Source organism: Macaca thibetana, chromosome 4, assembly GCF_024542745.1.
Source record: "Macaca thibetana thibetana isolate TM-01 chromosome 4, ASM2454274v1, whole genome shotgun sequence".
Lineage (NCBI taxonomy): Eukaryota > Metazoa > Chordata > Mammalia > Primates > Cercopithecidae > Macaca > Macaca thibetana.
Window position 1 is genome coordinate 125,962,804 of NC_065581.1, and position 72,089 is coordinate 126,034,892.

The 72,089-nt window shown below is 40.9% G+C and overlaps 1 protein-coding gene across 1 annotated transcript; it reads left to right on the forward strand.

Moving 5' to 3' along the window:
* The first annotated feature begins 5,409 nt into the window (after nt 1-5,409).
* TXLNB (taxilin beta) lies at nt 5,410-57,781 on the forward strand. The gene is made up of 10 exons (XM_050787363.1): nt 5,410-5,578; nt 8,114-8,557; nt 19,800-19,891; nt 27,074-27,244; nt 35,250-35,444; nt 37,562-37,681; nt 42,407-42,481; nt 50,017-50,109; nt 53,149-53,244; nt 54,526-57,781. The coding sequence occupies exons 2-10, from the start codon at nt 8,128-8,130 to the stop codon at nt 55,312-55,314; spliced, it is 2,061 nt and encodes a 686-aa protein (XP_050643320.1). The 5' UTR covers nt 5,410-5,578; nt 8,114-8,127; the 3' UTR covers nt 55,315-57,781.
* The last annotated feature ends 14,308 nt before the right edge of the window (nt 57,782-72,089 follow it).

The following is a 72,089-nucleotide window of genomic DNA, read 5'->3' on the forward strand; positions in this document are numbered from 1 at the left end:
CCGTCCAGCTTTGATCTGTTGCTGGCGATGAGCTGTGCTCCTTTGCCGGGGGAGATGCGCTCTATTTTTTTAATTTCCAGCTTTTCTGCCCTGCTTTTTCCCCATCCTTGTGGTTTTATCTGCCTCTGGTCTTTGATGATGGTGACGTACTGATGGGGTTTTGGTGTAGGTGTCCTTCCTGTTTGATAGTTTTCCTTCTAACAGTCAGGACCCTCAGCTGTAGGTCTGTTGGAGATTGCTTGAGGTCCACTCCAGACCCTGTTTGCCTGGGTATCAGCAGCAGAGGCTGCAGAAGATAGAATATTGCTGAACAGTGAGTGTACCTGTCTGATTCTTGCTTTGGAAGCTTCCTCTCAAGGGTGTACTCCACCCTGTGAGGTGTGGGGTGTCAGACTGCCCCTAGTGGGGGATGTCTCCCAGTTAGGCTACTCAGGGGTCAGGGACCCACTTGAGCAGGCAGTCTGTCCCTTCTCAGATCTCAACTTCCGTGTTGGGAGATCCACTGCTCTCTTCAAAGCTGTCAGACAGAGTCGTTTGCATCTGCAGAAGTTTCTGCTGCTTTTGTTGTTGTTTAGGTGTGCCCTGTCCCCAGAGGTGGAGTCTACAGAGACAGGCAGGTTTCCTTGAGCTGCTGTGAGCTCCACCCAGTTCGAGTTTCCCAGCGGCTTTGTTTACCTACTTAAGCCTCAGCAATGGCGGGCGCCCCTCCCCCAGCCTCGCTGCTGCCTTACAGTTAGATTGCAGACTGCTGTGCTAGCAATGAGGGAGGCTCCATGGTGGGCGTGGGACCCTCCCGGCCAGGTGTGGGATATACTCTCCTGTTGTGCCCGTTTGCTTAAAGCGCAGTATTGGGGTGGAAGTTACCCGATTTTCCAGGTGTTGTGTGTCTCAGTTCCCCTGGCTAGGAAAAGGGATTCCCTTCCCCCTTGCGCTTCCCAGGTGAGGTGATGCCTCGCCCTGCTTCAGCTCTCGCTAGTCAGGCTGCAGCAGCTGACCAGCACCAATTGTCCGGCACTCCCTAGTGAGATGAACCCAGTACCTCAGTTGAAAATGCAGAAATCACCGGTCTTCTGTGTCGCTGGCGCTGGGAGTTGGAGACTGGAGCTGTTCCTATTCGGCCATCTTGTTCCGCCCCTCCCAAGTCATGTCTTAAGATTTTTAATAAAAATTATTTTCAACCTAAAAGGTTACATCTAGCCAAACTATCAATCAAGTAAGTATAAGGGTATCAAAAATATTTTTCAGGCACACACACAGTCTCCCATAAATGCTTTCTCAGGAAGCCACTAGAGGATATGTTTTCCTAAATGAGGAATTAAACTAAGAAAGAGGAAGAATGGGAGCCAGGAAACAGGAGAGAGGTAAAGGGAATTCCCAGAATGACAGCAGGGGAAGTGCCAGGACCACAGCTGTGTAGCAGGCCTAGAAACTACCAGCCCAGGCTGGAGGAGGGGGGTCAAGGTTCTAAGGGTGTTTGTATGTGGGGATAATATCTCCAAAAAATACTAGAATACATAAATTATTTGACACATTTGACCTTTGGGAATATTGTGTAGAGAGATTTATAGGTCTCTTATGTTGTTTGGGAAGACAGAGTATTCTCAATTCTAGGCAAATGAAAAGAAAAGGAAATTATCAACTCCAGGAAAAACAGAAAGTTGCATATGAATAGAACTATAATCACAATGCTTTACCTGGTTTAACAGTAAACATTATTTCAATAAAGACAATATAGGATATGAATTAAACATTGAGATGTAATTTTATGGGGAAAATGAAGAGAGGAGAAAAAAGGGAGTGTAAATAATGAAAATCTTCATCTACCATTATGAGAAGACAAAAATAATGTCAAAAATTGGTGAGTTGACAGATAGCAATCAAGGCATTTTATTTACAAATGATAAAGTAAATCCTGAAAAAAAAATTTACAACATTTTTATGTTATTACCTCTAGAAAGCATCACAAGGTTGGAGGAAGGTGGAGGAACAAGGAGTTTTTGTTTCTTAGGATGAGCTTTTTAGCATCATTTGAATTTTCAAATTATTTTCCTGTGATATTTGCATGAACATTTAAATGCATTTTCAAAAAATAAATGTATTCTTTACAAAAATTCAAAGCCTTAGATGTGTACTTTGTGTTCTCTTAAAGTTGATTTTACAATAAAACATTGAGCTCTATTAATTTGTTGTCTTTATTAACCTATCCCAGTTTTTTGGGCCCCTATCAGGCCACAGATAAATTCTTGGGTGTCACAGTTTTGCGTGCTTGTATTCATTTCAATTATAATTGAAAATGCATATGCCTGTTTTGGATCTGGGTAACTACTGTGTAAGTGTCATTTTGACACCTCCACTATCATGTGTGTGTGTATTCAAGTTAAGGCCAATTAGCACTACTTTAATAATTGCAGGAGAATGAGAAAGAATAGGGCTTTCATCCATTCAGGCTGCTAAAACAAAATACCGTAAACTGAGTGACTAATAAACAATGGATTTTTTTGTTTGTTTGTTTGTTTTTTGAGACAAGTCTTGCTCTTGACTTGTCTCAAAAGCCCAGGCTGGAGTGTAGTGGCACAATCTCGGCTCATTGCAACCTCTGTCTCCTGGGTTCAAATGATTCTCCTGCCCCGGCCTCCTGAGTAGCTGGGATTACAAGCATGCGCCACCACACCCAGCTAATTTTTGTGTTTTTAGTAGAGACGGGGTTTCACCATGATGGCCAGGCTGGTCTTGAACTCCTGACCTCAAGTGATCCACCTGCCTTGGCCTCCCAACCTGCTGGGATTACAGCCGTGAGCCACCCTGCCAGGCCAACAATGGAAATTTATTTCTCATAGTTCTGTAGGCTGGAAAGTCTAAGATCAAGGTGCAGGCGAATTCTGTGTCTGGTGACTTCCTCGTACAAGGCCATCTTCTCACTGAAGCCTCACATGGCAGAGGGGTAAGGGGTTTCTCAGACCTCTTTTATAAGAACACTAATCACATTCATAAAAGCTCTACCCTCATAATCTAATCACTTCCCAAAGGCCCTACCTCCTCATACCATCACTTGGGGTTTATGATTTCAACACGTGAATTTTTGGAGGGACACAAACATTCAGACCATAGCAAGCAATAAATGATGCAGCCGTATCAAATGAGCCCCATGAGATCATAGCAGGCCATATGAATAAAAACTATGTAATAATTTGAATGAATCAAGTGTTGAGGAAATTCCCAAACCACATGGTAGAAGAGTACCAGAAACTCAAAAAACCCAGCAGTCAATATAATACTCATGTTGCAAGTAGCAATTTAAGTTCAGCAAAACAATATCTGTCACATAAAAGTAGTGTTATTAATTTGAGTCACATTTATTGATTTTGTAGGCTTGAAAAGATATACATTTTAAAATTCATGTAACTACTGTAAGCATAAGGAGTTTATCCCATTTTCATTTTAGTACATGTAGGTTCAAATAATATAATCCTTCAAATAATTTCCACATTATTTAAGTTATTCTGTTAAGTGAATCTATACATTATTTAAATTTGAAAAACACTGACTTGTTTATATTTACTAAGAGATCTGATCAGGTCAGTTTGCTGCAATCCAGGATGGAGTGCCACCCAATTTGTGACACTCACCAAGTATTCATTAATTTAGAAGAAAGTACTTTACTCGTTCATCAATTTTAATTCACCAACTTAATTATCAAATAATATAGTGAACAGCTTAATTGTCTTCAACACTGGAATTTCTTTATCCTGACTTCTACTTGTTGGGTGCACTCATCTATATATAACTTAGGCCTCCCCTAAACTCAGAGAATAAGTAGGACAAAATTGGGGTTGGGATGTTTTCATTTCCTTTTGTTGCCATAACATCTTATCACAAATTTAGCAGCTTAAAAACAACATAAGTTTGCTATTTTATATTTCTGGAGGTCAGAAATCCAAAATGAATTTCTTTGGGCTAAAATCAATGTCACAGGATTGCATCCCTCTGGAGGCTCTAGAGTAGAATCTGCTTCCTTGCCTTTCCCAGCTTCTAGAAGCTTCCTGACCTATGCTGAGGTCATCAAATCTCCTTTTCTGCCTCCAATCCTACTGCCTTCCTCCCTCATTTATAAAGACCCTTATGAGACTGAGCGCAATGGCTCACGCTCGTAATCCCAGCACTTTGGGAGATGAGGTCAGGAGTTTGAGACCAGCCTAGCCAAACACAGCGAAACCCCCATCTCTACTAAAAATACAAAAAATTAGCTGGGTGTGGTGGCGGGCACCTGTAATCCCAGCTACTCAGGAGGCTGAGGCAGGAGAATCACTTGAACCCAGGAGGTGGAGGTTGCAGTGAGCTGAGATTGCACCACTGCACTCCAGCCTGAGTGGCAGAGCGAGACTCCATCTCAAAAAATAAATAAATAAATACCCTTATGATCACGTTTAGCCCACCCAGATAGTTCAAGATAATCTCCCTACCTCAGGATTCTTAATCACATCTGCAAAGTCTCTTGTCATGTAAAGTAACATATTCACAGGTTCCAAGGAGTAGGACGTGGAGATGTTTTGGGTGGCATCATTCTGCCTACCACAAGGGATGCCACTATGCCCAGCCTGTCCCCAGAGCAGAGACTGATGGAGGAATCTGCTTTGAAAGTATAGGAACACAAGCTCCAGAAAGAAAAATAAAAAGGGAATGGACATAAATTAATAGAGAGGCATTTGATGGTGAATCAGAAGGAGTTTATTTTTCTGAGGAGGATCCAGGAGCATGTTGAGGATTTACAAAGTGTGGGAAAGCCACCAACTAAGGAAGAAAAAGCAGACTGCTTCCCTGAGGGTTTGTCTGAGGTGGGAACAGTTACCTGGGAAAGACTGTGCTCCAAGGTCACACCAATTACCATGTGCATGAAGATTATACTCAGTTCAGCTCCAAAATCACCATCTACATGTTTATTTCAAACTCTGCAAACAAACCAATGACATCAGAATTAAAATAGTTCCACCACCTCCCTGTTCTTATGCCATTGTTTTTCTTTTTCCGTGACTCCTATAACAAACCTGACACCAATTAAGCTAGCAGAAGAAGAAGAAGAAAAAGAAGATGAATCATCCACCACACTGGAGATAAACCAAGAAGTAAGAAAAACTGATCTCTACCCAAAAGGATAACAATGGTGAAAGACTGCATTTGCAAAGGGGATGATATAGTCAGAGTTTAAATTTCCGAAAGGACAAACAAAACATGGAGAGTCCGATGAGATCTTCCAGCTGCTTCTCTCTGCTAAGATATTTCCCGTGGCAACAGCTAGGGAAGCTTGGATGTATTTTCCCCTCACTGTGTCATACGATGTTCCTTTCCCTACCCCCACCTCCCCCAGACTGCTGCCTCCAGCAGTGCCTGTGGCGTGTGTGTGTGTGTGTGTGTGCGCGCGCGCGCGCGTGTATGTGTGTGTGTGTGTGTGTGTGTGTTGGGTTTCTCTCTCCCTTGTAAGAACACAGCCAGCCCGCCCTCCCCTGCTGTTGCTGCAGCTCTGACTTGCTTTTTCCTGCCTCTTTCCTCTCCTCTCTCTTCTTGCTTAGCTTCTTGCCTTCTGGTAAGTATGATAAACCCTCCCCCAAGCCCTGTGAGAAGATGTAGGGTGCGGTTTGTGGTGTTTGAAACTTGCAACTTTGAGATTGCCAGTGAACTGTTGGAGAACTTTTCATTGTTGTATTTATAAATAAATATGTTGCTTAGGGAGGGATGTGTCTGTGATAGTCATCTGGAATAGCCAACACAAGTGAAAAGTTCTCTCCCTGGGGAGGGGAAAATAAGGCAAGAAAGTTTATATAAGATAAAAGTTTGAAATAATTTCTTTGCCACATAATATACAATGGATGATTGAAAAGTAACGAAGTTCTTTGACTTTGTTTTTTTCCCTCTTGTTAACTTGTCTTGAGACTACTTTTAGGAATTGAGTTGTCCTAGGCTTTATAATGACTGTTCTGTTTTAAAGTAAATGTGGAACAGGAGTTTAAAGAATAGCCATGGAATTAATAATTTAAAAAATCAATGATTGTGGCATCTGATAAAGAACAAATTGAATACAGCCAGCCACTTGCATTTAGACTAACCAAAGTAAAACTCCTATGGACAGCTTATTTTAAATTAATTATTTTGAAATTCATTTTACTTGAGATTTTATTTCATCCTAAGATAGTCTCCCCAACTTTAAAACCTACGTATGGATTTAAGCCAGCAAATGTTTACTGTTTTCAATTTGATTGAAAAATGATTTTCTTGATTTTTAAGGATGAAGTGCTAAATGGCATGACTCATTTTAGAATAGCTTAAAATAACTTTTGGCTGGACAGCAGGTGCCGTGTGTCTTTCTCCATGTTTAGGGGAGGCCTAAGTTATATATAGATGAGTGCAATCAACAAGTAGAGGTCAGGATAAAGAAATCCCAGTGATGAAGATAATGAAATTGTTTGCTACATTATTTGATAATTAAGTTGGTGAATTCAATACAGCGAAAGAAAAAAAGTACTTCCTCTAAGTTATGAGTGTTTAGTGAGCATCACATCAGTGGCAATGTCTGTGTGTTGAATTTTCTGTTCTTGTTGGTGTCCGAGCATTTGATTGACACCTGCTGCCCTAAGAACAGGAAAAGGAAGCTATGCAGTTGTAGAACAGTATGCTTTTGTTTTCACTTTCATGCTACCACAACAGCAAAACCTGCGAATTATGAGGATCTTGCCTTATTTTTATGCTGCTGTTTAGCAGCATCACTGTTAAATATCATTTAAAAATAAAATGCACCATAACTTAAAGGCCTAAACCAAATCTATTGCAACCCTAGAAGTGGTAATAGTCAGAAACACTGGAATCTCTGACTCAGTTCCATCTCTCACCCTTTCCCAAGGGCCCTTATTATTGCTGAATTATTTCTCGAGTTGGTCTCCTCCTCGTTTATGAAACATTGCTACTTCTTAAAAATTATTGTTTTTCTAGAGCTTCCTGACTTAGAAGAGAAAGTTGTAATCTGTTTTTCTCTTTTAAAATGTTGGTTTATATATTGGAATAAAAGAGTATTATAGAAACTTAAGGAATTGTTGTTATAAGCAGCATCATGTTTTTGTTTTGTTTTTGAGACAAAGTCTTGCTCTGTTGCTCAGGCTGGAGTTTAGTGGCGCAATCTTGGCTCACTACAACCTCCGCCTCCCGGTTCAAGCAATTCTGATACCTCAGCCTCCCAAGTAGCTGGGACTACGGGTGCCGGCCACCATATCCGGCTAATTTTTGTATTTTTAGTAGAGACGGGGTTTCACCATGTTGGCCAGGCTGGTCTCTTGGCCTCAAGTGATTCACCCGCCTCGGCCTCCTAAAGTGCTGGGATAACAGATATGAGCCACCGCACCCGGCCTGTGTTTCTATACTACTTGGTTTATTTATTTATACCTTTCCTCATTCCCTGTCTTAATTGAAAAATGATGCCAGTTTGAGCCTCAGAAAAAGCATTCGTGTTGCTTATCTGAAAAAGAAAATGCCAGAAAAGTGAGAAATGTCTCCTGTATCGAGGTAATAATGCATTTACATCAAAATATTCATACTAAGCAAAATACTGATTTATGGATCAAATAGAGCTTAGAGATGTTATTGTTATGAGTCATTTAAATAAATTCGATGGCTCTTCTATTAAATATTTTAACTTTGAAAGAAAACTAATGCCATTTTAGATTTAAACATTTTAAATACACACAGTCATGTACCTCCAGTGATTGTTAATCTATATAGAACTCTATAGGAAAATGACAACACAAACTGACTAGTGTAAGCAAAATGACAAATAAGGCCACAAAGAAACAATAGCATGAATTACTTTCTTAATGTGAATAATAAGGAATACTGTTGAAAGTGAAGAGCAAAACCAAAAATATGCCAGTAGTGTGACTTGATTTGGAAAAACAACTTTTCAGCGTTCCTACTTTAATAATTGTAACATCAATGGTTTGTGAAAGGACATTCACTCTATGTGAGAGACCATAATTAGTTGGCATTCACTTGGGGGATATCCTTACCATTGAAATGAAGCATTGATATGTAGCATCTAGGTTAGCTATGTAAAGCCTAATGTGCTTACCACTAGATACCAGTCCCAAGATGGAGGCTAATCACGCTGAACAGCTCTCAGCGGAACAACAGTCAACACCTCCAGGGGACAGTTCATCATTACCCCGTCACAATGGCCTGGAGAAGGAAGATGGTCAGGATTCTTCAACCCCAGTCCAGCCACCGGAGAAAGAGGCAGATGTGCACCCTGATATCTCTGAAGAGCTGAATCGACAGCTGGAAGACATCATTAACACTTATGGGTCTGCTGCCAGCACAGCAGGGAAACTTATGGGTCTCACTGCCAGGGCTAGTGAGCAGCCTGAGAATGCGGAATCACCTGACAACGAGGATGGGGACTGTGAGGAAACAACTGAAGAGGCTGGAAGAGAACCTGTTGCTTCTGGAGAGCCACCCACTGTCAAAGAGCCTGTCAGCAATAAAGAGCAAAAATTGGAAAAGAAAATCCTAAAAGGATTAGGCAAGTAGTTATGCTCAAATATATGACTTTTCTGTATAGTATTCCTGAAAAAGGGGCACTTCCTCCAACCTTCACTAAAAGCCACATCTAATATTTGAATTACTGTGATAGCCTTCTACATTTTCCCTTGCTGTATTTGTCCCCAGCCCTTTCCCCTCAATACAGCTCAGGTGAACTTTTCAGTCTGTTACCCATTGACCCTCTGTTGCATGGCTTCCTACTGCTCTTAGGATGAAGACCAAAATCTTTAACATGTTCTCTAAGATCCTAATGATCTAACTCCAACCAGTCCCAGTTTTATCTCAGATTACTCTACCCTACAACATCACCTTCCTGAACACTCTGCCTCTATTACTACCACCACCACTACTGCCTAATAGCTAGTCATTCTGATCTTGTCTTTCAGGCCTTTGAACATGCTATGCTCCATCTCCCACAAGGCCTGTGCCCATCCTAGTTTCTTTACCTAGAAATCTTTACCCATCCTCAAGTGCCCAATGACTGTATATTAACACCTAGTCTTTGTAAGGCACTGTGCTAGCTGCACAAAGGTAAATAAGTCATGGCCCTTTGGTCAAGGAGCTCTAAGTATAGAGAAAACAGAAGACACGTAAATTAATTCTATAGGAGAAGTGCAAAAACAGGAACAGGAAAATTTTTTAGGAGAGCATGGGAGATTGGTAACACCAACGATGGCTGTGAAAAAAGGGTAAGAATGTTAATTTTTTAAACTATGAGTGAAAGCATGTTACTGTACATAGGAAAGTCCCTCTGCTTATCTTTCCTGGTGGAAACACTCACTACAAATACCCACTCCTGTGTGATACTTTCCCTGATACGCCCAGGTAGAGGCAGCATCACCTTCCTTAGTTTTCCATTAAATTTTCTGCAGCAAGTCATTTGTTTATAACCCATCTCCCATGCTAGTTGGAGAATCTATCAAGGGCAGAGACCACATCTTATTTGTTTCCGGAAGACTGTGTGGTAGAGTGAAAGATCATAAGCGTTGGTGTCAGAACTGGGTTCAACCTCCAGTAACCAGATTATCTGTAAACCCAAAAATATCCCAAACTGGAGTAGAATATTTTTCTGCAGTGAGCAGGTATATACAAACCTACTCACAAAGACCAAGGGAGCTGAAGGCCAAAAGCAGAAGGTGACAAATCCACTTTCTCAGAAAGAAATATTTAATAGGGGCTTACAAACAGTAGTGCTGTCTTGGGCAGCAGTGAGACAGTGGATCCCTGCACCCACTCTCCAGAAAGTGTCCTTTACATAGCAAGCTTTTAGGTAAAGTCATGTGCAGCTGGTCACATCTCAGACTTCCTTGCCAAAAGTCATGACCACTGGGAACATTAGATAAGCATCTTTCTGAGGGATTATCTACGTTACAGGCATTGTTTAAAGACCTTGCTGCAGAACAGCGGTCAACCTTTATGGCACCAGGGAAGACAATTTTTCCATGGACTGGGGAGGGACAGTTTCAGGATGATTCAAGCGCATTACATTTATTGTGCACTTTATTTCTATTATTATTACATTGTAATATATAATGAAATCATTATACAACTCACCATAATGTAGAATCAGTAGGAGCCCTGAGCTTGTTTTCCTGCAACTAGATGGTCCCATCTGGGGGTGATGGGAGACAGTGACAGATCATCAGGCATTAGATTCTCACAGGGAGTGTGCAACCTACATCCCTCGCATGCGCAGTTCACAATAGGGTTCATGCTCCTATGAGAATCTAATGCCACCACTGATCTGACAGGAGGTGGAGCTCAGGTGCTAATGTGAGTGATGGGGAGCAGCTGTAAATACAGATGAAGCTTTGCTGTTGCCTGCCACTCATCTCCTGCTGTGCAGTCCAGTTCCTAACAGGCCATGGACTGGTAGACAGGGTTGGAGATCCCTGCTGCAGAACACCTTGGTATGGAGGAGTCAAACATTGGTCATCATGGCAGGTTTGCTTTAAGATGGCATCACTCTTGCCATGCAATGGGCTGTTTTCCTACAGATACCGCTATGATGCTAAAACCCATTGCTACAATGCTTTCAAGAAGGGCTGAATGACACATTGAGATAGCATACTTGACCCAACTAGTATAAAATTAAAAGAACCCAGATAATAACTTTAAAGTATCTTCAAGTTCCAAAGTGCAGGGTTGGAATCACTCTAGTGTTTTGGAACATGGAAAAACATAATAAAATTGCTCTGTGTTACAGAGCAATTTTTTCTTCTCTGACCAAACATCTCAAATGCGTCCCTTTACAAAGCTAGTCATTATTCAAGTTTCCATAAGACAATATACAAAACCTTATCCCAGAGGTAAGCAACTTCAAGTGTTCCTAACCAGAAAAGTTATTTTTCAATCACCCTAAAACTTTTACATAGGAATTGGTGTGTGTGTGTGTGTGCGCGTGTGTGTTGTTGAGGGGAAAGATATGAAGAAAATAGGCATAAAGTTAAAATAACCAATTTGGATTTCTACTCTCTTCCATGAGTTATTTCATAATCTGCATTAATCTTACAATTACCAAATAATCAGGATGATGTTTTTAAAAATTCCAACTCTCTAATTCTGCCGCTATTTACAAATTACCAAATTCAAACTGACTGTGTTTGACCAAAATCAATGCTTGTGGATTAGAGTATCTAGGTGTATCCACTCTAATTGAGTGTGTGTGGGCTCATGACCTTTTTGTGCCTTCCCACTCATCATCATTAGCATATTATTGTAAACACTGTACTATTTAACAGCTACATCATGCATGAAAACAACATTTTTAGGCTAACCTCAACAACCACCATTTTAAACTTTCAGTTGTTTGCAAGTAGCTTTGGCAGCCTTCTTAGCTACTTTCCAGCTAAATGGTACAGTGCTATTGTCTAGACTAATGGTTTTCCAACTTTATTAGAATCAATTGCAAAATTTGTGAAAAATGCTGCTCCTGAGCCCCCACACACAGATATTTGGAGTTTGTAGGCCTGGAGTGAAGCCTGATCTTGTCTCTCAGTTCTTTGAACATGCTATACTCCATCTCCCACAAGGACTGTGCACATTCTAGTTTCTTTACCTAGGAATTTCTACCTATCCTCAAATCCCCAATGAGTACTTATTTCTTTATTTTTATTTATTTATTTATTTTTCTTTGAGGCAGAGTCTGACTCCGTTGCCAGGCTGGAGTGCAGTGGTGCGATTTCGGCTCACTGCAACCTCCGACTCCCTAGTTCAAGCGATTCTCCTGCCTCAGCCTCTCAAGTAGCTGGGATTACGGGCATGCGCCACCAAGCCCAGCTAATTTTTGTATTTTTAATAGAGACAGGGTTTCACCATGTTGGCCAGGATGGTCTCGATCTCCTGACCTCGTGATCCACCCACCTCAACCTCCCAAAGTGCTGGGATCACAGGCGTGAGCCACCGTGCCCGGCCTACAATGAGTATTTATTAATGCCTGGTGTTTATGAGGCACTGTGCTAGGTGCACAAAAATAAATAAGTCATGGCCTTTAGTCAAGGATCACTAGGTAGAGAGGAAAAAGAAGACACATAAGCTAATTGTCATATAGTATAAATGCAAGACCAGGAACAGGAAAATTTTTAGGAGAGCATGGGAAATGTTCACCCTGGGTAATTCTGACACAAACAGATTGTGGAAGCAATGGTTCTGATTCTTCAGAAAGTGTTTTCTTCACTCTTTTGGAGCAAATATAAACGTCTGGCTGCGGTCTCCTTTTATAACCTATTTGGACCTCTTAGATAATAAGTCATTCAACCCATATCTGAAGACATATTCTTAGTTTTTGCTTATGTACTTGATCAAAGACGTCTTTATCAGATGCTATTTGCTTTATTGGCACATTTGAGATGCTAAAATGTTTTGACTCTCTACTATAACATTTTCCAAAGTGTGTCTACTTTGAGATGCTTGAGATTTCACAAAGTTAAACAGTTTCTTTACTGCCAGAATTCTCTGACCTTTACTGTATACACAATGAAAATCTAAACTAGTGATGGGTATAGTTTCCATCATTTCCAAAACTTACTGACTTATTGGATCAGTGAGAGACATTTTTTTTTTTTTTTTTTTTTTGAGATGGAGTTTCACTCTTGTTGCCCAGGCTGGAGTGTAATGGTGTGATCTCGGCTCACCGCAGCCTCCGCCCTCCGGGTTCAAGCGATTCTCCTGCCTCAGCCTCCCAAGTAGCTGGGATTACAGGCATGTGCCACCACGCCCAGCTAGTTTTGTGTTTTTAGTAGAGATGGGATTTCTCCATGTTGGTCAGGCTGGTCTCAAACTCCCGACCTCAGGTGATTCGCCTGCCTCAGCCTCCCAAAGTGCTGTGATTACAGGCATGAACCACTGCGCTTGGCCAAGAACTTTTTTTTTTTTTTTCCAGAACACCTTGAATATTTGGGAAATGTCTCTACAACCCAAGCACCCAGGACTTATTTTTCCTTTTCAGGCTGCATATTGTACAATAAACGCAGTACTTACCAGAGCAGTTGGGGAATATTTAAAAATCTCTCTGGGGGTAGAGTCACTTTCCCCTTGGCATGTGAAATGAAAGAAATGAAAACAGATTTCCCATTATGCAGCACCATGCCGTGTTCACATCTAAAGTATCTGCTTCGTTCTCCTACTCGTGTCCTCCAGGCTCAGAGGTATCTCTCATTTATCACTTCTTTGACAACATTATGTGGGCTAGGAGAAAAACAAAGTTCATTCATAGGGCTATTCTGAGTTCAGAATCCATCTAGTCAACCTACTAATTTTATAGACAGGGAAATTGAAGCCTAGGGAGTTTCAGAGTCCGCCAAAAAATGTTACTTATCTAGTTGATGTGATTGTGAGATTAGTCATAAAGCAAGGGATGGACCTTGTGTCATCGTAGGACCAAAGTGGTACAGAAGCAAGCATCATATTGGCTAAGGAGCATGTATTACAGCTCAGTTAATGAATTTTGTCTTTCTAGTTACAAGTGAGCTTCAGTGGTACCTTCTGAGAGGCTCCTGACTAGGACATCAGTATTCTGAAATGTCTTCAGACATCCATTTACATAGTCTTCCTTTATTTTTTGAGATAAAGTCTCACTCTGTTGCCCAGGCTAGAGTACAGTGGTGCTATCTCAGCTCACTGCAACCTCCACCTCCCAGGTTCAAGCGATTCTCCTGCCTCAGTCTCCCATGTAGCTGGGATTACAGCCACGTGCCACCATGCATGGCTAATTTTTATATTTTTAGTAGAGACGGGGTTTCACTATGTTAGCCAGACTGGTCTCAAACTCCTGACCTCAAGTGGTCTGCCCACCTCACCCTCCCAAAGTGCTGGGATTACAGACGTGAGCCACTGTGCCTGGCCCCTAGTCTTCCTTTGAACGATCTGGTCACTCTCCCAGACAGTCTATTTCATCTGTTTTAGCTTGATTTCTAGTTTCTCTGAGAGAGTAATAACCTGCTGCTTTGATATTTTCTGAAGGAGATGGTATTTTCTCAAGGAGATGGTAAGAAGACCAGAGAAATTCAAGGGAAAGAGGAATAAGCAGAGACAAAACTTGACAAGTAGATTCATAGAGAAGCTAGAACCTAGACCAGACCTTGACAGGGAGGAGAGTTTACAGAAGCAGATGGAAGGGGAGAGAAAAGTCTTGAGAAAAATTATTAGTATTCTCTTCTGATCAAGGTAGGTATTGGATGGATGAATATTTTACTGTTTTTTTCTAATATTTTTATTTTTGTTATTGGTAATAGCGTATGCACATCATCAGTTGACCTATTAAGAACTTCAGATCAGATCCACTCTCCTACTGAGTGAGAGGCCAAAGTTCCCCTACAAATTTGACAAGGCCACTGAAAGAGAAGAGATAGAAAATGTCAGCCAAATGGAACAAAATCTGATAAGAAAACATAGGCTAGGTGGTATTTTCGAAACTGCTAGAAGCCTTAAAACCAAATGAAACAAGCGAACGAAAACCCTGACAATGAATGGTGACAGTGAGGAGTAAGAGAACCTTTGTAAATTTAAAAAGTGGATCATAATAGTCTAAGATAACAAATATGCCATCCAAACAATGTTGCTTTTACTTTTGTTGTTATCTAAATCAAGCTAAAAATGGTGAAAGCTATTTTAGTTGTGAAATGACCAAATCTTAAAGGTTGAACTCAGAATCCATTTAGTCAACCCACTAATTTTATAGACAGGGAAATTAAAGCCAGAGAGTTTGAGAGTCTACAAAAAAAAAAAAAAAATCACTCAACTAGTTGATGGCAGAGTTGGTTCTGGAACCAGATCTTCCATCCTTAGTCCAGTATGAATTTAATAATACTTTCCTTCCTATCCTCTGCATACATGAATTTTACTTCCCTTAAAAGATATCTATAGATGCTCAGGAATTATTTATCTCATGCTTATTTTTAGAAATCATATCATATTAGAAGAATAACAAAACTAACAGTGAAATATGAATCTAGGTCTAACATTTGAAAGAGGGACATTCACAGTCTTTTTTGGCTTTAAGTTTCTGCCACAATACATGGAAATCAGGAAGGTGGTTAGAGAGGTACACAAGTACCTATTCATAATCAAATTTAACCCCAAAGTTCTTAAAAAAAAATTTTGGAAGAGAAAAGGCATACTTTTGTTTTTGAGAGACAGAGTCTCGCTCTGTCCCCCAGCCTGAAGTAGAGTGGCCGATCTCAGCTCACTGCAACCTCTGCCTCTCGGGTTCAAGCAAGTCTCCTGCCTCAGTTTCCCAAGTAGCTGGGACTACAGGCGTGCACCACCAGGTCCAGCTAATTTTTGTATTTTTTAGTAGAGACAGGGTTTCACTATATATTGGCCAGGCTGGTTCTCCTGATCTCTGGTGATCTGCCTGCCTTGACCTCCCAAAGTGCTGGCATTACAGGTGTGAGCCACTGTGCCCGGCCAGAAAAGGCATAGTTTTGAACACATTAAATCTGCATAAGTTGTCACCAAACTTAGTATAAACAATCATTACTATGCTAAAAGTTTCAGAAAAATCCTGGTCCACATTTCTTCAGCTGGCTTAGTTGCCTTTAATTTCAGGTTTGTCTGTCTTTCTTTCACTCTTTTCTCTCTTTCTTTCTTTCTTTCTTTCTTTCTTTCTTTCTTTCTTTCTTTCTTTCTTTCTTTCTTTCTCTCTCTTTCTCTCTCTTTCTTTCTTTCCTTCCTTCCTTCTTTCTTTTTCTTCCTTTCTTCCTTTCTTTTCTTTCTTTTCTTTCTTTCTTTCTTTTTTTGAGACAGAGTCTCGCTCTGTTGCCAGGCTGGTCTGCTGTGGCACAATCTCGGCTCACTGCAACCTCTGCCTCCCTGATTCAAGCGATTTTCCTGCCTCAGCCTCCAGAGTAGCTGGGATTATAGGCACGCGCCACCACACCCAGCTAATTTTTGTATTTTTAGTAGAGACGGGGTTTCACCATGTTGGCGAGGATGGTCTCGATCTCCTAACTCGTTATCTGCCCGCCTCAGCCTCCCAAAGTGCTGGGATTACAGGCATGAGCCACCGCGCCCAGCCAGTTTTTTGTTTCTTTGATTAAAAATAATTTCTCCATCTTCCAATAAAATTGTGCCAGTGACCACAGCCATATGCGACAGCGCTGTGTCTACTGCACAGGTGGTTCCACTTTCATGTAGACTTCCTACCACGCTGAGAATTTCGCAGCGCGGTGGCTACATGCCCACATGCCTTCCTAGCTTTCATGAGGAAGAAATGCAGCTTGCTTTGGAAGGACACATTAGGGAGAAGGCAGGTGATTCCTTCCTGATAAAGCGTCCCTGAATAAAGTCAGTTTTTCCTCTTGTGTTTGACACTGTCACCAAATGACCCTATTTCCATGGAGATGTAATGATAGCCTTTTGTAGATGATGAGCAAGTCTCTGTCTACTCCCCTCCTTCATGATTACTCCACATAGCACCCTAGTCCAACAACACCAATGGAAGTTTAAAAACTGAGGTCAGTAATGTCATAAACTTATGAATTCTGCACATGCCCATATATATATATATATATTTTTTTTGAGACGGAGTCTGGCTCTGTCGCCCAGGCTGGAGCGCAGTGACGCGATCTCCGTTCACTACAAGCTCCGCCTCCCGGGTTTACGCCATTCTCCTGCCTCAGCCTCCCGAGTAGCTGGGACTACAGGCGCCCGCCACCGCGCCCGGCTAGTATTTTTTTTGTATTTTTTAGTAGAGACAGGGTTTCACCGTGTTAGCCAGGATGGTCTCGATCTCCTGACCTCGCGATCCGCCCGTCTTGGCCTCCCAAAGTCCTGGGATTACAGGCTTGAGCCACCGCGCCCGGCCGGATTTTTTTTTTTTTTTAATTTCCAGTTTTAGTGCTTTTCCTGTGAGACTTACAAACAGAAATTCTGTTTCCTGGATTTTTTGTTGGCGGGAGGAATAATTTTTGAAGGCATATTGATGTACCTGGATGTTAACCTTCTAGCAAAAAGACTAGAGCAGAAAGAGACCTCAGTGAGTGTGTGAAGGTTAAAAAACAAAACAAACAAAAGAAACCTCTTCTCACAGTTACAGAAAATAAAACTAAAGGGGAGAAGATACTTAATGTGGGAAGAAAGCGAGAACCTTTGGACTCACTCATTTCTATCTCTCCCAAACAAGACATGTAATGGTTTTATATCTCAGTACACACACTGAGCCGTATCCCAGGAAACGTAAAACATCACAGGTGAGAGTAAGACCTGTTTTTCCTCTAGTTGGTCACAAAAAGTTGTTTTCATGACGTTGTTTATTTGACTCCCATGATATGAGTTTGAGCTAGTTGGCTTTGTTTTTGTTTTGTTTCATTTGTCTGTTTGCAATGGAGTGCAGTGCAATCTCGGCTCACTGCAATTTCTGCTTCCTGGGTTCAAGTGATTCCCCTGCCTCAGCCTCCCTAGTAGCTGGGACTACAGGCGCACACCACCACTGGGCCTAGCTAATTTTTTGTATTTTAGTAGAGATGGGGTTTCACCATGTTGGCCAGGATGGTCTCGATCTCCTGACCTCATGATCTGCCCACGTCAGCCTCCCAAAGTGCTGGGATTACAGGCATGAGCCACCGCGCCTGGACAGCTTTGTTTTATTCTATTATTATCATCATTTACTGAGCACTTGCCATGGGCCAAATGCTACGTTGCATCCTGGGCCAAGAATGATCAAGGGTACAGTCTCTTGACTTTAATAGATGACACTCTAACTTGGGATTGTAGTCTTTATGTGGGCACCTTCCCTGGACTGAAGACAAGGGTGAAGGAATGGCCTGACCAATACAAATCTATCCCTGTCAGTAGAGGGATAACCAAAGCACATGCCTGGCAGGGGCGAGGCAGCAGTGATTATCAGCTGCAGATGCCACAGGCCATAATTGGAGAGCTGGGAGGGACCCTACTCACACCCACCTTCCCCTGTCTTAGGCTAATCTGAACTGACTCACTAGGCAAAGATAGACCAAACTAACTGTTGGAAATGAGGTCATTTTTTCAAAAAAAAAAAAAAAAAAGTTTCCTATTTCTCTAGGTTTCTCTAGCATCAGAATTCCACATGAGAGTGGAGTGACTTAGAACAAGGAGACAAGCCTTGGATTCAAGCCTTCGCTCTGCCAGCACTAATCATGTAACTTTGGACTTTTCTGGGCCTTAAATACTAAAATCCATGAAATTAACCCATTAGTCTGGATGCTCTTTGAAATTCCTTCTAGACATCAAATTCCTTGATTCCATGTAAGGTTGCCAGATTTAGCAAAGGAAAATACAGGATGTCCAGAAAAATTAGAATTTCAGGTAAACACCACTCATTTTTTAGTACAAGTGTGCCCCATGTCCTATATTTCATCTGGCAACCCTAATTTCATGACATATATGTCTCTCCAAGATGAAAGCAAGTACTCTAGCCAAGGGGAAATGTCTGTTCTTGGGGGAAAGGTCAAAGTTGTTAATTTTCGTTTCTTTTTTTTTTTTTTTTTTTTTTTTTGAGACGGAGTCTCACTCTGTCACCCAGGCTGGAGTGCAGTGGCACGATCTCAGCTCACTGCAACTTCCGCCTCCCTGGTTCAAATGATTCTCCTGCCTCAGCCTCCTGAGTAGCTGGGATTACAGGTGCACGTCACCACGCCCGACTAAGTTTTGTATTTTTAGTAGAGACGGAGTTTCATCATGTTGGTCAGTCTGATCTCGAACTCCTGACCTCGTGATACGCCTGCCTCGGCCTCCCAAAGTGCTGGGATTACAGGTGTTAGCCACCTCGCCCAACCAAGTTGTTAATTTTCTTAAGCAGATTTATATCAGGAAGTGTGGGCTTTGTTGTGTGGCTTGACCACTCTACTCTGATTAAACAGAGTGGTTTTCATAGATAGGTAGGGATGGGAAAAATGCCCCACCTGTTCATTGTTATTTAACAGGGTTAATTTTTTTTAATATAGCATAAGCTCCAACTGGAAACAAAATGAAACTGCCAACGGATATTAAGGCCTAGGTGAAGGAAAGGAAGGCCAGAGAAGGCTGCGTCCATTATCACAGAGACACAAAAAGGCTTGTGAAAAGGCCCTCCATGTCTTCACTTGGTTTTCCTTCTATAATGATTTTATTCTGTTTGGTAGGAAACAGGATCAGAGGTATTCCCACTCCAATCCCAAGGAATGGGTTTATGTACAAAAAAGAGAAACTTGGTTCCCTCTAAAAGAGGGAAAAGAGTTACCAAAAGAACGAAAAACACAGGGGAAAAATGGGCAGGCTACTTCATCAAGCTTCTCTGCTTTTGGCTGGAATCCTAGCAACTCCGTGTTGCTGTTTCATACTAGTCAGAAATTTTGATTGGCTGTTTTGCTTCCTTTTTGTTAATTCAAATGGGAAAATGGGTGATGTAGTCTTTCAGAAAGTCAGTATTTTTGATGCATAAAATCTTTTGATTCTGAAGAATACAGGGAGGAGTAATAAGAATGGATTCTTGTGATGAAAACTGGGGGATTCTGTTATAGCAAACATTTATTGAGAGTCTGCCATGAACCTCACACTGTGCCACACATTCACAAACTTCCCAACTAACATTCACTCTGTAAGTAGGTGTCATCCTTTCTATAGGAAAGAAAATTACATCTGATAAGATGAATGGCTTGGCCAAAGTGGGGAATAATTAGCAAGTGGTCAATCTGAGACTCCAGCCCTTATCACCTGACTGTAAATTCAACACTTATTTTTTTCATGTCTTTTTTTTTTTTTTTAAGGCAAAGAAGCCAACCTGCTAATGCAAAATCTGAACAAGTTGCCAACACCTGAAGAAAAGTTCGATTTTTTATTCAAGAAGTATGCTGAATTGGTAAGATCTTTGATTAGCTTCTTTTCTCAGAAAGATTCAGGCTCCAGTTAGAGCTGAGAAAAGGAGACTTAGTTTTTCAGGCACCTCATTAAATAAAGACCATGGCTGGTACCTTTGAACAAGCCTGAGCTAGAATTCATAAAAGAAGAATTTCTTAAGGAAAAAAAAAAGGAAAGAAAAGTTGAGAAATAACAGCAAGAGGAAGAAAGAGGCTAGAATTGGAGTGTCCACCACCACCTCCAATATGTGTGTAATTTTGGGGCTAGGAGACTGAAGTATATGTGATTGAAAATTGTAGATATTTTAAAGTTCTTTTTAGTTTTGTAATAAAATAGAAATATACTCAATATAAAGATAAACAGGCCAGGTGCAGTGGCTCACACCTGTAATCCAACACTTTGGGAGGCCAAGGTGGGAGGATTGCCCCAGGCCAGGAGTTCAAGACCAACCTCGATAACATAGTGAGCCCCCATCTCTACAGTTTTTTAAATTCGCTGGGCATGGTGATGAGCACCTGTAGTCCTAGCTTCTCAGGAGGCTGTGGCAGGAAGATTGCTTGAACTCAGGAGTTTGAGGTTGCAATGAGCTATGATTGTGCCATTGCACTCCAGCCTGGGTGACAGAAAGACCCTGTCTCTAAATATAAATACATACATAAATAAATATAGACAGATAGATAGATAACGTATTTTCAAACTTTCACTCAGTTCTCCTACCTAGGATTTTTGAGAGCTACAAAGGGAAGACAGCAGGGGGTTGAGTCATGCCATCCTTCAGTTCATGGCACATTCTAGTCTGGTCCATTTCTGTATTTATTATCTTTGATCCTCATTCTTCTCCCTCTTGCCTACAATAGCAAAGCATTTCATGTGAATTGTTTTGTACCCTGTTCTAAGTGCTCCTAGGCAGCCGCCTTCTCAATAAATTGGGGCCCCTAGGAGCAAAGGAAGCTACTCTCAACCATCAGAGAATCCTCAAAGTGGACTGTCTCCTCACTAGTAACTCTAAAACTGGCTGGTTGGAGAAAAGGGGAGGACTTAGTGAGCCCAGTGCCTCTAGTTTCAAGGAAAAACAAACACCTGCCAATCTGAGAATGAATTGTAAAGACCAACATCTGAGGTCTGTGTGCTAACCCTGCAGACTATGAGACCCACAGTTCAGATGTGGCATCCTCTCTAATAAAGCTCGGCAGTAACCTTCTCCTTTATTTCTGCTTCTACAGAAATTCTTTTGAAGGAATTCCCATCAGAATCTCTATCTGTTCCATTTGGTTATCCAAATCAGGGAAGGAAAATAAACCATATCACCCAATCCCAGCGACATGGGTTCCTCTCCCTGAAATGTATTGTGACCAGAATCACTGGGCTGATTCTCACATGTTAGCACCTCACTAGCTCCTTTTGATTGTGTTGGTGTCACGTTGAGAAAAAGGTAAAACAAATCTTACTGTAGACTGAAAGCTCATACTAATAGTAGTGAAGTTAGATGGACCAAACAATTGAACTTATTTTTAATAGAACTTATTGAGAATAATCTTTCTTAAAATGTATATATATACATTTTAGATATATTGACATAGTTTGGGGAACTTTTTAAAAGTTAGTCAGTTGCCTGAGTTTTTAATCTTGGACTTGGCATTTATATATTGCGCATCAACACTCTTGGATACCAGAACATTATAGGAGTGGAAGAGCTGTTCTAGCAACTTTCAACATGTACTATATGGGGCATATGTAAGTTATTTATACACAAAGAAGTCTATTTTGTGTCCTTGTTGTTTAGAAGAATTGCATGAAATCATGTAGTTGCAAATAAAAAGTAGTTTGGGGCAAAATACAAGTTCTTTCAGTTATTTCTTTTGAAGAAACAGTGACAGGAGAATGAAACTTAAGACTCCATATAGCAAAAAATTCCTCCAGACAGTAGGTTGAACTGCCCCCAACAGTAGATTTACCATTGCAGCTAAGGAAGCTTAAACCTCAGGACATCTCACTTACATGGACCCCTTTGAGGCCCGGGGCCTAATTCGCTTTAATTTTTTTTTTAAGAGGGCCTCCAAAACTGAATAAGCTTCAGGCCCACAGACTCTTCATCCCTGTAGATGGAGTACACTTCAGTGAGTGACTTGTTTTCTTTGTTTTTCACTCTGAATCTAGTCCTGTAATCTTTCTGTCCTTCTACCTGATGCATCCTGTTATGCTGAATTATTATGCAATAGATCCAGAAAAATTCTGAATCTCTAAGTGACTGGCTGATTACTTAACTCTGCCAACAATATTTTTAGATTATTTTTTAGACATACAAACTACATTATGAATATATATAGTGGTGAATACACAAAATAAAAATACCTCTAATCCCTCATGTAAAATACAAACTTTGTTTTATGTGTATTCTTTTCCTATTCTGCTGTATATGCAGAGATGCTTTTAATTATAATTACAGTCATAAGGTACATATAAGTTGATGTCTGGTTTTGTACATGACAGGCATTTTTCCATATAATATAGAGTCTTCATAAATATTTTTTGTAAAGGTTGTATCATATTCCGTTAAGTGGCTGTATCTACTGATTCAATAATTTGAAGATATTTAAATTCCTCTCACTATTTTGCTTTACCAAATATTTCTGCAATGAACATCATCACGTATCAGCTGTGTTTTTTCTCCTTCTTTTTTATGATTTTAAGAAAAATTTCCAGAAATAGGATTACCAAATTAAACAAGATGAGTGCTTTCTGGTTTTTAAACTTTATGGCCATATTGCTTCCCAAAAGAGCAGTAGAAACTCACAAAGCAAGTATCAGTGTATCAATTTTCTTGCAACTTGTATTGCACTGGCTATTAAGAATTTCAATACCATAAGTTAGGTGTCAAAAATAATATTTTCTCTCCAAATCTGGCCCCCACTCTCACATTTCCATGCGATTCTCACCTATCCATCCTTGCTCTTTTTAGTATTTTCTGAGTCGTTTTTCCTTTGCCCCTTCAATTTACCAACACATACCAAGGCCATTCATGTTTCATTTCCAGCGCCATGTTCTATACTTGAAGGGACTGGGCAGCATTCTAGACTAATACAGGAAGTGATGTATGGTGCTGCAGTCCCACGGCAGTACATTGGGGAAGCATCACTCTTCCAGACTTACCGATATTTTCTCCATGAGCCAGTGTTGTTCATCCTGGTCTCAGGGAACTCCCTGTACCTACTCATCCTCCTACCAAAGCAGTCACCCCCAATAAACAAGAGATTGTTTTTCCAGAGACCATATTCAATTCAAGCCTTACTTGCTATACTTTGGCATTTGTATCATCTCTTGTAATAAACTTTCAAACCCGAGAGGTCATCCTAGAAAAAATGAATAGGAGAAAATTGACCCAAAAAACCTATTACATTTCCTTTTCAGAAAAGAAAAATTATGAGGAATTTCAATTTTTTACGTGGAGACTAAGCCTATTTCCTTGCTCACTGATTTGGATATTAATATAGAAAACGACTGAAATATAAGTGTTCACATGGAATAAATCATCAAATTCAAAGCTGTGAATCAAACTGCCACTCTAGCTCACTCATCCTTGCAGAGTCTAAATCCTGTAATATTACCTGACATTGTATTCATTAATAAATAAAGATAAGCTCATTAATAAGTAAGGACACTTCATGACTAAATTAGGAAATGGCCTGGGAGAAATATTTTTTGCATTTAATTTCCTCATTTCTTATGTAGTTAAAACAACATCAGTAATAGGATTTTAATTTAGTACTTAGCAATAATTTTACTTTTTAACTTAGTAAAAAAGAGAAAGAAAACAAGAGAAATTACAGACAGACATTCTATACGCCTATTACAATTGTACAGAAGGACTATGCCTAAGTAAAATCGCAAAGCCTGCATTTGACTGAAGCTGTGCAGTAAGAACCCAGAGGGCAGGGAATGTGTATTTTCATTGTCTTCGATGCCAAGAATCACTTGAATATTGGTTGAATTACTTTGTTAATAATTTAAACTTTTTAAAATATAAAGGAAAGTTCTGGTGTATTATCTTGATTAATATTAGAAACAAAATAGACTGAGCACAGTGGCCCGTGCCTGTAATCCCAGCACTTTGGGAGGCCAAGGCAGGCGGATTGCTTGAACTCGGGAGCTCAAGACCAGCCTGGACAATATGGCGAGAACCCATCTCTACAAAACAAATTAGCTGGGCATGGTGGCACGCATCTGTTGTCCCAGCTACTCAGGAGGCTGAGGCAGGAGGATGACTGAAGCCAGGTGTTTGAGGCTTCAGTGAACTATCAGTGATTGTGCCACTGCACTCCAGCCTGGGTGACTGAGCAAGACTCTGTCTCTAAAAAAATTAAAATTAAAAATAAAAATAAAACATTAAATGGATAATGAGCAAGCACAAATCATTTCTCTTTCAACTTATGAAACACCTATAGGGCGTCTTCCTCCTGACACTCAGATAAAGCCACACAGTGCAGAGTTCCCTAAACAAGGACAGTTTTGTCCACCAGGCAACAATAGGCATGTCTGTTGGGAGATATTTTGGGGTGTTGCAATTGGGCAGTGCTACTGGCATATAGCAGGTAGGGGCCAGGGATGGTGTTGAACAACTTACAAGGCATAGGGTAGCCCCAACAACAAAAAATTATCTGGCCCAATATGTTACTTGTGTTGGGGTTCAGAAACCCTGATATAGGTTTCATCTTCAGAAAGTAAAGTCTAAACCAGAATGGCAAGAATAATAACAATATATAAATTTCGTTTCTTTTTTTTTTTTTTTTTTTTTTTTTGAGATGGAGTATTGCTCTTGTCACCCAGGCTGGAGTGCAGTGGCACGATCTCAACTCACTGCAACCTCCGCCTCCCAGGCTCAAGCGATTCTCCTGCCTCAGCCTCCCGAGTAGCTGGGATTACAGGCGCCTGCCCCTAGGCCCAGCTAATCTTTGTGTTTTTAGTAGAGACGAGGTTTAACCGTGTTGGCCAGGCTGGTTTCGACCTCCTGACTTCAGGTGATCCGCCCACCTCAGCCTCCCAAAGTGCTGGGATTACAGGCATGAGCCACCATGCCCGATCTACAATATATAAATTTCAAGAAAGGACAATAGTCATTTAAAATCAAAATATATGTGCAAGAAATTTCATGCCTATCTTATAACTATGGTGCAAAATGAAAGGATCACATCTATAGCAAGCTTAGCATGAGAAATAACAGATTATTTATTTTCCAAGGAGCATATCCATTTCAATCAATATTTTTAGCAATATGGGTCTTGTTTTTACAATGCTAATTTCCACTAGTAGCTAGAAATTGCACGTAAGTTTGAAGATAGAATATCATATATACATAGCCTTAGTTTTATCTGGCAAGGGTTTAAAATGCTTATTTTAGGGTGGCAGGAGGGAGAGAGGAAAGAAATAAAATGTGAACTGAAGAAAGTGTGACAGGTGTTCATCTCGCTCAGAAAGAATAACTGCTTTTTATTTGTTATTTATTATGATGATTTTTTGAGATGGAGTCTTGCTCTGTCACCCAGGCTGGAGTGCAGTGGCACAATCTCGACTTACTACAACCTCCATCTCCCTGGTTCAAGCAATTCTCCTGCCTCAGCCTCCCAAGTAGCTGGGATTACAGGTGTGCGCCGCCACGCCCGGCTAATTTTTGTATTTTTAGTAGAGATGGGGTTTCACCATGTTGGCCAGGATGATCTTGATCTCCTGACCTCATGATCTGCCTGCCTTGCATCCCAAAGTGCTGGGATTACAGGCATGAGCCACCACGCCTGGCCCCAATGGCTTTTTTAAAATGGGGAAACTGAGGCACGTGTCAGAGCTCATGTGGCATCTGTATCCATTTGCATTAGGCTCTGTGAGGCACCAGAACACCTGAGGTCCAGAAGAACCAGGGCTTTTCCTTTCTGTTCATCAACAAAGTCGTTATTAGGACTAGTACTTACCTGACTTCATCACCATCTGGGCACTACAGGAACTAAGGCCAGTGGAGGAAATGGCTCGGGACAAACGGCTGCTGCTTGAATGTGGCCCCAGTGATGGTCAGTCTGAGATCGACACTCCTAGAGTCCACTGATCTCTCTCTGGAGGCTTCTGAGGTTTATCCCCATGCTCCCCACACCAGGTCTAGAACTCCATAATAACGTTGCCAGATGTAACAAATAAACATACATTACACTCAGTTAAGTTTACATTTCAGATAAACAACAAATAACTTTTTGGCAAAAATATGTCTCATGCAATATTTGGAATATATTAAAACCTATGCTAAAAATTATTTCTTGTTTATTTGAAATTTAAATTTAACGGGGTGTCCTGCATTTTACTGACAATCCTATCCTAGAACTTCAGCATCCAAGATGGAAAGTACAATAGTAAGTTGATTTCATGTTCCAGGGCATTTGTGGCTGCTGGAGGAACACGAGAAGAGTTCACCTGGACTCAGCAGAAACCAGCAGAATGATCTATTTGTTATAAGCACAGGGCGGGTGTGGGTGGGGAGCAGCAAGGCATGTTACAGATATTTGCTATTCATGCTGTTGAATCATGCAGTAGCTATTTCTGATGGTTTGGTGAAAACCCGTCAATACTTAGGTAGTGGAAGGATACTTTCTCTTCTCCTTTCCCACACACAAACAATCCACACTCAGAGCCCAAAATTATAAAGAAGAGGACTTCATCTTCTGTTTACCAGAAGGCTGCATTTCTCTTTCCTATTTTTAAAAATAGTGCTAGAAGCTTGTTTCAAGGAAGAATTACGCGAACAAAATGCAACCCAGGCAGACAGACTGTTGATCGCTGCCTCAATGCAAGGCATCGTCATGAACTCTGGCAGTTTACAGATTCCAAGGCATGCCTTTCGATTTTGTCTGGCTATTCAATATTGGTTAGATAGACTCAGGAAAAATATTTCTAGACCATCCAAAAATAGATCAAAGTAAAAAGAGACTAGTAATAATGAAAAACCTATCAATGCTGTGCTCTGAAAACTATACTTTCAAGTACTACAAAGGTGACACTTATGAATTTCATTTACTTCCAGAGGAAGAGATAATAGCAAAGAATGTTTCCAAACAACCACAGAGTAATCTTTAAGTTTGCTTTTTTTCTATCGACTCCAAGGAGATCCCTGCCATTTTCTTTCATGTTTGTATCTCCATGTGTACAGCTGGATGAACATCGTACTGAGCAAAAGAAGTTAAAGCTCCTCCAAAAGAAACAGGTACAAATTCAAAAAGAAAAGGACCAGTTACAAGGTGAACACAGCAGAGCTATCCTCGCTCGAAGCAAATTGGAGAGTCTGTGCCGGGAGCTGCAGAGACACAACAAGACTCTCAAGGTATGTCCCAATGGCTCAAATAACATACTTTCTTGAATGGGCACAGAGACAGGCCTCTGCTACTCGTGGAAAGAGTGTGAATTTTAGAATTAGAGAGGCTTGGGTTCAAATACTGCCTCTGCCCCTTGCTTGCTGGTATCCTTAAATAATTTAACCTCCTCAAGCTACTTTCTTCATCCATAAAATGGAGATTAGACCAGCTTCACTGTGTGGCTCGGAAAAAATTAGATGAAGTTGAATATGTAAGGTACCCACATAGTACCTGACACAGTGCAGGCCCTTAATAAAATGCATACGCCGGGCGCGGTGGCTCACGCCTGTAATCCCAGCACTTTGGGAGGCCGAGGCGGGCGGATCACGAGGTCAGGAGATCGAGACCATCCTGGCTAACACGGTGAAACCCCGTCTCTACTAAAAATGCAAAAAATTAGCCGGGCGAGGCGGCGGGCGCCTGTAGTCCCAGCTACTCAGGAGGCTGAGGCAGGAGAATGGCGTGAACCCGGGAGGCGGAGCTTGCAGTGAGCCGAGATCGCGCCATTGCACTCCAGCCTGGGCGACTAAGCGAGACTCTGTCTCAAAAAAAAAATAAATAAAAAATAAATAAAATAAAATAAAATAAAATGCATACCATTCCCCTTACTTTTTTATTATGTTGAGTTTGTTTCTAAGGTAGGCCTTAGTTCTTTTTAAAAAATACATTTGTAAAGATTCAGCATTTTTGGTATTACAATGAATTCTGCATGACATGAGATAAATGGACACACACCGAATTGACACAATGAAATGAGATTGAGAACCAAAATGTCAATAGTCATCTGAAAAAAAGGAAGCTATTGGAAAAAGCACTGAAGCTCTTCAGGCTTAATTATTCAATCTAAAAATAATAGACTGTTCACTTCATTGGGTCTGCACGGGTTTCATTAATTACAGCGTAAGCCCTAGCAGTGTGGTCAATTTGATTACACAGAGACACTAGCTCCATTCAATATAGCAAGATGCAGAGCTCTCCAAGATGACACTGTGTGCTTCCCCAATCCCCTTTCCAGCTGAAGATCCTAAAGCTTTTGACAAACAATAATTAATTAGACACCAAGGTTCCTGTGAGGTAGTTATTATTATAAGCATTTAAAAAGAGATACTTCAAGAAACAGAGTACATGAAAATCATTGCTGAATTTGTACAATTGAGTTAGGAAAAAAAATAGAAGATAATCATGGTTCCTCATTTTCCAAATTGCTTTTTGATATCTGGGAAATGGAGAACCAGCGTGATGAAGTCGAAGTCTCAAATTGCAAGTTTTAGGAGATGGGCTACTGGCGTCTTGTCAACAATGGTACTGAAGACAGACACCCAGGCTGAATGGGGGCCTGAGGATGGAAGCATTGTCCTCAACTCAAGATTTGGATTCAAAGGATGCATAAATCTCCTGTGTGTCTACGTAAATCCACTGTGTAATGTTACACAGTAAGGAGATAAAAATTAAATCAGATAGGGCGGGATCATTTATCAACAAAGAAATATAAAGAGTAGAATGATACAGCATGGTCTTCTTGGGTAGTAGTGAAAGACAGAATGATCAGCTGGTCACAGCGGGTCACATCCGTAATCCTAGCATTTTGGAAGGCCAAGGTGGGAGGATCACTTGAGCTTGGGAATTTGAGAGCAGCCTGGGCAACATTTATGATAGTGAGACATTGTCTCTACCAAAAATCAAGAAAATCAGCTGAATGTGGCACATTCCTGCAGTGCCAGCTACTTGGGAGCCTGAAGCAGAAGGATCATTTGAGCCCAGAAGTTAGAGCCTGCAGTATGCTATGATTGTGCCACTACACTACAACCTGCGTGACAGAGCGATGCCCCAAAAAAAAAAAAAAAAAAAGAGAGAGAGATCTTATTAATACCATCCAACTGGTTAGAGACCCTCCCCCACCAAAAAAAACAAAGACAGAATGATGGAAGTAGCAGGAGACCCTGTAAGTGTGCCCATATACCCTCAGTCATGGCTTCTCATTATGAACAACGACGTTAAGTATCATTATTATGCCAGAAGTTATGCTAAGTGCTTTACATACATTATTTCATTTAATCTTCACGATAACCCAGTGAAGGTTAATATCTCCACTTTATTGAAGAAGAAACTGACACTCAGCAATCCCAATCAGTTGTCCAAGGTTAAGTATATTTTAAATGTCAAAATCAGAATACAAATTCAAAATATTTTCAAATTTTCTAATTTTTTCTTTGACCCAGGGATTATTTAGAAGTGTTATTTAATTTTTATAGCCTATCATACATGCTGTATCTTGATAGCATATGTACTTCGAAAGAATGCTTTTCAGATGGTGGGTGTAGTGTTCCATAAGTAACAATTAGCTTTAAATCATTTTTGTTTTTTTGAATTTTTTTATCTATCAGTTGCTAAGAAATGAGAGTTAAAAATCTCATATGATTGTGGAATTGTCCGCTTATTTTAATTAGGCCAATTTCTGCTTTATGTACTTTGAAGCATTAATATTAGGTGTATATACATTTATGATTATTATGTCCTATTGGTGATTTTACCATTATGAAATGTCCCTTACTAATCTTTTTTTTTTTTTTTTTTTTTTGGTGAGACGGAGTCTTGCTCTGTCGCCCAGGCTGGAGTGCAGTGGCGCAATCTCCGCTCACTGCAAGCTCCAACTCCCTGGTTCAAGCAATTCTCTGCATTAGCCTCTCAAGTAGCTGGAATTACAGGCACCTGCCACCATGCCCAGCTAATTTTTGTATTTTTAGTAGAGATGGGGTTTCACCATCTTGGCCAGGCTGGCCTTGAACTCCTGACCTCGTGATCCGCTGACCTCGGCCTCCCAAAGTGTTGGGATTACAGGTGTGAGCCACCACACCAGGCCAGTAATAATCTTTGTCTTGGTGTCTACATTATCTGATATCAATTTAGCCACTCTAGTTTTCTTACTCTTATTGTTTGCCTGGTGTATCTCTTTTCATCCATTCACTTTCAGCCTGGGTCTTTATATTTAAAGTGCATCCTTTCAAGATAGCATATAGCTGGATCTTACTTCTTTTCATTCCTACAGTATCTGCCTTTTAATTGCAGCACTAGTCCATTAACATATAATGTATGTATTGATGTGGTTTGATATATGTGTACCATTTTATTATTTGTTTATTATTTGTCACCTCTACTTTGTTTCTCTTGTTCTTTTCCTGCCTTCCTTTGAATTATTTGAATATTTTAAAATTACATTTTAATTTATCTCTTGTATTTTAAAATTATAACATGATGCATTATCTTTAGTAGTTACTCTGTGATTACAATATACATTCTTAATTTTTCATAGTCTTCCTGGAGTTAATGTTGTATTACTTCACATAACACGTAGAAACACTGCAACTAAATAGATTAATTTACTCCCTCAGCCTTTAAGCTATCATCATTATATGTATTATATTTACATACTTTTGTAAAGCCGATGAGACATTGTTATAATTTTTACTTTAAACAATAATATGTATTTTTTCTTAAAGACAAAACTATCGCTTTTATCTACCCAGATGTTTATCATTCCTGATACTTTTTATTCATTCTGTAGCTTCACATTTCTGTCTGATGTCATGTCCCTCAGCCTGAAGTACTTCTTTTAGTATTTCCTACAGTACAAATCTGGTAATCAATTCTCTTAGTTGTCTTTTATCTTTAAAACATCTTTTTTTTTTTTAATTGAAGGCTAAATTCATTGGATATAGAATTCTGCATTGAGAGAACCTATTCGTGGGTTTTTTTTCCTTTTAGCCTTATATAAATGTTCCACTATACTGGCTTTTGAAATTTTTCATGAAAATCAACAATCATTTAAATTATTGTTCCTCCACATGTGTTATGTCCTTTTTCTCTGCCCTTTTCAAGGCCTTTGTATTGATCTTTGACTTTCAGAACTTCTACTGCTTTATGGCCAGGAGTGGTTTTTTCCGTATGTATCCCTACTTGGTATTTGCTAAGCTTTTTTGTATCTGTAATTACATGTCTTTTACCAAATTTTAATTTTTTTCAGCCATTATTTCTTCGAATAGTTTTTCTGCTCCATTTTCTCTCCATCTTCTTTCCTTCTAAGATTCTAACTCTATGTGTATTAGACCTTTTGATATTGTCCTACAGGCCTTCGAGTCAATCTTCACATTCTTCACCAATACTTTTTCTCTTTTATTTTTAGATTACCTTATTTTGATTGGTCTATCTTCACATTCAGTGATTCTTTTCTTTCTTATTTTTGTTCTGCTCTAAATCCATCCAGTGATGTTTACATTTCAGATTTTGCAATTTTTAATTTCAGAATTTCCATTTGGTTCTTTTTTTATACATAATCTCTCAACTGAGATTTTCTACCTTTTCATTCATTGAGATAATATTTTCCTTTACATCACTGACCATAGTTATAATACCTGTTTTTAAATACTTGTCTGCTAATTCCACATTTGCAGCATTGTAGAACAGGCCTCCTCTACTTGTCTTTTCTTTTGAGAATAGATCACATTTTCTTGATTCTTCATATGTCAAGCCACTGTCTGTTGGATCCTGGATGTTGTGACTATTATGTTGTGGAGAATCTGGATTCTACTATATGCTGAATACTTTTTATTTTTTTAAGCAGACAATTAATTTGGTTAGATTCAAACCATAAACTTTGTCTCTTGAGCAGCAGCTGAAATCTCAGTTCAGTTCTTTTTTACTTAGCTAGACGGCTTTGTACACATGTGGCTCAAGGCCAATCAGATTTGTGTAAAGTTTATTCACAGGATCTGGGCTCTATTTCTCTGACTCTCTCTTTTTTGGGGTGATCTCCCCCTCACTGTTGAGGGACTCTAGTTGCCCAAAACTCTGTATTCTTATTCTTCCAATATGGAAGATGGTATGTTTTATATGAGAATTTTGCCCATCTCATACTCCTGCCAACTGCAGATTTCTCTCAAGCTAAAAGCTCTAAAAACATAGGAAACTCATGTACAAGTGCCAACTTCCCTCCAGAGTCTGTCTGATTTTGTTTACTCTCTGGTGTCATCATTGTTTCTTGCATTTCATCCAGAGCTTATAGTTGTTATTTGCAGAAGGGTCAACTTGATATGAGCTTCCTTGGCCATACTAGTGAAACAGCTTAAGTATACCTAAATCTAAAATCCATGTGCTGGGAGCTTGGGAAGATATAGAAAGACAATGTATAACTAGGTATTTCTACCATCACAAATTTTAGCTTTTACTTTTCATTATTAAAACCGCTCCTTCAATGAGTCAAACACACACACACAGAACCTCACAATTTAGGATAACTTAAGAAAGGATTGATGAAAGTCTGAGACATGGGTTTGTTGCAACAAAATGATACATATATTTGAAGTGATAAATCTGAGCCTCAAACTATACTGAAAAAGAACTGCCTAGTAAGAGAGGGGTGAGTGTCTCAGGGAGCATAATTTTCCCAAAGAAATGAGAAGCATTTGTTATCAGAATATCACAGAATTTTAATGTGGATAGGACTGTAGAAATGATCTAGTCCAAGCTACTCATATGTCTGTATATAAATTAATAATTCATTGATTCATTAAATAAACATTTACTGAATACCTATGGATTATGTGCCAGGCACAGCACCAGTTGTAAAATGCACAATGATGCTTGCGAGGTTTTTTCCTTTGTTATCTCAGACTTCATCCCTCAATTTTACTGACATTATTTTGACTTTGAATAATGTATTTGATAAAGAAAAGATAATTTTATCTCAGATGCTGTCCAAATGATTGAAAATCTTTTAACAATGGACTCAAATGTTTTAAGATATTGCTAGATTTCTTTTTGTATCATTGAAAAACAACATAGGTCGGGTGCAGTGGCTCAACGCCCGTAATCCCAGCACGTTGGGAAGCCAAGGTGGGCAGATCATCTGAGGTCAGGAGTTTGAGACCAGCCTGACCAACATGGTGAAACCCCATCTCTACTAAAAATAAAAAAATTAGCTGGGCTTGGTGATGCATACCTGTAATCCCAGCTACTCAGGAGACTGAGGCAGGAGAATCACTTGAACTCGGGTGGTGGAGGTTGCAGTGAGCCAAGATCGTGCCACTGTACTCCAGCCTGGGTGACAGATTGAGACTTCATCTCAAAAAAAAAAAGAAAAAGAAAAATATATACACACACACACATACACACACACACACACACACACACACATATATATATATATATATATATAAATGCAAGATGACATCTTTTGGGCCAGGATTGGGGGTTATGATTCTTTGTTTGACATTTATTTAGTGCCATCCTAACATCTGTACCTTCTTTCTATAACCAGTTCCCAATAAAAAAACAAAACAAAATAAAACAAAACTTCAGACTTGCATGGGGTGGTTCATTTATTCATTCATGGAATATTTATAAATACAAATAGCATTCAAATCATGGTGTGTAGTTCTGATTCCAAACGCTGACTTTTAAGCTAATCGGGACCAATGTGGAAACAATCACAATCATACATATATTTAATTGCTGTTAACTGGTAGCCATAATTATTTTTAGCGAAACACATATAGTAAGTGTTAGTATACAAAGTTTAGGGAAATAATATCTCAGATAGTTTATTTCTTCAGTTTAGGAAGTACAGATATCTTCAATACCCCTGAGAAGTTGTTGCTTAATAAAGGTTTATAACATGAATAAATTATGATTTTGATATCAGGAGTCACATTAGAGTTAGGAATTGTGTTATTATTGTAGAGGAAAGAAGAAACCTAATGATAAAATATTTTCAGAGCATATATTTTCAGCATCAGTTTTTATTTTGATCACATTATTTTGTTATGATAAAGATCTGTACAATTACTTCTGTTAAAAATTATTATTTCTTTTAAAAAATCCTGTTACATAATTTGAATTTGTTAGGCAATCAAATGCAGTATAATTTTACTTGCCAACAACGAAGCAAGCTTTCATATTAACAATCAGAACTGAAAAGAATCCTAAAATGTCTGTATCATTTGTCAGCCACGTAAATGTCTCTATCTTTGGTAGGATGTAGCAAGATTAAACCCTTTTATTCGAAAAGAATAACAATCACAAAGCACTTCTCAATATAGATATGGAGGAAATTGGAGCTCATTGTCAGTGGCTAGCAATGAATGGAGAGTTTTGATTTAGGAGAAAAGAGAACAGAAATGATATAAAAGTTAATTTGCAATTCTTCAATGTTAACAAAGCGGAAGAAGGAAAATTAGATGTTTCACTTTAGAGTTAAAGATTTGAAACTTAATATTGCTTTCAGATTCAAAATTTACATTGAACATTTTAATTACCCTATGTGACACATTTAATGATTGTTCTTTCAAAAACAAAATAATATCCAGCATATTTGGAAAGATTCCCTTTTATATTCTTGAATGGCTGTAATTGAGCTATGCTATCTTAGTTTCCTTTTTTAAAGCTCTTTGATGAAAGTTTTTTCTCACAAAGAGAAAATTTTTATTGTGATCACTTATATTTACAAAACTTGGTAATACAATTATGTGGTTAATATGCCATGGTTTTTATAGGGAAATATAAGATCTATTGTTCTCGCTTTACCAAACCAGAGAAACACATGATCTGTCTCATCAATCAGTAAACTCAAGGGGCCTTTTTTTCAGGCCACAGCCAAGAGATCAAAATTGTGTGACTGTGTGTTTGTTAGAAATCGCTGCAGTTCATTCACTCAGCAAGAGACCCGTCATCTTTAAAACAAGTCTATTCATCACTGACTACAAATTCAAGGCCTTCACAGCACCTGTTCTGAGTAACTATGTACTCACAGCTGAAACCTTTACTCATACATTTATTTTGGGGCTGAGCAGCTTTAGCTCTAGAGAACTGAAAAAAAAACATCCCACCTACTCTGCACACTCATCTCCTCTGGGTGACCTAATCCTGAGTTCTATAAACCCGGGGTGCATTTAAACAAAATGTTTTGCTTTTTATTCGCAGGAAGAGGCGCTTCAGCGGGCACGTGAGGAAGAAGAGAAAAGGAAGGAAATCACAAGCCATTTCCAGAGTACCCTCACGGACATCCAGGGCCAGATTGAGCAGCAGAGTGAGCGAAATATGAAGCTCTGTCAGGAGAACACAGAGCTTGCAGAAAAGCTGAAAAGCATCATTGATCAGTATGAGCTCAGAGAGGAGGTGAGAACCACATCAAACAACTTAGAACAGGACATAGATCCGGATCTGGGTGGTCAAGGTGGGAACTTGGTTAATAAGACAGTTACAGCCAGCCCTCTCAACAGATTCATATTTAGGATTGGATTTCCTTGACTAGCCAAAATGAAGACAGATGGTCTTACAAAATACCTGACTGAAAGTCATATGGGATTTCTTCAAAACTGGCATCATTGCAAAGTAAAGGCAATAAATAGAAAGTGATAGGCTGTGGGCACAGTTTTCCTTGAAAATAATATTTCTCAGCCTTTTAAAAATCCTCTCTGTATAGCCAGAAATAACTCACGCACTCCTTAAGAATTGCCATGTCATCTAAATTAAGAGTCTGTATTCTGGCCGGGCGTGGTGGCTCATGCCTAGTAATCCCAACACTTTGGGAGGCCGTGGCAGGCGGATCAAGAGGTCAGGAGTTGACCAGCCTGGCCAACATAGTGAAACCCTGTCTCTGCTGAAAATACAAAAAAATCAGCTGGGCATGTTGGTGGGTGCCTGTAATCCCAGCTACTCAAGAGGCTGAGGCAGGAGAATCGCTTGAACCTGGGAGGCGGAGGTTGCAGTGAGCTGAGATCACGCCACTGCACTTCAGCCCAGGAGACAGACAGTGTGAGATTCCATCTCAAAAAAAAAAAAAAAAGAGTCTGTACCCTACTAGGCCAATAATAGTATTAATAATGTCATTATTGTGATAATAATTATGTCATTTATTCAGTGCTTAGTTTGTATCAGGCAATGTGCTAAGTGCTGAACTTTACATACCATATGGCATTTAATTGTCTCAACAATCTTATGCACTAGTTAATAATATATTATAGATGGGAAGCAGAAGCTAAGAGATTAAACCACTTACCCACAGTCACAAGAGCCAAAAGCCTTTTACTTTGAATAGGTTATATTAGGGGGATGATCAACGTCTTTTGTTATCACCAAATTATATTTTAATATTTAATATGTTTTTAAGATTCCAAATACCCTCTCAGGATTTTGATACATCATATTCTGTTCCCTATCCCACCCAAATTTTAAATCTCTGCTTTAAAATGTAACATAACATAGTCAAAGCGGCTCCGTTGGCAACATGCTAAGATTTTATCAAGCACAAAACTGAGCCAACAGCATATGGTCGCAGTGGTTAGGTAAATCAAGAAACTCCTCACAGTAAGCCAAAATGCCATGCTACCATTTTATCTTGTCACGAGGATCAATCCTGCTCCAGAGTGGAGGTTCAGACTAAAGAAGAAAGGAAGGAGTGAAAGCAAAATATCCATACTCTTCAGAGAGATCTCAGATGGGAATGGGCTGCTATACTAGTTGTATATTCCTGGGACTGGTTCTAAGTAAAGCCCAAGGGTAGAATTCCATGTCCTGTTTCTGATGGGACCTCCTAGTGACCAGGAAGTTATCCATACTGAGCTAGAGTTGTAAGTTTCTCTTCACCAAACTAGTCCAGAGGTCAAAAGGTGTGGCGAGCTCTGCATATTTGCAAATCAATTTCTCTATGACCCTTGGCCTTGTCATCCCCACCAGAGCAACAGAGTAGAATTCAGGGGAGCTCAGGCCTCACTCCCAGACCTCAGACCACATGCTGGCACCCCAAGACTTTCTCACAACGCCAGAGGCAAGAATGCGGAGAATTCATCATGATAAATTGCACTAATGTTGTGATTAAAAGTGGTTTTATAGTCACAGAAAGAGCCAAAATACCAAATAATACAACTGCAGCCCCTGTATATTGTATACTGATAGATGATTGTCTGCGCTGTCTAACATAATAAATAGCATCATATCTAATAGTTACCAAATGTAGAAAAATATTGTATGGATCTTTTGGTGTTGACACTGCTGAACTCTGGTGCCTCTACCTTTTGTAGCTACCTTTGTGTGTGTGGTGCAAAGTTGGGGGTGGGCATGGTTCACCAATTTACAGCTTTAGTATAAAGCTGTAAGTGATGCCAATGCATTTATCCCTCTCTTCTTTTACATCTTAAAACCTGGAGAATGTATATTAATGTGAATTATTTTATTTTGCATTTTTAAGCACCAATAATAAACCAAACTTTCTATGTATACTTTATTTTTCTTAGCATCTGGACAAAATATTTAAACACAGAGAACTGCAGCAGAAGCTGGTGGATGCAAAGCTTGAGCAGGCCCAAGAAATGATGAAGGAAGCAGAGGAGCGACACAAACGAGAAAAGGAATATGTACTTATCATTTTAGTCATTCTGCATATCTGCTCCAACTCAGTGTCAGAGACACTCTGAGCAAGTTGTTTTGTATTTATTTATTTATTTGAGACAGAGTCTCTGTCGTTCAGGCTAGAATGCAGTGGTGCGATCTCGGCCCACTGCAACCTCTGCCTCCCAGGTTCCGGCGATTCCCCTGCCTCAGCCTCCCAAGTAGCTGGGATTACAGGCGCCCACTACCATGCCCGGCTACTTTTTCTGTATTTTTAGTAGAGACATGGTTTCACCCTGTTGGCCAGGCTGGTCTCGAACTCCTGACCTCAGGTGATCCACCCCCATCGGCCTCCCAAAGTGCTGGGATTACAGGCGTGAGCCACCGCGCCTGGCTGCAAGTTGTTTTTATAATGGTCAAAGAGCACTAGGCTGATGGAGAAAGAGCCCCAACTTCTATGGAGCACTAAATTAGCCAGCCCAGTCTGAGGCACCGTATCTACACTACTTTCTATATAAAATCGTCATTCATCCATTCCACACATATTTTTCAAGTGCCTGTTATCTGCTAAGCACTGTGTTAGGTGCTGGGACATAGCCGTGAACAAGACAGAGAAGGGCCATCTCCCACTATGGAGATCAGAGTCTAACTGGAAAAAGACAGGCAATAGACGAGCAAACAAGGAAGGGTCATTACAGACAATAATCACTGCTACTAAGGAAATAAAGAGAAACTTGAGAAGGGGCCAAAGAAGGGGACGTACTTTAGATTGAGTGACCAGGAAGGCCTCCTGGAGGGAAGAATGCTTGATTGAGTAAGCCCTGCCCGATGAGGAGCTGCCACTTGGAGCATCGTCTCCAGCATCTGCAGCAGCAACAAACGCCCTAATGCTGGAGCCAGTTTGGTGTGCTCCAGAAACAGGAAAAGGTCAGGGAAGCAAGAGCATGGGGGAAAAGTTCAAAATGAAGCTGGAGAGGTAAGCAGGGGCCAAACCGGGTAGCTTTGTAGGGCTTAAAAAGTCATTTGGATTTCATTCTAAATACAATGGGAAAGTACTGGGTACTTCTGCAAAGGAAGTGATGGCACGATCTACTCTGCATCTGCTAAGATTAATTTGGCTCCTGGATGGAAAATAGACTGCAGAGGGACAAAAGAGCAAGAAGACAATTAGGGGACTACTATAGCAATCAGATGAAATGTGACAATGACCTGGTTTAGGGATATGGCAGCAGAGAAGAGGGTTGGAAATGGATGAAAGTTGTTTTCAATGTGAAATCAACAGGCAGTGCTGCAGACCTGAAGCTGGTGACAAAGAGAAAAGGAGAGAGTCAAGGATGACTCCTAAGTTTTGGCCTGAGGAAACTGAGTGGCAGTGTTTATTGATATCTCATTAACTCCAAGCACCCCCTAAAAAGCTGTAAGGCCATTCTACAGATGAGAGAATTGAGGCTCCAAGAAGATACACAACTTGTAAAGGTCACACGCTGCTGACTGAGCAAGATGTGTTTTGATCTTCTGTGCGTCTGTTCCCAAAGCCCACACTCTCTGTGACGATGCATCACACTCAGATGTGTGTTTCAGAGGTATGAGTTGAGGCATGTATCTGTTGCTGGGGTGAGAGAGAGGTAAAACATAGTCCATGGACCAATTATTCAAATTTGGCCATTTCACATTTTGATCTTGAGCTTTTCATTTACCCAAAATCAGACCAGAATCAATTCAATTGGTTAGAATAGTAATTTTAAAATAACTTTTCAAACATGGCAACAAAAAGACAAATTTTGGGCAATATAATCTGGTGGACATTGGATAATTTCAAATCAGAAGTCCATGTTCTCTTAAGAAAAAGATTAATTTATGAAATCCATCTACAACCTAGCTCTGAAAGCAAGAAATAAAACATTCAATTATTATTCACAATCCAAGAGAATAGAAATTCCACCATTGGTGTAATTACCCTCTTGGGTAAAATATGCTTCCCACAGGATATCAGTACTTTGTTATATAACACATGAGACACGACCGAGAAAGAACTAGACAAAGATGCACATGAGAGACATTGGAGAGCAGGTTTGAGACGATCCAGCCTTAGCAAGAAACTAGCACCCCGCCCTGGTTCAGCAAAACAGATTTGAGTCAAAGACAGGGAGCTCCCCTCAGTTCTTCGAAGCTAGCCGCCTACCTGGGTTGCAGCTCGGGCACCTCCCTTTGGAAGTGATGAGGTATCAGGTCATCCAGGCAGAATAGGCAGCCACCAGCCTCCCTCGAGGTCAGGGGTCACCAGTCACAACAAGGCTGCATAGCCAGCTCACAATAAGCAGGCACAGTGCCAACACTCCCCTTAGATGGCCAGAGGGGACACTGTAGGGCTTCTATTCCACAGCTGCCCTAGTCCTCTCATAGGACCAGTCAGTTGCACTTCTATTAAGAATCAATCTTCACTGCACACTGGGAAGCATAGAGGAACAAATACAACCCATTTTACAAATGGAGAGGTTGGGCCGTAGGAAAAAGACAAACTTAGATGAGGAAAAAGATGCTTTCCAGTTTTTAAAAATAATGATTGTATTGTTGGTTTTTTTGGTTCCGATTACATAAGCAATGCATAGACCTCGTGGACATTTTTTTACAATAGGGATAAACTAAAAGTAGGAAATTTAAATCAGCCTATCTTCAAATATAAGAGAAACTTCTTAATTGATGGCCTCCAGACAGACTAGCCAAATTGATCTCTGATGTTCACTATTGTCTTTGTGAAACACACTGACTGATGCCCACAGCATGCTGACTCGCAGGTCTACCAAGCCACTCTCTGGAAGGGCTACAAATATTTGCCCCAGTTTAGTAAAGTGGAGCTTACCAAGAATCAGCTCTTTGCACAAACCTTTTCTTTCCAATTGCACTTGCTTTTGTGTAAATCAACAGGATGTTACATAAACTGATGAAATATAAGTATGAAAACAAAAAACTGTTTGTGCAAATTATGCTTAGTGCTTTGAAAGACTAAATGCAAACAAGTGGCAAAAAACTGTCAAACTAGATATGAGTAGCTATAAAAGACTGGGGGGAAGTGGAAAACTCTAGAGAATTATCCAGTCAAGCTGCTTCACAAGTATTTTTAGGTTGTAGCACTATTGCTAAACACACACACAAGCCTAACAACCTAGAAATCTTATATGGCACACTATGTATGTGATTTTTTAAATAATAATAAAAACAAAATAAAAAACCCTCTGAACTCTAATCAGAAGATCCATACCCAAAACAAAGACCACAGCCCCTCCTCAAAATTGAGAAATAGACATTCATCTTAAGTTAAAAATTACAAGCTTATATATGAGTGTGTCATTGTATGCCCAAATCACCTTTTCAGTTTAACCCATCAGCTCTCAGGGGCCAGGATTCAGACCAGTAAGTCAAACTTCTAACCCGTATTTCTCAAAATGTAATCCACAGACCACTGATATCCAGACCATTTTGGGTATTTTCTTTAAGCACAGATTTCAGTCACACCCTGTACTTCCTAAATCATATTATCTGAGAGGCATCTGCATTTTAATATGTTCCATAGGAGATTCTGATGCATGTTAGAAGCTCTGTGTCAGGAATCAGGGACAAAGACCAAGGACATACATATTTCTTACTGTATCACATGTGCTATGGTGGAGAACAGTGGTCTAGGAGAATGATTCCGGGTTTACTATCAAGAAACAGTTGTTGGCCAGGCACGGTGGCTCATACCTGTGATCCCAGCACTTTGGGAGGCCAAGGCAGGCAGATCACGAGGTCAGGAGTTGGAGACCAGCCTGGCCAACATGGCAAAACCCCTTCTCTACTAAAACTATAAAAATTAGCTGGGCGTGGTGGCAGGTGTCTGTAATTCCAGCTACTGAGAAGGCTGAGGCGGGAGAATCGCTTGAACCCAGGAGGTGGAGGGTGCAGGGAGCTGAGATCACACCACTGCATTCCAGCCTGGGTGACAAAAGAGAAACTCGGTCTCAAAAAAAAAAAAAAAAAAAAAAGAGAAAAAGAAAAAGAAAGAAAAGAAACAGTTGCTGACAAAAGTGCACCAAGTGAGGAAGTTCTGGAGAGGTTCAAGCAGAGGCTGAATGATTGTTGGCCAGGATTGCTAGAGAGGGTTCCAGAATGTGGTGGGAAGTTGAATTTTTTGTGATTCATACTTAAGCTGGAGGCTTTTTTTTTTTCATTAAAACCACTAGTTTATAGTTGAGAATCCAACTTTTTTAGGCCAATTATTTTCTTAGCTTTCTTTTTCTTTTTCTTCCTTTATTTTTTTAGAAGTGGAGTCTCACTCTGTTGCCCAGGCTAGAGTGCAGCAGCCCCATCATAACTCATTGCAACCTGAGATTCCTGGGCTCAAGTGATCCTCCTGCCTCAGCCTCTTGAGTTGCTGGGACTGCAGGCATGCATCATCACCCCTGACTAATTTTTTTTTTTTTTTTTTTTTTTTTTTTTAGTGACAGGGTCTCCCTATGTAGCCCAGGCTGGTCTCAAACTCCTGGCCTCCAGCAATCCTCCCAGCTCAGCCTCCCAAAGTGCTGGGATAACAGGCATGAGCCACCGTGCTGGGCCTGGTTTTTTTTTAGCTTTCTTAGATTCTTTTCAGAGTCCCAAAAAATTACTTAAGGAGGTTAATGAGCAGGTTATTAAGTTTTATAGACAAATTACAGCCAAATAGTAATCTAAAAGGTCAATCTGACCATCTTTCCACACACTTTCTCTTCTCATAGTTGCTGAACCAGGCGGCAGAGTGGAAGCTTCAGGCGAAAGTGCTGAAGGAGCAGGAGACAGTCCTACAGGCTCAGGTGAGGCCAAGGGGACGAGGCATGGGGGCGCTGTCCTCGCGGTCCCCAAATAAAAAGGCTGGGGCCAAAGGTGGGCAGCAGAGGTCCTCCTATGTGGCAGGGGATGGGGGGGAGTTGGAAATGAAGAACAACTTCACATTTATTCGTATTTTTAAGTAAAAATAAAAGCACAATATTATATCTATGAAAAAGAAATGTTCTGCACCAGCAACATCCAGTCAAAGGTTTGTTGACAGACAATGGATGACAGTACAATGGTCAACAGTGTCAGCCAGTGTCCAGGTTCCCATATAGCGCTTCTTATTTCTGCTGTGTTTTCCCTCTCATTGCCCTGTTAAGGTAAGAAGAAAATGTAAACTGCTTAGATGCACCATCTATGACTGGCGATTCTTAAAATGTCCTCATGTTTTGATATTATTTATCATAAAAAGAAAATGAGGCCCAGGCGCGGTGGCTCGCGTGTAATCCCAGCACTTTGGGAGGCCGAGGTGGGCAGATCACCTGAGGTCAGGAGTTCAAGACCAGCCTGGCCAACATGGTGAAACCCTGTCTCTATTAAAAAGATACAAACCTTAGTCGGGTGTGGTAGCATGTGCCTGTAATCCCAGCTACCCAGTAGGCTGAGGCAGGAGTATCACTGGAACTCAGGAGCCAGAGGCTGCAGTGAGCCGAGATCACGCCACTGCACTCCAGCCTGGGTGACAGAGCAAGACTCCATCTCAATTAAAAAAAAAAAAAAAAGAAAAAGAAAAAGAAAAGAAATGAGAAAAATAGTCACCACTCAAGTTTCTGTGCCATCAGAGGTTGGCCTTGTCAGTGGTGAATGGATAGAAGTGGCAGGCAAGTCAGGAACCATTTTGATTTGGCTGCGTGGCAACTTTTATGTGCTTCTGTTAGACTCTGGGGGGTCCTATTTCAGATTCTAAAAAGAAAGGGGGACCATTCTGGACATTTATGCCCCAGGTGACTCTGGAAGAAAGCCAGCTACCCATCTTCCCCCTATCTTGGGGCTCTGCCCATCCTAAATAATGGTCCCTGTGGGTTCCAGGAGTACCGTCCTGCCACGGGCCACAGAAGGACTTCCGCTGCCCCGGGAAACACCCAAGTGCTAAAGGAACTGTGAGGTCACAGGGAGAAATTCACTGAAGGCAAGGAAATCCGAAGCCTTCCAAGCTGGGCATCACTAATTTAAGATTTGTAAATGTTTATGTGCTGACAGCTGAGTACTTGTTCATTGTAAACACACACACACACACACACAAATCGTGTTCATTGTAAAAGAAAAAAGCAAATAAGAAATTTTAAATCACAGATTATACCACTACATAGACAAAATACAGGGAACATTTTCATATCTGGCCTTCTTAAAGCATATATCTGCAATGTGTATATAGCAAAGCAATAATAAATTATTTTCTCCAGTATGAACTATTCTCTGATAATAAAGAAGAATTGTTTTAATACACTAGGTGCATAGAGGTTAGAACCATAATGTGTCTGAATCAAAGGGCCCGGAGTTACAAACTCAAGATCATCCTTAAGGCAGTCACGGAACTCATCGCATCATGGTGTAGGGTGGGTGGCTGACTGCTGACTGTCTAGCAGAAGGAAAGGGGGTGTGACCTCAAGGAATCAAGCCAAGGCCTCTAATTCTATCTGTGCCTCATTCACCACACAGAGCCTTGAGGGGAACAATAAATAATACTTGAAGCTGTGCACTGTTTACATCATCTGCTACATGCAATCTCTACTCCTCCATGCAAAATGAAGACAATCAACTTGAGCAGAGTAGATTATATTGTTAAACTGCAGGCGACAGAGTGATTCACTCAGCTGGCATCAGAATCAAGGCCTTTAATGACCTGTACAATACAAATACAAAGGTTTTGATCTAATTTCCCACCTATACCCCCTCAAACTTAAAAAACCATCAACCAGGGGTTCTAGATTTGCTGTTGTTCCTCGTTCATCCGCGAGTCCAGGCACCAGGTCCGAGTGCTAGCTCTTTGAGAAGCTGTGTGACCCTGTGCAACTCACCTAAACCTCTAAGGAACTGAATTTCCTTGTCTGCAAAATGAAAGTGCTATAATGAATCAATGACCCCAGTCTGGAGTCCTGCAACCCCTGAGAGGCCTATGACTTTTCAGCGTTTCTCGAACATCAGCCAGCACATAAGGTAGCAGCTCCTATCTAAAATGTAGTTGTTTCCGATATTACTTCATCTCTTGCTCAGCAACTGTGGATGGAAATTATGCCTATGTTTAAGTTTTTTAAAAGGAACATCAGTTAATGCATACATAATATATGTAGTTGGTTTTCAAGTCATGCATGCAAAGCATTTTGCTCAGTGTCTGGCCCAAAATAAGCATAATTAATTCAACCAATATTTACTGAGCATCTACTAAGTGCTAGGCATGGTTCTAGGTTTGGTGATATAATCATCAATAAGAGAGAGAAAAATCTCTGCTTGACTATTAATTAGTGTATGAACTAGTAGTATTATTTCATAGGTAAGGATTCGTATAAGGAAATATCAGACAACAGGAGACTTTTTTTTGAGACGGAGTCTCTCTCTGTGGCCCAGGCTGGAGTGCAGTGGTGTGATGTCAGCTCACTGCAAGCTCCACCTCCTGGGTTCACGCCATTCTCCTACCTCAGCCTCCTGAGTAGCTGGGACTACAGGTGCCCGCCTCCACGTCCTGCTAATTTTTTGTGTTTTTAGTAGAGATGGGGTTTCACCGTGTTAGCCAGGATGATCTTGATCTCCTGACCTCGTGATCCACCCGCCTCGGCCTCCCAAAGTGCTGGGATTACAGGCGTGAGCCACCGCGCCCGGCCCAACAGGAGTCTTAAGTTGCAAAAAAGTTGAAGAAACACTGGAAAAGATGATCTCAAGATGCTATTCTGCTGTAGTTCATGACCATAGAGAACTTCCAGAGCTGAAGAAGTGTGGCCCTAAGCTAAGTTGACCCCGCCTTCTTCTCCATTGCCCGCAGTGTTCCACAGTGCAGGCAGGCAGCCTCACTAATTGCAAGAACCCTCCTTTGTCTTTCTTTTTTGTCTCCAAGTTACCTTTGAAATTCCAGTAATTACTTAAGCCTCAAGAAGAAAATAGAGGTCCTGAATCCCTACATGTAATCATGTTTAAACAAACTCCTCATTAAAAAGTATCAACATTATATTTTTAAAACTTTTAAACTTTGAAAACAAACTCTATCACAGATTCTTCTGCGTAACACTCCAACACTTCCTTTGGCTTTACGCTGTCTTTAAAGGGGTGGGAGTAGCAGGAGGCCAAGGCGAAGGCCCCATTTCTAAGGTCTGGGCAAGAGAATTATCAAGGACAGATTGTGTTATTTTCCTAGAGAAGTCACTTTTCAGTCACAAGACCTCTGCTGGCCAACTGAGGGCAGGCTTCTCACTTAGGGAAGCGATGTCTGGCTTTCAATTATACAAGCCAAGGCAACAGAATAAATGTCAGAGACGATCAATGGGATACAATTGTCACTACAAATAGACTGTTCATTGGATCAATAAGGATGAAGACAGTAGCAGATGTGGAAAGTCAGCAATATCTGATGTGGACACAAAATACTACCCGAGGGGAAAGATCAGTGGGTAAATTGTTAAAAGCATGTAATCGGAGTCTTTAAAGTCTGAAATCCTCCCCGTACCTCTACAGGGTGAGAGGAGAGCACTGCTGCACCTGTTCTTGTCATGGGACTTACTCCCAAACCAAATCTCACAGGTTCACCAAGATGATCCCTGGACACAGCTGTTTCCCATACTCTATGAATGTCTGTAATTAACATTTAGTGCTCAGTAAAAAGACTGTGTGTGTCAGTTGGCCCATTTAAAAGTGAAATATTGAGGCAATTTTTGTTGTTGTTCTAATCATAGAAGAGTTTGTTTCTATTTGTGCCTCTGGCAGGGGAAATCTGTGCATGACCTCTGGATGTCCTTCCCTGGCTCTCCGAAATACCAAAGTGATACTGGGAACATGACACATGAAACCAAATATGCATCATGTCAGCACGATAGTGAGAGGGAAGACGCTCCCAAACAAATATCCATTTAGTAAACAAGAAGTACAAATGTTTAGTAAGTAGGAGAGTGTTAGAGTTATCTGAGAAATCCATAGTTTTTGCCACCAGACAGAGAGGTCAAATAGGAAGAAAAGCAAAATATTAGACTGGTCACTGGAAGGAAGAAATGGGGAATTGTTGTTTAATGTGTATAAAGGTTCCATTTTGCAAGATGTTAAAGGTTCTGGAGATTGGTTACACCATGTTGGAAACATACTTAGCAATTCTGAAGTATACACTTAAAAATGGTTAGGATGGTAACTTTTGTGTTATGTGTATTTTACTACAATTAATTTATTTAATAGAAAGAAAACAAAAACTAAAACCATAACTAGAAAAAGCACAGAAGAGCTGGTGATGAATCAAGACACTACTTCTCAGAACTCTGGGTGTGTCTGTCTTCTCCATGCTAATGAGCCAGGAACAAGAAAACATAAGAAACGGAAACAAAATCTGCCCAATTAATACACCACAAAGAACATTCTGCCTTTTTCTTTTATAAAGCCTTCACTTTGAGACACGATGGAAAAATTTAACAGGTACACATGGAAAAGTAAGACATGAAGACAGCCTTACCCAGTCAAGTGAAGACAATCGAACCTGAGAGTTTTTAATGTCTGTTAGCTCATGTTGAGGCTGAAGTCCTGGGAGTGGTGGTTCTTGCTGATTCCAACAAGGCTGCCTCTGTGAGATGGACCAGACATGTGCTCACTCCTGCCCCGTCTGTCTGCAGCCTGCAACTACAGGGGCTGCAAGAGGGATGGGGAGGACCAGCTCAGGAGACCACAGTGTCTGCCGTCTACGTAATTCTGCTAGAGTTACTGATAAGTTGGAAAAAGAATGGGGAGAAATTAAGGAAAAAAGTTAACAAAAGAGGCCGGACTGAGAATACAAATGGAAAGATGTTGTGACAGAAGGTGACCGGGATCTGCTGGGGGTACTTGTTCCCACCCTAGGCCAATGGATGATGTGCAGGGTAGGTAGCCAGTCCCCAAGAGCTAACCCTAGGGCACAGTGTCTCCAACTGAGAGGTTTGACCCATATGTGGTCCCCGAAATTAATTCTGGCCCACAGTGGATTCCAGCCAGTATTTTGAAAAAAAAAAAAAAATGAAAACACAATTGAACAGAATATGTCATAGTACATTGTACATGATTGGCTGGGTACAGTGGCCCATACTTGTAATCCAAACACTTTGGGAAGTTGGGACAGGAGGATTGCTTGAGGCCAGGAGTTTGAGACCAGCCTAGGTTTAAAAAAAAAAAAAAAAAAAAAAAAAAGCCACGCATGGTGGCTTATGCCTGTAGTTGTAGCTACTCTGGAGGCTGATGCAGGAGGGTCCCTTAAGCCCAGGAGGTTGAGGCTGCAGTGAGCTAGGATCACACAATTGCACTCCAGCCTGGGTGACAGAATCAGACTGTCTCTTAAAAGAAAGAAAGAAAGAAAAAAAAACCACAGTAAATATTGTCTTATGCACCATGCATGTGTGAGAGAGAGAGAGAGAGAGTCTGTGTCTGTGTGTGTAAAACCCTAGAGCCCCTTCTTGGCCATGGATTCCTTGATGCCCCTTTACTCTGTCTCTTTAATCTGTGTGTCAAGGAATCATGAGAAACAAATTTTGGTTATGTCACATACTCACAGTACTAATGAGAGATTTCAAAATGATGATCAGCTGTCATTTGGCTTTTCTTTGGATAATCTATATTCTACAGAAATAATTTATGTTATCATTGCTGTCTACTGCAGTAAAATCTCTGCTACTCCAAATTATTGGGGAAAACTCATTCTAGATAAGCAATTTTCTGGGCTCTAGGGATTGTTTGACTCATACATACTCCCTCTCACACACACCCCCCAAGACTGGAGACTCTCCAATCTGCCAGCTTTCATTCAGGCTGCTTTCTGTGCTTTGAAAAAGACACTCACACTGATAACACTGCTCGATGCCTTCCTTCCAGCTGATAACCCAGCCTTCCTGGTCCGTCCAGTGCAGCCAGGGCCCTTGTTTGTTGATGGATGCTGCAAGTCTGCTTCTTCATACAAAAAAATGTGTTGTATGAAAATGTTATGCCCATTTGAGGACTTGGGACTATTCTGGACACTCAAGAGTACCAAAGATTCATTTGAAAATTGAGTTTTGACCAATCTGAATCATCCATACTAAATCCTCTCTTATTCAAAACATGCTACCCTAATATTATTTTCAGAGACAAGATTTTATTATGTTATCACTGTCATTAACGATCAAGTATTTACACACTTTGCTTCCCTGTGTTGCCCCATCTCCACCCTGAATGCAAGCGCTAGAATTAAGGACTTGGCAATACAAATGCTGCTCGCCATGTCTCTATGGTGAGCCACACACTTGGCAAATGCTAACCCATACAATGCTTCTCTGCAAATTAGAAAAAGGCATCTATTTTTCAAGACTCATCACTTCTATCTGTGGAAAACTGATGCAATAAACTGATTTTGATAAAAAGGGACATTTAACTGCTATTGGCTGGAATGCCATATTCAGAAACATACAAAACTCTGATGTCTGAAACAGAAATGGCACCTGCCTAGAGTGGTATACAACCTGCATCATGGTAATGGCCCTTATCCGTGTCCAGCCCACATTTCCTTTATCATATCTTTTCATTTGTCTAATTTTTCCCTTCCTTCAGGACCAAGTTCCAGGTTCACCTTCTCCATAAACATGTGACTCACATGATCACCTGCCACACTCACCTTCTTCGATCACGCACTGTCCTTAACTGACTTGACTTTGCAGCCATTGTCCCATAGTCAAGTTGTCTTTGAGATGGTCTTCCCATTAGAAGTGCAGGTCCCTCATGCAGACGCACGTGTTAAATACTTTTGTACATACAGTCCATGCACATAGTACTCAACATATGTTAATAAAAGTTTTAATATAATGATACCATATTTTCTTTTTTCGTTTTTCTTTCTTTTTTTTTTTTTTTTTTTTTTTTTTTTGAGATGGAGTTTCGCTCTTGTTGCCCAGGCTGGAGTGCAACGGCACGATCTCAGCTCACTGCAACCTCCACCTCCCAGGTTCAAGCGTTTCTCCTGCCTCAGCATCCCAAGTAGCTGGGATTACAGGTGCCCACCACCATACCCGGCTAATGTTTGTATTTTTAGTAGAGATGGGGTTTCACCGTGTTGGCCAGACTGGTCTCAAACCCTTGACCTCAGGTGATCCATCTGCCTTGGCCTCCCAAAGTGTTGGCATCACAGGCGTGAGCCACTGCGCCTGGGCTGTTTTCATTTTTATTTTAAAGAAGCATTTCAATCATGCTCACTGACCTAGGTTAATCTTGTAGTAAATAAAATAACTAAACGTATTACTAATCCTATATTGAGAATTCCTTTAAATAATGAACAATGACCTGTTGTTTTCTTCTGGAAGTATTCTGAAAGATCCACTCTTTCCTCTGTTTACAGCTCACTCTCTACTCAGGAAGGTTTGAAGAATTCCAGAGCACGCTAACAAAAAGCAATGAGGTGTTTGCCACTTTCAAACAGGAAATGGACAAAGTGAGTATTGCTTATCACCAACAAAATATTGACATTTTCTATTTTGACAGGCAAATTTCCTTTGGTTTCCTTTTTCTCTCACTAGGATATTTTGGTGCATTTCACAAAGTAATGAAATGTTTATAAGTAGGAATGAGGTTTGGGTTGTATTTTTTAATTGGTAAGTATCTAGTGTATTAATCTTAGCAGGAGTACAAAAATTCTAGGTTACATTTTCACTCTGAGAAAGAATAGTTCTTTTTCTAACCCATGGATAACTTAAAAAAAAAAAAAAAAAAAAAAACAGAGCTAGCAATTTAACATTTTGTGGTATATACTAAAGTCAAAATATAACCTTCTAAGAATTAAAAAAAAAAAAAAAAAATTTGGCCTGGTGCAGTGGCTCATGCCTATAATTCCAGCACTTTGGGAGCCCAAGGCGGGCGGATCACAAGGTCAGGAGTTTGAGACCAGCCTGGCCAAGATGGTGAACCCCGTCTCTACTAAAAACACAAAAATTAGCCGGGCATGGGGGCACGTGCCTGTAATCCCAGCTACTCAGGAGGGTGAGGCAGGAGAATCGCTTGAACCCAAGAGGCGGAGGTTGCAGTGAGCGAGATCATGCCACTGCACTCCAGCCTAGGCAACAGAGCAAGACTCTGTCTCGAAACAAAACAAAACAAAAAAAACCTTTATACAAATATACAAAAGAATGTTAGAATAGGAAATGCCATCTTACAAGAACCTTCTTAGAAGAAAACGTAACTTATATAATATGATATAACTGACAGAGCCTTGAATGAGAAGATGAAAGCCTGAATTCAATTCTCCAGTGGTGTTAGACAATTCACTTAACTTCCTGAATCTAATTTACTTTTTTTTGAGATGGAATTTTGCTTTTGTTGCCCAGGCTAGAGTGCAATGGCGCGATCTCGGCTCACTGCAACCTCTGCCTCCCGGGTTCAAGCGATTCTCCTGCCTCAGCCTCCCAAGTAGCTGGGATTACAGGCATGTACCACCATGTCTGGTTAATTTTATAGTTTTAGTAAAGACGGGGTTTCACCATGTTGGTCAGGCTGGTCTCGAACACTTCACCTCATGTGATCCGCCCACCGCGGCCTCTCAAAGTGCTGGGATTACAGGCATGAGCCACCACTCCTGGCCTCTAATTTTTTTTTTTTTTTAATCTATGCAGATACCACTTTCCCCTGCCTAACTCACAAGATTGTGAACTTAAATTAATGTATTTTGGAAGGGATTTAAACTTTTTACAATTATTTTTCAAATATGAGGTGCCAGTATTATTATTTAATGTAATGTTTAAAGCTTGTTCAGTGTCTTCCCAATACAAAATCAGCATCAGAACTGTGTTTCTGAACAGGGATTGGCATTAATGGTTTTGAAGTGTAGAAAACATCCTCTTAAAATATATTTTTTAAATACTATGATATATTTTACAATTAAATGAGCAACCTGAAGAAGATTGACACTTGTTAAATGTTACAGTTCTCCCATTGCAGAATAGAACTATCTATTTTCTTAATTTTTTTTTTTAATTCTAGCATTTTAAGACTGGTATAAATTAGAACAGGAAAAGATGTTTTTACTTCAAAATTATGTACTTTTAAGAGTGGAATAAATATTAAATCAGGAGTTCTTAATCTGGGGTTAGTAGTTGACCTGAGAACTCCCTAGAAATTAGCAAAGAAAGATGCACATATGCACATTTTTGTGAAGTGTGGTCCCACAGCTTTCACCACATTCTTAAAAAGATCGATGACCTTAAAGTTTACAAATAACTGGCTGGGCGCAGTGGCTCACGCCTGCAATCCCGGCATTTTGGGAGGCCAAGGCTGGTGGATCACTTGAGGTCAGGAGTTCGAGACCGCCTGGCCAACATGGTGAAACCCTGTTTCTACTGAAAATACAAAAAATTAGCCAGGTGTGGTGGCAGGCGCCTGTAATCCCAGCTACTCAATTACCTTGAACTCGGGAGGCAGAGTTTGCAGTGAGCCGAGATCGCGCCACTGCACTCCAGCCTGGCGACAGAGTGAAAAACAAACAACAACAAAACAAAACAAAAAACCAAGAAAACAACAAAAAAAGAAGTTTACAAACTACTAAATTAAAATATGATCAAAATTAAAAACCTAGCTTCTCTACAGAGCCAGGGGCTGACAGTCTTGGGCCCAGCCTCTGGCCTCCATGGGTACCCAGCCTCAGGCAGCTTGGCACCATGCCACGAGTGCCCAGCTATGTTTCATCCAGGAAAGCTGCATCTGAATACATGCCTTGTTCTCCACTTCATCCAAGCAAAGAAGAGATCCTACAAACAAGAACGTGAGTAGCCTCAGGTTCAAAAAAGACGGGCTGCATTGTATTCACTTCTCACTTCCTCGCACCCAGCCCAGGGCCTGGTGACCACCAGACATTCCATATGCTTCATTAAATGAAATAAAAGAATGGCAGCCCCACTCTTCTGTTAACTCACCTAAATATGACTCTACCTCTCTGAACTTTGGTTTCCACAGTTATAAAATCGGGGCTGAAAATAGAACCTTCCTTGTGGGACTGTTTCAAGGATTTTTGTGAACTCTACCTCACTCTATAAATGTAAAGACCCAGAAAATACAGAGGCTGCTTTTGTGCAGCTACTTCTCAGATGTGCCCAGATATTATCAACAAGGCCATGCCAGCTTTCCCACTGTGATAGTCTTCTGTTCAATACCGTAAACATCCTAAATTACAGGCTTGTTCATAGGACTCCATAAAGATATTCTTCTTTTAAATGAAAGAAAAAGCAGTGACAAAACCATGTGCCCCTAAGTCATTTCCCGTTTCCTGAATTGGCTCGGGTGCAAATAAGTTTGCTCACCACTGCCCTAGCTGGCTCAGAAATAAATCATGGCTCTGCTGCAGTCTTCATTCTTGACATTGAACATTTGTTTGCTTCAGCAGCTGGTAACAAAAGGACTTCTCCTGGTCTCACATATGGAGCTAATAGCTTCCTTGATATTTTAACTCTTCAAGATTAACACTCACACACTCTAATTTCTGTAGACAACTAAGAAAATGAAGAAGCTGGAAAAGGACACAGCCACATGGAAAGCCCGATTTGAGAACTGTAACAAAGCTCTGTTGGACATGATTGAAGAGGTGAGGAAGTTTCTCCCTTAGCTTTAATCCCATCTGTCTAGTCAATATATTCATACTTATGATACAATTATAACCTGATAATAGTACAAATGGTTATGTTTGAAAAGGAGCTGAATTTTCGGTGGAGGGATGTGACATTTTAAATTGTAATAAATATAAAAAGAGCAAAGTTCATTTAGAATCAGGTCCAGACTCACAAAGAGCTTTGTGACCCTAAGTCACATCCTTACCTGTTGATTCAATAGCTGTACCCAGGGCAGCTGTCCCCTTTGAGGGCTGTGAATTCCTTAAAGGCAGGATGAGTGTCTTACTTTACTTTGAATTTTCCCAGTGTCTGACACATAACAGGTGCTGAATAAATTAATCAGTTGATTTGAATATACTGCAAGAAGACACCAGCCCAAGCGTCCAGTGCATGTGCTATTTTCTAATATAAACAGATATGGAGATATCTCTTTTTAATTCCTCCAATAGAAATTTAAGTACTGATCTCATGCCAGGCTCCAAGTAGATTTTGAGAGTCCAAAGGCAGAGGTGCATGGCCCCTGACCTGAGAAGTAGGGTTTACAGGTGAAGGTCTCTCCATGTATAACAAGTGGGAAAAAAGGGTCTCAAAGGCAAAGAGAAGCTAAGAGGTGGGGTAAAGGAGTGAGATAATTAGGAACATTTTCATGCGCAAATACACAGACATTTCTCAAAGAAAAAATTGAACCATTTGAGCAGCCAGCATCATGAATTAGTATGTGGTGAATTTTTATGGTTATAATTACTGTTCTAACAATTCTTCCCAAATTGTAACCAATTCCAAAGAGATATACTTATTACTCATCAACATAAATCAAATGGCTGCTGGGGTTAGCACATAGCAGTTTATTCATAGAATAGATAAGGAAGGCATTGCTGAGACCCAAGTCCCAATCCATCTCATTTATCTTGCCACAAGTCTTGTTTCTACCTTCTAAGTCTCAGAAGCAGAAAATTCATCTACTCTAAGATTTGAGAGGCTATGGACCAAAGCAGAAGGAAGCCTGACTCTTTCTTTCCCAGTGAACAGGCTATGGTGATTAAAAATCTACCAGTCTAGTACACAATGCCAAAAAAAAAGGAAGTGACGTCCATGACCAAGCATCTGTTCAGCCCCTACTCTGTGGCCAGGTCCCAGAGCCTAGTAGACAAATTCTGGGACAAATAGTTTTGCTTGTTTCCAGAGAGCATCCTGGACATTTTGCTTATCATGTCATTTCGTCTGTGCGTGTATGTGCGTGTGTTTTCACATCACAGAAAGCACTGAGAGCTAAAGAATATGAGTGCTTCGTGATGAAAATTGGGAGGCTAGAGAACCTCTGCCGTGCTTTACAAGAAGAGAGAAACGAACTCTACAAAAAAATCAGAGACACAAAAGTATCTGAAAAGGATGACCAAAGTCAGCATACCTCTGATGAAGAGCCAGAGTCAAATGTCTCTGTGGATCAAGAGATTGACGCAGAGGAGGTTAATAGTGTCCAAACCGCTGTGAAAAATCTGGCCACAGCCTTCATGATAATTCATCATTCACAGTCAACCCCGCATCCGTCCAAAGAAACCCAACCCAAAATCAGCAGTTCTCAGGAGAGCAGTGATGCCGCTCTCAAAGAGCCAGAGCAACCCCCTCTGATCCCTTCACGGGATTCAGAGAGTCCCCTGCCTCCCCTAACTCCTCAGGCTGAAGCCAAAGGAGGCAGTGAGGCTGAACCTCCTTCCAAGGCTAGTAATTCGCCTGCCGGGTTGGAAGCACAAACCCAATGCGAGGGTCTCCCTGTTGGAGCACAGGCTGATCAGCAGTCCTGGAAGCCAGAGGCAGAAGCTTCCAGTCAGGCCCCACAGGCTCCCACCGAGGCCTCCCTACAGGAGATGGAGGCAGATGTGCCCACTCCAGCATGCACAGCTGAAGAGCACGTTGCAGCCATGGTGCCTGCATGCGAGCCCAGTAGGCAGCCCCCACCAGCAGCAGCAGAGGAGCTGCCAGTAGGGGCCTCAGCTGGGCCTCAGCCGCCCAACCTGGCTGACACCAATCTGGAAGGTGTCGACTAAGCCGCGCCATGCCTTCAGAGGCTTCGTCCTGACTCAGCACCTTCAGCATAACAGATTGTCTTCCGAAAAAGGCATTAAGGGCTAGAGATGTCAAATGAAAGAGAAGTAGGATCAAGTCATTTTTTAATGTTATGCAGAACACATTCATTCAGGCTTTGCTATTTGTTGTCAGTTTGTAACTGATTTGAAGGTTTTCTATTTAACACTGGTTGACAGTATAATTTTCCCAAAGGGCAACAAAACATCAGACAGCAAATTTATATTACTTTTCTGTTAAGATAATACTTAATTAAATTTGTTAATCACCAGTAAGATTTGATGTTTAAAGACTTCTACTGCAATATATAAATATTGAAAATGTGATGTTCTGCTTATTTGGATATATAGTTTAATAAGTTCCATAGTAATTTATGGATGTCCAGGTTACATTTAAACTATACATATACATAATATATACATATGTATGTACATGTATATGTACACATATATATAGATGTGTGAATATGTGTGTTTATATACATATATAGGTATATATTTTATATATGTATATATAAATGCATTATTACACATACATTTCTCTCACCCCTTAGAGCATTTTTCTCAGTGCAGAATATTTAGATGCTAATCAAAAAATGATCTCTTACTTGCACTTGGGACTATGGTAGACTAATGCTTTATAAATCTGAAGTGAGTTTGGACCATAAGTATTTAGGCTATCATTATGTTGGGCAAAAATAAGTAACCCAATGGTAGATAAATGAATTCAACCAGTTGATCAAATGACAGAAAAGCAGTTAGATTGCAATCTGTGCAGACAGTATGGACACAAAGATGGCCACTAGGGGCCCAAAACAGAAAAGAGAAACACAAGCTCACCTCTTGGCGGCTGCTTCTCCTATACTTTTCAGTCCATTGCTTTGCTGCCCCCTCACGTGCCAGGGCGTCCCAATCCAGGCTTCCTGTAAGGAAAGGGTTGGAAGTGGGAAAGGGAGCTAGGGATTGAGGGGTGAAGGGACCTCACACTAAGAAGGGGCTGTGCTTTGATCCCCTGCCCCTTGCACTACCAATGTCTCAAGACAGAATATTCATCTCTTGCTGTCAGACCCAGCCTATATTCTAAAAGCTTCTTCTGATCCTTCCTTCCCAATTTCTCCTTTGCAGTAGAAAATTACACCCAGCCCTCATCTCAATTAATGCTAAATAAACCTATTGTTTTTCCAAAACAGAAATCTACACTGGGTCTCAATATCAGTGATGAGGCTTACAAACCAACACGTTTTCTGCCATGAGGATTTCTCTTTAGACCAGAGGTACAAAACAAAAAACCAATGGATTTTAATCAAAATGATTTGAAATATAGGTGAGGATTCAGGAGAAGGCAAAAGCTAGAAACACTTGGGATTGTCAACATGAGGATTATATTAACATTGCCTTATAAGAACCTCTAATGGTACTGACAACATAAATTACCTAGGGTAAAGGATAGCTGCAACAATGAAACAGGAAAGAAGAAAGAGAGAGAGGAAAGGGAAGGAAGAAAGGAAGGGGGGAGAAGGGAAGAAAGAAACAATGTCTAATCCAACTCTATCTTAAAAGTTGAACTCAAGTAGAAAAATGGATAGAAACAAAATTCTCTAGTACTCATCCAGGAAACCATTCTTCAATGTTGCATGTGGCTGTTTGCCAAGGCACACAAAGTACTTGTAGGCAGCAACCATATGCTACAAGAATTGTAAACTGCATACAGTTTGTTTGAAGTAGACAGTGAGGATAATAACAAAGTTGCTAGGCAGGGAAAAAAAATTAGGAAAAAAGCTTGTCGCTATTTGAGAATCTGTATATTTTTAAAGGCTTAAAATATTATAACCACAGGGTATCCAGCCAAATTCAACATTATTGCAAGTCTTAGAGATTTAAACATTCATTTGATTCAAAGCTAAATATTCACCATAATCCAGGAGGGTCTCCTTCCCCACTACAGAGGCAGAACGTCCAAGAATGGAGTAAGATTAGTCACAGTAAAGTCTCAGTCTGAATGTTTAGCAAGAGAAACAGGCAGGAGAGGAACCCAAAGGCAGTAAATCAAATATTCTAAAACCCAAAGTTCATTATTTTCATCCAAAAGACTTTCACAGAAACACATTACTCACAGCCATGTGTATCTTGGACAGAGTTTCAGATGGAATGACTTGCCTGAAATTTGTAAAGCTTAATATAGGTTTTGGGGGAATTATTTTAACATTAAAAGAATGTTTTATTATAGTCCTTTGTGTTAGAATTTAGCCTTACTAATTGTAACAATAACTCATAAAGTTCTAAATGCAGAAGGAATATCTGTTCTTTATCAAGTGTATGTAACTATTTTTTAGTAATGCCATCTACTTTCTAGAAACACTAAAGTTATTGTTTTCTAAATTAAATAACTATAATTTATGTATCTATTAAAAAAGGTACTTCTCTTCCCAAATTCTCTAGTAGTCATTTTATTTTTTAACTTTCACCTATTTTATTTTAATTTTTGTTACTTCTATGCTTCAACAATACCTAATGAAAATTATGGTTTTATTCTGTAGTTAATTAAGTTTTTGGTCACTAAATAGAATTACGTGTAGCCAACACTTTGAAAACATTGGGGTGTGTGTGTGTGACAGAGAGAGAGAGAGAGAAAGGGAGGGAGAAATAACAATGAGTCTACAGTTAAAAATCACGGAGGCCAGGCATGGTGGCTCACGCCTATAATCCCAGCACTTTGGAAACTAAGGTGGGAGGATCACTTGAGCCCAAGAGTTCAAGACCAGCCTGGGCAACATAGTAAAACCCCCATCTCTACAAAAAAATTTTTTAAAAAATTAGCCAGACATAGTGGCACACTACTTGGGAAGCTGAGGCAGGAGGATAGCTCGAGCCTGGAAGGTAGGGGCTGCAGTGAGCCATGGTCATGCCACTGTACTCCAGCCTGGGTGAAAGAGTGAGACCCTGTCTCAGAAAAAGAAAAAAATGTCACTGAGGCCTGCAAGAGAGAAGCACTGGAAACGGAGTGCCCGGGGCTAATAAGAAAACAATACCCAGACTCCTCTGCCTGGCCCTGCAGTGCTGGTGGACAGTTCTCAACCGGCTGATATGCTTCTCAGTACCAACCTCCCATGAGACCACGTTTCCACAGGCTTTTCTGCCGTGTGTCCTCCTGGAGGAAGGGTGGAAGCATAGACGGTGTCCGTGCCCTTTTCCTCTCTCCAGCCCTCCTGACTGCTCCAGGAATTTCATCGAACAAGACTCAGAGACCCAGCTGCTCTGCCTTTTGATTCTTCTCACTGACCTGGGAGGGGCTTCTCAAACACCACATTCCCTAGCATGCTGGTGGATTGTGGAAGAAGAGGATTGTGAGCTAGAAAGGGAGAAAAGGTAAGACCTGCCCGTAAGGCTGATTTTGCTCCTTTGGGCCTGATATTGACTTACACTTTTTAAATACCCTCTTTTTGGGGATTATAAAAGTAACATGTGTTCGTTGTAAAACTGATGCTGCTTTTCAGTAAGACCAACAAGAAACAGGAGAGGGAGATAGTTTCAGGACAATTTTCCCAGCCCGTTCTCCTCTAACCAGTAGTTAAATCCAGTATGTGGGAAAGTAAAATAATTTATTTATTTATTTTTTTGAGACGGAGTCTCGCTCTGTAGCCCAGGCTGGAGTGCAGTGGCGCGATCTCGGCTCACTGCAAGCTCCGTCTCCCGGGTTCAGGCCATTCTCCCGCCTCAGCCTCCCGAGTAGCTGGGACTACAGGCGCCCGCCACCACACCTGGCTAGTTTTTTGGGTTTTTAGTAGAGACAGGGTTTCACCGTGTTAGCCAGGATGGTCTCTATCTCCTGACCTTGTGATCTGCCCGCCTCGGCCTCCTAAAGTGCTGGGATTACAGGCGTGAGTCACCGCGCCCGACCAAGTAAAATAATTTAAAATGTAAAGCATTTGCTAATGGAAGATGTGAAATGAAAATAAGGACTCTGGCCTCCGAAGTTCATTCTCATCATAAACTGGCGAGGAGGGTTTCACAGGCAAGTGGGGCATAAGGGTTCAATTTTCACAAGGTTTAAATAATTTCCATTTCTGTATTTTAGAACTTGAAAATTAAGGTTCTCCATGAGAGCACTCTATTGGAACAGAAGCTTTCATGTGATGCTAATGATTTTTCTCAGCCCTATTAAGTTGTATCCTCAATACTGAAGTTAAGCCTCTTTGGTGGTATCTCTTGATAAAAGTTCTACAAATGCTAGCTTCTGTCACATGTGCATGTGAATGCAAACACACATACATATACGTAAATACAGAGGTATAAAATTTGACCTAAGTTTAATTCTGGTCCCATAGATGAGTATTTACACCAATATTTTCTTTTCTTTCTTTTTTTTTTTTTTTTTTTTTTTGAGACTGAGTCTCACTCTATTGCCCAGGCTAGAGTGCAGTGGTGCGATCTCGACTCACTGCAACATCCACCTCCCAGGTTTAAGCAATTCTCATGCTTCAGCCTCCTGAGTAGCTGGGATTACAGGCATCTGCCACCATGCCCAGCTAACTTTTGTATTTTTAGTAGAGACGGGGTTTCACCATGTTGGCCAGACTGGTCTCAAACTCCTGACCTCAAGTGATCTGTCCACCTCGGCCTCCCAAAGTGCTGGGATTGCAGGCGTGAGCCACCATGCCCGGGCTTTCACCAGTATTTTCAAAGGATACTTAGTATTATCTTTCCTGAAAGAACAAACTATAAAAAAGAATCGTTTCCTGTGTGAATAAGGATATTTGGTAGAAACATTTAACTAGCAAAATAAACCTAGAAATTCACTGATCTATGAAACAAAGATTATTCACAGAAGCTACTTCACCTTGCCAGGAGATAACAAAAAGGATAAATTATTTCAACAGCACAATCAAGCTCGGCTAAACCCAAATGCAAGTCCTTCTTCCTGCTGGATTTCAGAGCCCGAGATTTCTATTCATGCCAACATCTATTCCACTTTGACTTTTTTTTTTAAGTGATATAATGTTCAATTACCTCATATCATAACTAAAACATACCGACGTGTAAAACTCATTATTTCAGAACTGACAGTCAGTTGATGACATTTTATGTCAAATAACACAAAAACTGCTTGCTAGAAGCCAAGTAAGAAGACATTATGTTACAAGGGGGAAAAAAGGAAATACTTTCAATCTGATAGCTATTGTATCTATTACATATGTATATATGTGTTATAGGTAAAATATCTAGAATAGACACATCATTACATCATTTTTTTTTTAGACGGAGTCTCTCACTCTGTCTAAAGGTGCTGGAGTGCAGTAGCTTGATCTTGACTCACTGCAACCTCCGCCTCCCAGGTTCAAGCAATTCTCCTGCCTCAGCCTCCCGAGCAGCTGGAACTACAGGCATGCGCCACCACACCCAGCTAATTTTTTGTATCTTTAGTAGAGACAGAGTTTCACCATGTTAGCCGGGTGGTCTCGATCTCCTGACCTCCTGATCCACCTGCCTCAGCCTCCAAAAGTCCTAGGATTACAGGTGTGAGCCACCGCACCTGGCCAATACATTACATATTTTCAAAAATATGTGAAAGAGTTCAAATCTATAAGCTATTATGTACAGTGTAAGACCTTAAGATATGACATATAAGATAAAACCGTAAGACTATTAAGAACAATGAAAGGAAGAGGGACATAAACTAGTGAGCCCTTTTGGGGAAGCAGAATAGCAATAAAGTCCAACTCATGATGACCTTAATACACTTTAACACCACAGCTCCAACCTGGGGAATTTTTACAAGCAGGGGGGTTTGTAGGGTTACTGCCTTGTTTTCTTATTTGTGTTTCTTTTAGAATAATAAAGGTGGTCAGGCACAGTGGCTCAGGACTGTAATCCCAGGACCTTGGGAGGCCAAGATGGGCAGATCAGGAGGATCACTTGAGCTCAGCAGTTGTAGATTAACCCGGGCAACAAGGCAAAATCCCACCTCTACAAAAATTACAAAATTAGCCAGGTGTGGTGGCAGGTACCTGTGATCCCAGCAACTTGAGAGGCTGAGGCAGGAGGATCACTTAAGCCTGTGTATTAGGTCTATTTTCACACTGCTATGAAGAAGTACTCAAGACTGAGTAATTTATAAAGGAAAGAGGCTCGACTCACCATTCTGCATGGCTTGGGAGGCCTCAGGAAACTTACAATCATGGCAGAAGGCAAAGGAGAAGCAGGTGCCTTCTTCACAGGGCAGCAGGATGCAGTGAGTGCAAGCAGGGGAAATGCAGATGCTTATAAAACCGTCAGATCTTGTGAGAACTCACTCACTATTGAAATGGGAAAAGTGCCCTTATCCCCATGGCAGGGCATGTGATGGGGGTGTGGCTTGCTTCTTTGGTGCCCTACTGCTCATACCCCTAGGGGAGCATGCAGAAGGGCAGGTCGTGGAGAGCGCTGACCCCACGGCAGCATCTAGGGTTGAGTGTTTACAGTTCTGGAAGCCCCAGTGGGCGTGTGTTACAGTGCACTCTTTCAGTTTAGCCATCTGCAGGTGGCTTGCATTAATCAGATCAATTAGACTCTGCCTTATCACAAGGACAGTGGGCTTTCTGTCTCTCGGGTTCTTACCTTAGTATACCAGAAAAATTGGATCACATGAGGGCTTAGAGAATAAGTGCAAAGTTTTACTGAGTGAAGGTAGCTCTCAGTAAGGTGAATGGAGAGGCCGGAAGGGGGAAGAAGTGGGAAGGTGGTCTTCCCCTGGAGTCAGGCTGCCCAGCTTCCGGACTCTTCTCTGACCATTCCCGGCCAAATTCCACATTGTTCCACCGTTGATGGCCTACCAGCATTTGCTGGTGCCTATTGGTGTGCTCTTCTGCTCTTCTCAACATCCAGCTGCCTGTGTGTTCTTCCACCGATGTGTCCCTCTTGACATCCAGCCACTGTGCCTGCTAGGGTGTCAAAGTTTTTATAGGCACAGGATGGGGGGGCATGGCAGGCCCAGGTGGTCTTGGAAAATGCAACGTTTTGGTGTGAAAACCGGAGTGCCTGTCCTTACCTAGGTCCCTGGGCACAGGCCCAAGGGAATATACCCATTCCAAATGGGAAAAATTGGCCAAAACAAAGGGGCTACAGGCCCCACGCAAGTCTGAAATCCAACTAGGTAGTCATTAAACCTTAAAGTTCCCTAATGATCTCCTTTGACTCCCTGTCTCACATCCAGGTTATGCTGATGCTACAGGTGGGCTCCCATAGCCTTGGACAGCTCCACTCGTGGCTTTGCAGGGTGCAGTGCCCTTCCTGGCTGCTTTCACTGGCTAGCTCTGAGTGCCTGTGGTGTTTCCAGGCACATGGTGCAAGCTGTTGGTGGATCTACCATTCTGGAGTCTGGAGGACAGTGACCCTCTTCTCATAGTTCCACTAGGCAGTGTCTCAGTGGGGACTCTGTGTGGGGGCTCTGACCCCACATTTCTCTTCTGTACTGCCCTAGTGGAGGTTCTCCATGACAGCTCTGCCCCTGCAGCAAATTTCTGCCTGCAAATCCAGGCATTTCCATATATCCTTTGAAATCTTGGCAGAGGTTCCCAGACCTCAATTCTTGACTTCTGTGCACCCACAGACCCAATACCATGTGGAAGCCACCAAGACTTGGGGCTTGCACCCTCTGAAGCAATGGCCTGAGCTGTACCTTGACCCCTTTTAGCCACTGCTGGAGCTGGAGCAGCTGGGATGCAGGGCACCAGGTCCTGAGGTTGCACAGAGCAGTGGGACCCTGGGCCTGGCCCACAAAATGATTTTTTTCTCCTAGGCGTCCAGGCCTGTGATAAGAGGTGCTGCCGTGAAGGTCTCAGACATGCCCTGGAGACATTTTCCCTATTGTCTTGGTGATTAACATTCAGCTCCTCGTTACTTACGCAAATTTCTGCAGAGCAGGCTTGACTTTCTCCCCAGAAAATGGATTTTTATTTTCTTTCACATCGTCTGGCTGCAAATTTTCTAAACTTTTATGCTCTGCTTCCTCTTGAATGCTTTACCCCTTAGAAATTTCTTCCACTATATACCCTAAATCCTCTCTCTCAAGTTCAAAGTTCCACAGGTCTCTAGGGCAGGGGCAGAATGCTGCCAGTCTCTTTGCTAAAGCATAGCAAGAGTGACATTTACTCTGTTTCCCAAAAAGTTCCTCATGACCATCTGGGGTCACCTCAGCCTGGACTTCATTGTCCATATCACTATCAGAATTTTGGTCAAAGCCATTCAACAAGTCTCTAGGAAGCTCCAAACTTTCCCACATCTTCCGAGCCTCCAAACTGTTCCAACCTCTTCCTGTTACCCAGTTCCAAAGTCACTTCCACATTTTTGTGTATCCTTATAGCAGCACCCCACTATCTTGGTACCAATTTACTATATTAGTTCATTCTCACACTGCTATAAAGAAATACCTGAGACTGGGTAATTTATAAAGGAAAGAGGCTTAATTGACTCATAGTTCTGCATGGCTGGGGAGGCCTCAGGAAACTTACAATCATGGCAGAAGGTGAAGAAGAAGCAGGTACCTTCTTCACAGGGTGGCAGGACAGAGTGAGTGAGTGCAACCAAAGAAAACACCAGACACTTATAAAACCATCAGATCTCGTGAGACTCACTAAGTCCAGGAGGTCGAGGCTGCAATAAGCCATGTTCCTGCCACTGTACTCTAGCCTGGGTGACAGTGAGATACTGTCTCAAAAAAAAAAAAAAAAAATATATATATATATATATATATATGTGTGTGTGTGTGTGTGTATGTATATAGTAAAGGCATTCTCTTCTCTTATAAAAATAATAAAATTACATAATAAACATTCAGGAAATAGAGAAAACTTACTCATAATTATATCACTCTAATGTAACCACTGTCAGCATCCAGTATATAAAATAGTATATGTTAAATTATTTGAATGTGTTTTTAAGTTTAACATTATATTAGTTTGGCTTTTAGGGAGGGCACAGTAGTACAGGGGAGAATTATAGCTACTAGTAGGTATCAGATTTGAGTGTTTACACTGTGTAGTAAAATTTTATATATTTCACTTTATCATGAAAACATAGAGGCGTATTACATTATTTATAGAATAAACATGACTATGTAAATACAAATACCTAGCATTCATACATGTTGTTACAAAGCTTTGCCACACATTGTACTTAAACATTTCAACACACATATACAGGTTTCCACATAAACCTCCTGGACATGGGTTAGAGCAAGATGTTTAAACTCAACACAGCTCAAAAAATACATAAGAGACCAACTCAGGAAAAATATAAATGTGGCAAATAACAAAACAAGAGAAAAAGTCAAACTGTTTATGAAGTGACAGGAAAGACATGATAATACCATAAATCATAGCATTGGCTAAAGGTCAAGGGTTCTAAAACAAATTCAAACATTTCAAAATTGGTGAGACAGTTAGTGGTTTTGTTGCTCTAGGGAAATGATGGTCACCAGCATTAGCTGTTTCATACCTGTTAAGAAGAGCAAGGATAAAAACTGTCATGAACCTGAGAGTGCTCTAATATAGCTACCGGGAAGATGTAACAAGCCATGGAGTATTCAGAAATCCCATATACTAAGAAAATGTCAAAGTCAGAGTTCAAATTTATAGAACTAGTACAACAGGACTACTTTAATCATATCTAAAGTCATGAGATTAAATATATATTAGATGAGAGTACTACAAGTATAATATGGTTTGGCTCTGTGTCCCCACCCAAATCTCATCTTGAATTGTAATCCCCATAACCCCCAGTGTTGAGGGAGGGACCCAGTTGAATGTGATTAAATCATGGGGGCAGTTTCTCCCATGCTGTTCTCATGATAGTGAGTGAGTTCTTATGAGATCTGATGGTTTTATAAGTGTTTGACAGCTCCTCCTTCATACATGCTGTCTCTGGCCTGCCGCCATGTAAGATGTGTCTGCTTCCCCTTCTGCCATGATTGTAAGTTTCCTGAGGCCTCCCCATGTCCAGTCCTAGCCATGTGGAACTGTGAATCCATTAAACCTCTTTCCTTTATAAATTACCTAGTCTTGGGCAGTTCTTTATAGCAGTGTGAGAATGGATGAATACACAGTGTGATACCATAGGCCAGATTTATTAGAATGTAGTAAATGCTCTATGCAAACCAGTATAATTCCTCACAGTCAGACTATTGTAATGCTCTGAGTAAAGAAATTCATGTTCAATTTGTCTTCTTAACATTCTTATCAACAAGTTATTCCTGGAATAAAATTATCCAAGTTTAATCAAGGATAGTACTCATCCAGGAACCAGCCTATTGAATGCTTAGTCCCTGCTCTGCTGCCAACTAGCTGGGTGACTTTGGAGAAATTGCTTAACATCTCTGGGCCTCCATCAGAGAAATGCAAATCAAAACCACAATGAGATACCATCTCACACCAGTTAGAATGGCGATCATTAAAAAGTCAGGAAACAACAGGTGCTGGAGAGGATGTGGAGAAATAGGAACACTTTTACACTGTTGGTGGGATTGTAAATTAGTTCAACCATTATGGAAAACAGTATGGCGATTCCTCAAGGATCTAGAACTAGAGGTACCATATGACCCAGCCATCCCATTACTGGGTATATACCCAAAGGATTATAAATCATGCTGCTATAAAGACACATGCACACATATGTTTATTGCGGCACTATTCACAATAGCAAAGACTTGGAATCAACCCAAATGTCCATCAGTGACAGACTGGATTAAGAAAATGTGGCACATCTACACCATGGAATACTATGCAGCCATAAAAAAGGATGAGTTTGTGTCCTTTGTAGGGACATGGATGCAGCTGGAAACCATCATTCTCAGCAAACTATCACAAGAACACAAAACCAAACACCGCATGTTCTCACTCATAGGTGGGAACTGAACAATGAGATCACTTGGACTCGGGAAGGGGAACATCACACACCGGGGCCTATCGTGGGGAGGGGGGAAAGGGGAGGGATTGCATTGGGAGTTATACCTGATGTAAATGACAAGTTGATGGGTGCTGACGAGTTGATGGGTGCAGCACACCAACATGGCACAAGTATACATATGTAACAAACCTGCACGTTATGCACATGTACCCTAGAACTCAAAGTATAATAATAATAATAATAATAATAAAAATCTCTGGGCCTCAGTTCACTCACCTATAAAATAAGAACCTCAGACTAGAGATTCCTTACTAAATACATAAGGATTTTGGTGTCTCCAGTTAAAATCTCAAGAGACTATGAAGTTTCCCCACCTCCAGGGAGGGTTTTATTCTATGAGACCTGCACATCATTTGGGTTACTTCTGTTAAGTCAGGAAAGAAAAAGGAGACAAGAAATTACTCATATAATTTCTTTTAAGTTTAAAAATTAAATAGGGAAGGATGAAGGATTTATTCAACGTATACTGAGGGCCTTCTCTGCATGAGGTTCTGTGCTAGCCCCTGCAATGACAGTGGTTACAAGGCTAAGCAAAGGGTTTCGGGACCACCCAAACCTTGACCCTGTCTGCTCCGGATCAGAGCATCTTGTTGCGTGACTCAGGCCTGAGGTCTCCCTCCACTTCCAGTGCTAGGAACTCAGCACCATGGGAAGGGCCTGGAAGAGACTCTGGGCTGTCTCATTCACCCCCAAATGTTCAGCAACTGAAAAACAAGAAGGAAACCTCTGAAAGCATGTTTATTACAAACGATACCTAGATCTCCAAGTAGAGACTGTAGATTCTTGATAGAGAATGGGGGTTTTATGAAATGTGTATGTGGTTATTTGTGTGTTCATGTAGTTATGTGTCAGTGTGTACTTGTGTGTGAGGGTATATATGAGTATTTGTGTGTAAAACATGCCAGCATGTGTAGTTTTCTGGGAGTGCATTGTATGTATGTAGTTCTGTATGAATGCTTGTAGTTGCATGTGACTGTATTTATGCATAATAAAAGTAATGGAGCCTATCTAAGGGTGACGGTTATACACAAGTTTACAATGTTTATGTGTTGGGGCTGGGAACTGAAAAGCTGAAACACTGCAGATGTAATTTGAGTCATGTGGCTAACTACTTTTTCATAGGATCACATCTTGCTACAGACTTTTGTTTGCTCAACTAATCCTCTTTTGCTTACAATGTCACAAGGCTCACTTTTTTTGGCTTCTGAACAAACAGGCAGGTGTGTGAGGCTGCAAGTATAGTGTCAGCTATTCATGAAATAATTGCATGCACTACCAGCCCAATGTGACAGTCAACATGGACTCACAATTCCATCCCCAGGCAAGGCAAGGAGTATGTCTTGAGAAATTCTCCATGCCATTCCTCACAGAGACCAGCTGCAGAGCATGGAGCACAAGACGTGTTAGCAAACAGGCTAAATCGATTCTGGCCTGCCTAAGTGGGAGCGGAGCTCTTCAGATGGTAACTATCTTTAACTAGGGTGACGTCCTTAGAGGCAGAGTCCCATTCTCCTTTTTCTCTGCTATTATCCAGCTGAAATCAAGCCCCTGAAGAGTTTCCCTGAACCAAAAGCCAAAGAGAAATAGTGTCCAATACATTTATGTTTTAATCAGTGAGTCAGAAGGTAGCAAACCAGGGCTGATTGCAGATCCTACTGGCCCATCAGCCATGCCCATAACTCATTCTTTGTGCCAAAAGATTTTTTTGCTGTGATACAATTCATCTCCCTAAAATATTTAGCACTGACTAGCTATATAGTTGTAGGTGGACCATCTGGCTTCTCCCTTGCCCATTATTAGAAAATCGATATTGAAGTCCTTCAATTCAGTCTGGGAGTAATTTAAAGCAATACCCAGAGGAAGGAGAAGAAGAGCTTTTTATAACAAATCAACTGTCTGCCACACATGTTAATTAATAATCTTCAAAAGGTAAAGGGAGCAAAATAGGTAAACAAATAAAAGCCAAGGATAGAATGGGAGAATATAGTCACAGTAAATACAACGAAGCATTAATGTCCAGGAAAAAAAAGAAATAGTACGAAGTAATAAGAAAAGACAAACAACTCAGAAGAAAGTGGGCAAGGGCAATCGAAGATGGGGTGGGAGGTGCATTGTCTATCAGAGAATGTTTAATAGTAATAAGACCAACCACAAGCCAGTCTGCTTTTTATTGTCATCATGCACAGCAGTCCCAAATAATGTGAGTGGTAGTTTTCCTCCCCGCCAGAAGGGGCCACTCCCGCTGTGTGTCCCATCCCCATTTGTAAGCTCCCGGCACGGGATATGAATGGGCAGTTTGTAGAAGAAGAAATGCAAATAACTAAAACACATCAGGTAAAAAAAAAAAAAAAAGAAAAGAAAAAAAAAAAAAAAAAAGGCCGGGCATGGTGACTCACACATGTAATCCCAGCACTCTGGGAGGCCAAGGCAGTGGATCACCTGAATTCAGGAGTTTGAGACCAGCCTGGCCAACCTGGCCAATATGGTGAAGCCTCGTCTCTACTAAAAATACAAAAATTAGCCAGACGTGGTGGCAGGCACGTGTAATTCCAGCTACTTGGGAGGCTGAGGCAGGAGGATCACTTGAACCTAGGAGGTGGAGGTTGCAGTAGGCCGAGACCACGCCATTGCTCTCCAACCTGGGCAACAAGAAAGAAACTCCATCTCAAAAATAAATAAATAAATAAATAAAATTTAAAAATGACACGCAATCACTTTTGATTATTAGCCTGACAAAACTTCAATACTGGTAATACCCAGTATTAGAAAGGATGAGGGCAGAAATGGTCAGTATGGTATTGGATCATCTGTCCTTTTCTTGTACATTTGTAGGAGTTCTTCCAAAGGGCAATTTGGAAGTATTGATCATCTTTCCCTAATGTGCAAAAATAAAAATTATTTAGCAAAGAGCAGACATATCACTTTTGCCTGCCCACGTCCCTTCCTTGGAAAAAATACTTTGTCCTGGATACATGCAGTCTAGATGGGACCATCAAGTACAGAGCCCTACCCACTCACCCAGTCCTGGCCTGAGGGGACAGGCCTAAAACAGTGTAACACTTGATATAGTATTTAGTTTGAAGACAGTGGCAGCTCCAGAATTGCCATAGAAGAAGGCTTATGGACTGCAGTTGGGTTGAAAGTGAGGCAGGAGACTATTTGGCTTGTCATGAAGTTGCACTTTCACACTGATTTTATTCATATGTTATCTGGGGGTTTGTGTGAACTGAAGCCACTCCGATCCAGTGTGCCCACGTGTACCAAGTGGGGTCCAGTCTAACCTGGCTATTGGGGTTTTTCTGCTGGAATTCTGCCTACCAAGAGGAATCACCTGCATATAGAATGAAGCCAAGAGGAGGTAAGTGGAGTTGCAAAAAGAGAAACTTAATCCTGGTGACCATATTTCAACCCCTGGGACATGTTGGTCTTTTTAGATCAATCAGTTTCCTTTTTTTTTTTTTTCAGACAGCGTTTCATTTTTGTTGCCCAGGCTGGAGTGCAGTGGCATGATCTCAGCTCACTGCAACCTCCGCCTCCCAGGTTCAAGTGATTCTCCTGCCTCAGCCTCCCAGGTAGCTGGGATTACATGTGCCCGCCACCACGCCCAGCTAATTTTTTGTATTTTTAGTAGAGACGAGGTTTCATCATGGTGGCCAGGCTGGTCTCAAACTCCTGACCTCAGGTGATCTACCTGCCTCAGCCTCCCAAAGTGCTGACATTACAGGTGTGAGCCACTGCACCCAGCCTACTTTCCCTTTTTAAGAGGATGTTGTTGCATTGCTGGTCGGGTTGCTGTCATCTGCATCCAAAGAGCAATGAGTAGCAGAGATGAGAAGAAGTGTGAATGGCTACACCATGGTGGCACACCAAAAGAAAAGGGGTCCAAATTCTAATAATTAACTTCTATGGAAATATTCCAAAATCTCATTTCTCATTTTAATTTCTCAACATATCTTTAAAAACTCTTTATTGCAAAAATGATGACTTATTACAAAGTGAATTCTCTCATGTAACCCATCACCTGGGTCAAGAAATAGAGCATAGTCAAGCATCCTACAAGTTACCCCTCCCTTCTCCTTAGAGAAAAGCACATTTGTTTTGCCTATGTGTGTATATGGGTGTGTGTGCATGTGTGCATTTGTGTGTGTAAAGGGGCTGTTTTTTGTTTTTGTTTTTACTTTGTGAAGGCATCCTTTTATGTCTGGCTTCTTTTGCTCAAAACTATATATGTGCAATTCATCCATGTTGTGGCTTGCAGGAGTAATTAACTGATTTTCATTGTCATATAGTGATCTATAGTATGAATATACCACAACTTATCTATTCCAACGTTGACTGACATTAGAATTGTTTCCAATTAGTGTCCACTATAAAAAATGTTGCTGTGACATTTCCTATGTGTATATGTAGGAGACAAATTGGTGGGTTATATGGCATGTATCTATTTCAGGTATGGGAGATACTGCCAATCAGTTTTCCAAAGAGATTGTAACAATTATTTCAACTACCAGTGTATGAGTGTTCCCGTTGATCTATGTCCTCCCCACACATCATGTATCACTTGTTTTCATTTTAGCCATTTGGAGGTGTATAGTAATATCTCACTGTAGTTTTTTGTTTTGTTTTGTTTTGTTTCGTTTCGTTTTTGAGACGGAGTCTCACTGTCGCCTAGACTGGAGTGCAGTGCCACGATTTTGGCTCACTTCAACCTCCTCCTTCCAGGTTCAAGGCAATTCTCCTGCCTCAACCTCCTGAGTAGCTGGGATTACAGGCACGCACCACCACACCTGGCTAATTTTTGTATTTTTAGTAGAGACGGGGTTTTGCCATGTTGGTCAGGCTGGTCTCGAACTCCTGACCTCATGATCCGCTCACCTCGGCCTCCCAAAGTGCTGGGATTACAGGTGTGAGCCACCGCGCCTGGCCTCTCACTGTAGTTTTTTTTGTTTTGTTTCATTTTGTTTTGTTCTGAAACAGAGTCTTGCTCTGTCTCCCCAGCTGGAGTTCAGTGGTGCAATCTTGGCTCACGGCAACCTCCACCTCCTGGGCTCCAGCAATGCTCGTGCCTCAGCCTCCTGAGTAGCTGGGCTATGGGTGTGCACCACCACGCCTGGCTAATTTTTGTATTTTTTTTAGAGATGGGGTTTTGCCATGTTGCTCAGGCTGGTCTTGAACTCCTGATCTCAAGTGATCAACCTGTCACAGCCTCCCAAAGTGCTGGGACTACAGGCATGAGCCACGCACCTGACCCTCATTGTAGTTTTAATTGACCTTTCTCTGATGACTAATGAGGTTGAGCATCTTTTTGTATAGTTATTGGTCAAGTGTATAGCCTCTTTCATGACATGCATATTCATGATCTTTCCCTCATTTCCTATTGGTTTATCTGTTTTTTCTTGTTCATTTGTAGTAATGCTTTATATTTCTGGAAAGTAGTATTTTATTAACACAATTACAAATCAGTTCTCTTATTCTGTGGTTTACCTTTTTATTCTCTTAATGATATACTTTGATAAAAGGAATTTATCAATTTTAATAGTGCTCAATTTATCAATCTTTTACCTTTTTTGACAAATACATTTGTATTCTGTTTTTGTCATCTTTGTGCTATTTTAGTCATAAACTGAATGTTCATGTGTATATGTGTTTTTTTCTCTTTTTTTTTTTTTTTTTTTTTTTTTTTTTTGAGACAGGGTCTCACTGTGGCCCAGGCTGGAGTGCAGTGGCGTGGAGCAATCTCAGCTTATTGCAACCTCTGCATCCTGGGTCAAGTGGTCCTACCACCTCAGCCTCCTGAGTAG

Bases quoted from the DNA above. Each gene is read 5' to 3' on its own strand.
- TXLNB (XM_050787363.1), top strand. From the start codon at position 8,128: ATGGAGGCTAATCACGCTGAACAGCTCTCAGCGGAACAACAGTCAACA. The intron at 42,482-50,016 runs GTGAGGCCAAGG...CTCTGTTTACAG, and splicing joins AGACAGTCCTACAGGCTCAG to CTCACTCTCTACTCAGGAAG. The intron at 50,110-53,148 runs GTGAGTATTGCT...TAATTTCTGTAG, and splicing joins TCAAACAGGAAATGGACAAA to ACAACTAAGAAAATGAAGAA.